The sequence below is a fragment of the Pyrus communis genome, chromosome 13, assembly GCF_963583255.1.
Source record: "Pyrus communis chromosome 13, drPyrComm1.1, whole genome shotgun sequence".
NCBI lineage: Eukaryota > Viridiplantae > Streptophyta > Magnoliopsida > Rosales > Rosaceae > Pyrus > Pyrus communis.
This window is the reverse complement of record NC_084815.1, coordinates 6,421,042-6,490,879: the sequence shown is the minus strand read 5'-3', so window position 1 is coordinate 6,490,879 and position 69,838 is coordinate 6,421,042. Positions and strand designations below refer to the sequence as shown.

The 69,838-nt window shown below is 36.9% G+C and overlaps 8 protein-coding genes across 10 annotated transcripts in view; 4 read left to right on the top strand and 4 right to left on the bottom strand.

Annotated features, from left to right (window-relative positions):
* LOC137713794 (AP2-like ethylene-responsive transcription factor At2g41710) overlaps positions 1-3,116 on the top strand; it is a 3,602-nt gene extending 486 nt beyond the window's left edge. Inside the window, exons 2-9 of the mRNA XM_068453148.1 lie at positions 1-70; positions 216-224; positions 332-420; positions 641-714; positions 815-865; positions 1,417-1,478; positions 1,670-2,289; positions 2,401-3,116. The exon at positions 1-70 is cut by the window's left edge and continues 13 nt beyond it. Of these exons, the coding sequence (XP_068309249.1) occupies positions 1-70; positions 216-224; positions 332-420; positions 641-714; positions 815-865; positions 1,417-1,478; positions 1,670-2,289; positions 2,401-2,454 (1,029 nt within the window). The 3' untranslated portion in view covers positions 2,455-3,116. The remainder of the gene's footprint in view (positions 71-215; positions 225-331; positions 421-640; positions 715-814; positions 866-1,416; positions 1,479-1,669; positions 2,290-2,400) is intronic.
* A 2,753-nt stretch (positions 3,117-5,869) lies between these two features.
* LOC137712150 (protein PATRONUS 2-like) lies at positions 5,870-6,905 on the bottom strand. Its single transcript, XM_068451282.1, has 4 exons — positions 6,810-6,905; positions 6,292-6,711; positions 6,147-6,202; positions 5,870-6,043 (listed from the first exon to the last, which is right to left on the bottom strand). The coding sequence occupies exons 1-4, from the start codon at positions 6,865-6,867 to the stop codon at positions 5,870-5,872; spliced, it is 708 nt and encodes a 235-aa protein (XP_068307383.1). The 5' UTR covers positions 6,868-6,905.
* Positions 6,906-14,617: 7,712 nt separating this feature from the next.
* LOC137713526 (ABC transporter A family member 1-like) lies at positions 14,618-25,374 on the top strand. Its single transcript, XM_068452836.1, has 9 exons — positions 14,618-15,671; positions 16,348-16,455; positions 16,733-16,883; positions 17,829-17,965; positions 18,049-18,123; positions 18,246-18,549; positions 23,738-23,872; positions 24,840-24,898; positions 24,983-25,374. Exons 3-7 carry the CDS (start codon positions 16,739-16,741, stop codon positions 23,764-23,766), a joined length of 690 nt encoding a protein of 229 aa, XP_068308937.1. The 5' UTR covers positions 14,618-15,671; positions 16,348-16,455; positions 16,733-16,738; the 3' UTR covers positions 23,767-23,872; positions 24,840-24,898; positions 24,983-25,374.
* Positions 25,375-34,772: 9,398 nt separating this feature from the next.
* Positions 34,773-37,784, top strand: LOC137712148 (uncharacterized). The gene is made up of 3 exons (XM_068451281.1): positions 34,773-35,490; positions 35,571-35,892; positions 37,544-37,784. The coding sequence occupies exons 1-3, from the start codon at positions 34,773-34,775 to the stop codon at positions 37,782-37,784; spliced, it is 1,281 nt and encodes a 426-aa protein (XP_068307382.1).
* On the top strand, positions 36,647-44,546 carry LOC137713918 (pentatricopeptide repeat-containing protein At1g63330-like). Of its 3 annotated transcripts, none has more exons than XM_068453273.1 (11): positions 36,647-36,688; positions 37,544-40,069; positions 40,298-40,402; positions 40,569-40,610; positions 41,179-41,296; positions 41,400-41,503; positions 42,449-42,581; positions 43,294-43,555; positions 43,730-43,894; positions 44,039-44,097; positions 44,182-44,546. In XM_068453273.1, exon 2 carries the CDS (start codon positions 37,845-37,847, stop codon positions 39,987-39,989), a length of 2,145 nt encoding a protein of 714 aa, XP_068309374.1. In that variant the 5' UTR covers positions 36,647-36,688; positions 37,544-37,844; the 3' UTR covers positions 39,990-40,069; positions 40,298-40,402; positions 40,569-40,610; positions 41,179-41,296; positions 41,400-41,503; positions 42,449-42,581; positions 43,294-43,555; positions 43,730-43,894; positions 44,039-44,097; positions 44,182-44,546. The 3 variants fall into 3 exon arrangements, with proteins under 3 accessions (XP_068309374.1, XP_068309373.1, XP_068309375.1); XM_068453272.1 differs by having other exon boundaries at positions 42,438-42,581; XM_068453274.1 differs by lacking the exon at positions 43,730-43,894 and having other exon boundaries at positions 42,438-42,581.
* Positions 44,547-47,485: 2,939 nt separating this feature from the next.
* LOC137713359 (heat stress transcription factor B-3-like) lies at positions 47,486-51,464 on the bottom strand. The gene is made up of 2 exons (XM_068452649.1): positions 50,961-51,464; positions 47,486-48,191 (listed from the first exon to the last, which is right to left on the bottom strand). Exons 1-2 carry the CDS (start codon positions 51,201-51,203, stop codon positions 47,703-47,705), a joined length of 732 nt encoding a protein of 243 aa, XP_068308750.1. The 5' UTR covers positions 51,204-51,464; the 3' UTR covers positions 47,486-47,702.
* Positions 51,465-57,471: 6,007 nt separating this feature from the next.
* LOC137712090 (ABC transporter G family member 15-like) lies at positions 57,472-62,664 on the bottom strand. Its single transcript, XM_068451235.1, has 9 exons — positions 62,415-62,664; positions 60,897-60,976; positions 60,238-60,699; positions 59,949-60,074; positions 59,737-59,868; positions 58,813-59,097; positions 58,339-58,611; positions 58,007-58,114; positions 57,472-57,831 (listed from the first exon to the last, which is right to left on the bottom strand). Exons 1-9 carry the CDS (start codon positions 62,662-62,664, stop codon positions 57,472-57,474), a joined length of 2,076 nt encoding a protein of 691 aa, XP_068307336.1.
* A 2,289-nt stretch (positions 62,665-64,953) lies between these two features.
* LOC137713485 (short integuments 2, mitochondrial-like) lies at positions 64,954-68,428 on the bottom strand. The gene is made up of 7 exons (XM_068452785.1): positions 67,993-68,428; positions 67,815-67,892; positions 67,596-67,737; positions 67,407-67,477; positions 66,936-67,032; positions 66,286-66,503; positions 64,954-65,383 (listed from the first exon to the last, which is right to left on the bottom strand). Exons 1-7 carry the CDS (start codon positions 68,272-68,274, stop codon positions 65,132-65,134), a joined length of 1,140 nt encoding a protein of 379 aa, XP_068308886.1. The 5' UTR covers positions 68,275-68,428; the 3' UTR covers positions 64,954-65,131.
* Between the last annotated feature and the right edge of the window lie 1,410 nt (positions 68,429-69,838).

The window sequence follows — 69,838 nt, the reverse complement described above, 5'->3', positions numbered from 1 at the left end:
GGTCGTTATGAGGCTCATCTTTGGGATAAAAGTACCTGGAATCACAACCAGAATAAGAAGGGAAAGCAAGGTCTCTCTTTACTTCTCTCTCTCTCTCTCTCTCCCCTTTTTGTTAGCGTATAAATGTTGTATACATGTATAATTGCTGACTAGCTTTTGATTTCTTGGACTGTGCATGGTAATGTTGGCGCATGATGATTCGATATATATTCCAGTTTACTTGGGTAAGTTGGGGGCTTCAGTTTTTCATAGATTACTTAAGAAATTGCCAATTTCTTGTGTAAGCTATCGGTTTAATTTTTAATCCTTGAGTATCATGTGGAATTTACAGGGGCGTATGACGATGAAGAGGCTGCAGCTAGAGCTTATGATCTTGCTGCCTTGAAATACTGGGGTCCTGGCACTCTCATCAATTTTCCTGTGAGATTATTGTCATTGATTTGCTGATTTCATTGAAATTTCTTCCATTTTTGGTACTTGGGTTAGCATTTGTTCTACTGTTTGCGTATACCATAAGTAAGAAAACACTTGAATTTTTCAAATCAGCATCTCGGTTCTTCATGCCAATATGTAAATATTTTCGAGTTGTCAACTACAGTATTCCCTTTGTTCAAGTTAGCTCTTTCTTCAATTGTTGCAGGTTACTGATTACACAAGGGATCTTGAAGAGATGCAGAATGTGTCAAGGGAGGAATACCTTGCTTCTCTTCGAAGGTTTGTATAGATTTTTACACTTTTTTTTAAAAGAAAATTTGAAAATACATATTTGAATCTGGAGACTTTGCACATTTTTAATTGTAATCTCCTCCTGCAGAAAGAGCAGTGGTTTCTCAAGAGGAATTTCCAAATTTCGTGGGCTTTCTAGGTATGCTTTACCTTTAAATGTTACTTGTATGCACAATATATAATGTTCGTTTCTCATAGGACTTCTTGGCACATTAAGGATGCTTATTTATATCTTTTGCGATTACACTTTGTTTGTTAGGCCAGTAGAGTCTTTTTATTCTGTTTTTTACGAGTCAACTATCCCAATCTGGGTTGTGGACAGAAGTAAAAAGCTTGTTGTATATAATATCTTGTCACTAGAATTCTACATGGAAAGTTGTGTATCATTCAAACTCATTGAGTAATACATCGAGAAACTCAATCTACAAGAGTTTTAAATAATATAATGTACTTTTTATCTTCTTATATATCGTGTTCTTGGTTGTTAAGGTTTACAGTCCCCATTTTGAGCCAAACAAACCATAGAAGACTTAACCAACAATGCATTGTATCACAACGGTATCAATTTCTTGTGTTGTTGATTTGCAGCATGTAGAGGCAAAAAATGTCTCCAAATTCTGTGTAATGCCAGTAATTCATGTTGTGTTTCTTCATTCCGTTCTGAATTTTTATTCTTTGTACACATAACAGTCGTTGGGAGCCGTCGTTGGGTCGTATGGGTGGATCTGAGTACTTCAATAGCACACATTATGGTAAGTCCTCAACAGATGCTGAACTGAAGCAATATTTTGGATAAGAGGGCTCTGAAAAATCAGTCTCCTCGATCTGAAATCTTCTGCAAAACAAAGTTGCAGATGGAGGCTTTTGAATTTATTATATTCCTTTATCTGGATTACTACCTGAATCAGTGCCACTTTCCGTCTTATACAACTTCAACGTACAGGCGTTGATCCAGCAACAGAAAGTGAAATTTTGGGAGCTCTTTGCATTGAAAGAAAGATTGACCTAACGAGTTACATCAAGTGGTGGGGACCCAACAGATCTCGACAAGCTGAAACTAGCATGAAATTTTCAGAAGAAACAAAACACGGTTGTGTTGGAGATATTGGAGTTGAACTTAAAACATTAGAATGGGGAATCCAGCCTACTGAACCATACCAGATGCCCCGTTTGGGCATCTCTCGTGTAAGCAAAAAGCATAAAGGTACCAGAGTCTCTGCCATGAGCATCCTCTCACGGTCAGCTGCCTATAAGAACTTGCAAGAGAAAGCATCACAAAAGGAGGAAAACAATGCAGATAATGATGAGAATGAAAACAAAAATATCATCCACAAGATGGACTATGGAAAGGCAATTGAGAAATCCACAAGTCATGACGAAAGACTTAGTTCTGTATTAGGAATGAGTGGTGGAATGTCTCTCCAATCAGACGTGTTCCCGTTGGCTCCCTTCTTGTCTGCACCACTTCTGACCAACTACAATGCCGTTGATCCCTTGGTAGACCCCATTATTTGGACGTCTCTTGCTCCTGTTCTTCCTTCTGGAATTTCTCGCACGACTGAGGTTGGTATTTTCATTTCAAGAATCTCTCTCCTTTTGTTTTCCGTGTTCTGAATCTTCTGATTCATGAGAAATAATAAGCTAATACTTAGCTTGCTTCATATGGTAATGCAGATTACAAAGACAGAGACAAGTTCAACTTTCACTTTATTTCAGCCCGAAGAATGAGGTTGCATTTCCTTTTGTTCTAAAAGTTGGTGAAGTTCATGCTAACAGTTGCTTGACGACCTCTAGTCTGAAGGTTTTGCCTATGGATTACATGCTACAGACACAGGAAAGACAAGTATGTGAACCTTTGAAGTGGAAAGTGCGTAAACATTTGATGCGGCCTTGGCAACGAAGAGGTTTGTACTGCATGGGGTGTAGAATATATAGAAAGGGAGTGCATTACTTGTTCTGAAGCGTTTTGGAGTGCTGGTCCTTTAGTTTTTCTGTATAAGTTCAAGACATCAGTTCTGGATTTGGATATTTTGTACAGAAAATATGGTTATTTATATAAATGCATACGTTTGAATCACTGTGGTTTAAAATGAATGCCTCTCTTGGTTTGTTTTTTACTAGATATTTACCCTAGTCACTTTTTTTTTGTTTTTTCCCCTCCCATGTCAATGATAGTAATGGTAATTATAACTTTTGTAGTAGGAGAAACTCTGCATGGTTTTGCTTCTAGGTCTGGGTAACGGTAATTGTTTCCTTGTAGTAGGAGAAAATGTTCCTTTCACTTTGTTGTATGAAACCGTTTCATATAAGTTTCCCTCGCATGTATAGTTTCTTTGGCTCTCGGAATCGGTTTGTGAGGATCTCTTAATAAAGCATTTGAGCTCCTTGTGTGCCCCCAGTTTGGTCAGGTTTTGGATTTCTTTGAGCTTGATTATCTCTGTTTGTTGTATACGTTATTTTTGTTGTATACTCTTCTCCATGTATCTTCAAGTTGGACACAATTTTTTCACTTCCTCGTCCAAAGATCCTTAAATATAGTTAGTTATCCGTTACAATCTAATCCTAGTATACTCACCGAGCCCAAAACCTGCGGTGAGAGCTGTGGAATGCTTTCAACAAGAAAACTCTAAGTTAAACTCGACAATGTGTTATGCATTTAGCAACCTAAATATTAAGCTACTAATCGCACGTTCTAAACTCGCAAGTGCACAAGATCAAACACATAGTATAGAAAGCAAGTACGAGATTATTCCCACAAGGATTGCACTCATATGTATCTAGAGTATGATTCCTAACAATTTAAATTAATTAATTCATAAAACTAGCAAATATGCGAGTAAAGGTTTAACAAAATAGTTTGAGATGTCTTAAGTTTAAGTATAAAAGCACAATATAAAGAACGTAGGCAAATAAAAGTAATTGGCAATAAGGGTTTTGAAAACGATGTTTGAACTGTTAGGACTTTGACTTCCATCTCTAACCTTTTTCACCTAAGTAACCGATACACACTATAATACAAAAAAGATTTTTTATGCTTTACGTTTGTCAACCTAAAGGCATGGTATCAACTCTTTAAGTTATTGATTTCCCTAAACAACGAATTAGGCATGGGTGTCTACACTAACTCTATTCATTCTCGACGTATTTAGCATGGTATCTGCTAAGTTGCACTCCAAGAAAGCATAATACAATGGAAATCGACAAACACACGAATCCTAGAACATGGTCTCTATTCCGGTTATTCGTGATAATTAATTCTAAGAACCGTAACTAGTTCTCTTGTTACTCGGCATAGTTACAAGACTCGATCATCCAAATTTACCCATGTAACATACTCAATTACAAAGCTATTCTATGGTGATCAATCATAAAATAACTCAATAAGATTGAATTAAAACTGGAATTAATCACTAAAGCATCAACAAATTGTCTTGTAACAAAAGTGTATTGAAAATACTCAAGGAAACATGATTAGTACTTCAACCAAGTCCCAACTATGAAATTTAGTTACTCATAATGTAAATGGGCAGCAAAGACAAACAAAACAGAAAGTAAGAGGAGAAGAATAAACTCTTCCATGACAAATTGCACAACAGTGCTCCGGTCCTTCCTTTTTCTCCCTTCTGCCGGTTGTTCTTTCTCTGTTTTGGTGGCTGCTGCTGCCTATCTTCTTTTTTCTCTTTTGTTCTACTTTTTATATCTCACGCCCCCTTTGCTAGTCTGATTAGGGATCCTCCTTCATTCCCCTTCTAGTTGTAACCGACAAGGCAATTAGCCTTCTTTTCCTTATCAAGCTTAATGAGCTTTTAAAGTCTCATTATATTAAAAAGACTTGGCTTTCTTCAACTGGTTACTTCAAATAAATAGGAATTTTAATCTGCCACATTGATACACATTTGTAGAAAATTTTGTATTCGCGTGTAGCCCGACCTTCATGTACTAAAACTGCCATAACTCCCTCTAGAAAAATGATATTCACGAACTATAAAATTCTACGGAGAATAGACATCTGTGGATTTCCAAGCATATATGGCACATCTCTTGGTTCTTCCCGATTCAATACAGTTTAACCCACGAACTCAACTGATCTGCACAGGCTGTGCTGATGACATAGGATTGTAAAAGCCTTTTTTAACTCCTTTTGCACTCTTTGCTTGTTACAACCTACAAAACACTTTAAAACCTATAAAAAGAGTAAAACAAAGGTGTAAACAAGGAGAATTATTATATATATATATATATATATATATATATATATATAATAGCAAATTTACGAGCATAACACAATGTAAGTATGGAAAATGGCTGCTCCTTTTGTAGATTGACAGGGATCCAACCCTAACCCTAATCTTAATCCATTCAACATATAGATGGCCTCTGTGGTGCACAGGTCAGGGGCCAGCACTCCGTTAGTCTGTCCTACGCTGCCACTATGCCAGCACTCCGGTAGTCTGTCCTACACCGCCACTAATCTCCAATACGCGTATTTTGTTGGTAAAAACTTGTATAATTAGACTTAATTGCTTAATTTGATAGATTTAGTAATTCAATCTATGTTTATATAAGTTGATCGATATGATCCTTGCCTTGAGGGTCGAGGCATTCAACATTCAGCACTGACTTGGTTCTTTTCTTGTTTGTTATTTACAAGGTTGAGCTTCAAGTACTACCGGTTTATAGCAACTATGCGCCACGGAAGAAGGAAGAAAGACTGTTCAAGCCATGAAACTTGTATTTCGAAAATCAAATCTCCATATACAAAGGCAGGGATTTGAATTAAAGCTACAATATTCAGATTTTTCATTCCTATTTCCGTGACCAAACAACCAAATACACAACATCGCATCAGTTGGTCAATAGCTAGAGAAACGTCAGTCATAACTCGTATAATGTGCGTAGAACAAAAGAATCAAACCGTTCAATACTATAACTACATGATCACGACCATAGAGTTTTGGATCAACGAAAAGCATTCTTATTCTCAATCAACAACAAACCAAGAAACACATCAACTGAGTTCTGCTCAAACAGAAAAAAACGAATCATCTAGACATACTATGATTACCATCAATTTCAAGTTGAATTGATGCTCCATTGCATGAGAAACATTTAGGAGATTGAAGGGGAATCAATCCCGTGGAAATTATGGTGTGTTCGTCAACTTGAAGTCACAGTCCTCCCAAATCAAAAGGGAATCAGCACAGCCATTTGGTGACTTTGGAGTCTTGCAAGGAGGTGGAGAGTCAAGGTTGTAAGACAGCCAGGGGTTTCGATCCTCAGGTATCTCTTCCAAATCCCAGTTCCTGGGACTCTCAGACTGAAAACAAAGATAAAAAACAGGGGTTGTTACCAAAAATCCATACTGACAAAATAACTGCAGAAAAAAAGTATTCTTCTTTCAAATGAAATGCAAAGTTTACCTCAGATTTACTTGGCAGTGAAGGCACACATGGAGATGTATGCTCCTTGGAAGAATCTGTACAAAAAATGGATGATCTGATAAGTTAAAATACCCAGGAAAATCATCAATTTCAAAAAACTCAACGATTTAAAAAAATATAATACCGGTATCTACTCCAAGTGCCATCAGAAACTGATGAAACTGCCGAATCTCATCCATGTCCTGCGCTTTCAGGCACTCCTGATGGTTGTGCAGAAACCCTTCCTCTGCAATGTTATCAGGACAAACAGGCTGCTTTGTCACAACCCTCTGCTTTGTGTTGTTCTTCACCGGTGCATCCCGTGTGTTTGAAATATCACGTAACGCATTCCTGCTACGGGTCTGGACTTTATCTGAGGCTTTAGACAAGCCTTTGTTATTGCTTGCATCACCACAAATGGTTACCTTGGAAGACTGCTTTTTTGATGCCTGAGTCAGAGCAGCAGGCTTCCCTGAATTCGATAGATCACCAAGTGGTTTCCTTCCACCAAGCCACCCTTTCCTTTGCGCTTTGAAGGCGTCACCTGTTCCCACAAGAGAAGCTCCTGCCATACATAAAATTACAAGGGTTAGGCTAAAACAGCCCAGCAAGAACTTTAGACATAAAATGAAAAGCATAAGTAGATTTGATCATTAGCATTACCCTTAGAATGAACACTCAGATTCTGATCTTGGAACAAAGTACCAAGCGTTGATGCCATTGCCGCTTTTTTAGTAGCCAATTCGGTTTAATCTTCTGCTAACCGTAGAAACAAGCCAAAGGGAGAAAAGAAAAATGGAAAGTAAGGATGCGATATGATTCGAAACATGCAACCCAGAAACAAAGATACAAAGTACAATGCAGAAACGCCAATTTAAAGTGCATCATGAAATTATGATCATTGACTACATGGCCAAAATTAGTGCTTGAAAACGATAAATTACCCGAAATTAATCTACGAAATTTTTACAAAAGACTCAAAAAATTAGACCCAAGGACTAGGAATCCACAACCCCATGGCCCAAAACAAAACTACAGTTCTGGGTTATCTTGATCCTAATACTCAATTGTCAATCCCCTTTACCAATCACCACCGAATCCCTAAAATCCTCCTTACTAAGGATTATGCATCCGCCCCAAAATTGGGGGTTTTAAAGGATTAAACAGAGATAAATAAAGAAAGATTTAAGTGAACTCATATGTAAAATGAACCCTAATTAGAACCCAAAATCGATAACAGAAACCCTAAGTTAGTTTTTAATTGGGACCCTAATTCAACCAAAATTAACGAAAGAAATCGGAGATTAAAAGACAAGGAAGTAATTACCTGTGACCGGACGGATTGAAAGGAAAACTGGGAGCGCAAATTAAGTTGCTTAGTAGAACAGCGTCGGAGAGAGAAAGATGAAAATTACAGAGGTGAGAAATGTTTTTTGAAATTAGGGGAATGGAGGGAGGTGGCCATACAATCGAAGACGTTATGGGATTCCAACGGTAACTTGGTGTGCTTTTACAATGATACGCCTCATTTGGAAGTCTATCTACCTAAATGACATAACCATGCTCATCCGTTGGATCTTAGACACTTTGAATAATATATAACGAAAACTGATTGCACAATATACGATTAACGGTTAGAATATGAAGATCATGAAATCCCTACAATTTAGATCCGGATCTCACCCAACTAATTCTGTCTGATGTAATCCCAATCTTGCCACATGATCATTTTGTCACATTTGGGCCTGCTAAATTGGGATCCGCAAATTTGGTCTTACTCCTGCCACATCATCTTTCTGTCACAATTGGGCCTGCTAAACTGGGACCCGCAAGTTTGGTCCTACTCATGTCACAGTAAATCCAAGAACACACTTGGGCTGGGTGGGAAACTCTGAGCCCTACATGGCAACTTCCTTCTTTAAATTTGGGTTTAAATGTCATTATATTATTTGGAAATGTGATTTACCAAATATGTTTTTCCTAATATTTTCTTAATAAATAAAAATATGCAAAGTTTGTGTGCTTATGTAGAAGGACTTTTATGATATTGATTGTGCCTGATGCTGTAAAGGCAAATATATAATTTTTTATATGACATTGTATCCTTAACAAAAGATATTATCATAATTATGTACTTATGTCATGTAACTTACTCTTATATTTATAATAAAGAATGAAACCAATGAGCCCCACTATGTCATGGTGAAGATTTTCACCTCACTTACTAGACGATGAAGTTAAAACAATGATCTGTGTTGAATAATAAAATACAAAACAATTTCACCGCCATGGTAATATTCTAGCTAATAATACAAGATTATATATCAGCTTATTTCAATATAACATTACAGGATTAGATCAAAACATCATAATCATGATGAAGTTGTTCGATATAAATTATTCTCGTTACACAGTCCAACATTATCTCTTTATATCGCGGGTAATACGTCACCCTAAAGAGGTATTATACATATTTTCAGCATGAGAACTGACCGGAAAGGAAAGGCGCCAAAACACAAAGGCACAATTTCCCATCAACTCCACTGTTTCCCATCCCTCAAAACAACCTATTATTTTTAATTATTTTATAAAAATAAAATATTCTTTCCTTTACAATTTCTTTTAAATTTTTTATTATATTTTCTTTCACTTTTCCATTACTTCTTTTACTTTTAGAGCAAGTTCAGCAGGGTGACGTCCCGATGGACCGAGGATCATTTAATTGCAATTGCCTCCCTTCTTTGCTCTAGCCCATGCGCGTAATTAGGCTTGGGGGAGGCCCGAGTGAGAGGGGAGGCGGGAATCCACAGCTCGAGAGCTTGAGGCGAGCTGATGCAAGGTTGACGTCATGGTGACGTTAGCCACGTTATAAAATTAATAAAAAATAAAAAATGTAAAAAAATTAATGAAAAATCCTAAAAAAAATTAAAAATTAAAAAAAAATTGATTTAATTTTTCTATAAATATGTTATCATTATCTTCCACCTTACACCACAATTTTATATTTTCTCAAATACTTTGGGTTATAATTTCTTATTTAATGACACGTGGTACAACGAAACCGATTAAAAATTATATCCAACAAATAAATTATTTTTTGTTATTTTATAAAATAAAAAATACTAATATTTAATTGCCTATTGCTATGGCAATTTGGTTAGGGGTGGAGATAAGGGTGGGCATGGGCCGGGCCGAGGATTACATTTTCTAATATAGGAACCGGGCCTTACCTGGCCCAGTTGAAACGGGTCGGTTCAGGCCGGGTCCACTAGTCCCTTTTTTTTTGTTTAAAAAAAATAGTAATAAAATTTGCACTGATTGCAAACTGCACATAATCACATACTGCATTTATGCAGATTTTGCACAAATTTTCCATTATTCACATCCAATCTAAACACAAAGTCCAACATCCAAGTTCATAGATTAACAATACATCCAAAATAACAATATTATATCGCCCAACATCTAAAAATCAACATACAAAATATCCGAAAGTCCAAGACATCCAAATTCCAAAATCCAAAAATCAAATAATCCAAAACAACATAAACATGACACCTGCAATAAATTCCAAATTAACATCCAAAACCACATCCAACGCCCAAGTTCCAACAACAATCCTAATTGAATCTGTAAGCAAAAATAGAATATAAACATGACATTTTTAATGTCCAACATCATATTATCCTCATTGAAATTGAATCATTGAAATTTAAAGTTTATTCATTTGAGTTTAAAATATTACCGTAATTCCTTTTCCTTTATTCTTTCGAGTTGTTTAAGGAGCTTCAATTTCAAGAACACTTGATGAGATGGTTGAACTTGTAGATATAGTATTTGCTCTTTTTTTTATTTTATATTATACATCAAAGAACAAACGTTATTTGTAAACCAATTAATATAAAGTTATAAACCAAACTATACAAAACAAAATAATTACCTTCTTCACACTCTTGATAAAATTCAAGCTCCGCCAGACTTGCTTCATACTCAATGTTGCTAATTGGTTCACTTCTTAACCAATTTTGGAGGCATATCAATGACTCCACTGTTTGAGGAACAAGAGATGATATAAAAGGGTCAATTACTCTTTTTCTTCCACTAAATGCACTCTCACTGACAATTGTTGACACTTGAATTGGCAAGACATCTTTCGTTATCAAAGCAAGTGTGGGATATGTGTTCTTCCCTTTCAACTTCCACCATTTCAAAACGTCAAATTGTGAACCAATGTGTGCTTTCTCTATAGTGTCAGGAGATACATATCCACCTCATGTGCAAGCACAATATCATCAGTGTCTTCTAGCCCAATCATCCCTGATTTGACTAAATATCATTGGATTTTCTGTTGGCACACTAGAAGATAATTGTTTTACCTTTGAACAAGAAGTGTCAAGAACTAAATCTTCTCTACCATTTTGTTGTGTTTGTGAACCGAAAGCTTGGTAAGCATATTCATCACACATCGTCTTCAACAATGTCTTCATTTCATTACTTTTATGTTGAATCTTTTCTTCAAGAAGTTGTAATTGCTTTCTACACAAGTGCATGTAGTGTCTCAATTTGAACCTTGGGTCTAAGACAAGGGCAACTACAAATATTTGATTAAGGGACTCAATTGAACAAAAATACTTTTGATATTTGGCTCTCATGTTAAATGTCATATCACGTAACTCCCAACTCTACAATTCTTTCAGTTTGCATATATTCAGGCAAAAAAAGCTTTCAATCTCGTTTTCCACAACAATGACATCATGAATAGCTATATTAGATGTGAGATACTTACTTGCACTAACTTTCAAAGTTATAAGATAGAAGACCTTCAAAAATTCCACAAACACTTATGCACCATCCCAATCTTCCTCCTTAGGTGGTCCAACCCTCCCTTTACTCGCCACTTCTTCTCCTTCATCATTAAGCACCTTTTCACTGAAATAGATGGAGTATATATTGGCTTCATCATCTTCAGACATCCCTTCAAATGCTTTTTTAAACTTCAAGCAAGATTCTAGTATCATGTATGTGCTATTCCACCTAGTAGGCATACCCATAACAATTAGACCCCTACTATCCAACTTCTCATTCTCCACACATTTCTTGAAATAACTAAACCTTCGGGGACTTGATCTCACAAACAACACGGCATTTCTAAGAGCATCCACACTTGTATCTAATCTTTTCAACCCATCTTTCACTACCAAATTGATAATATGAGCTAAGCACCTCACATGCATAAACTTGCCATTCATAATCATTTGACTATTAGGCCATTTCTGCATTTTACAAACAACATACTCAATTGCCACCTTAGTAGCCGATGCATTGTCAACCACCTTATTAGCCGATGCATTGTCAACTAAGATACACATAACCTTTTCAATCTCCCACTCAACCAAACATTGCTCAATCAGCTTCCCTATTTCTTTGCCTTCATGACTTGAAATCACAAAAAAGTTTATAATCCTTTTGTGCTCATTCATCATCCACAAAATGAGTAGTTAGCACCATGTGGTTCAAATTTTGCACACTTGTCCATGTCTCAGTAGTCAAGCTCACTCTATGCTTGTGTATCTCATTTTTTAACTGATCTTTCATGGTATCATACATAGTGAATAAATTCCTCACAATAGTTCTCCGAGATGGAACATGCAATTTAGGCTGAACTTTGCACATCATCCGCCTAAACTCCTCACTCTCCACACAACTAAAAGCTACCTCGTCGATCACAATATACTCAACAATACTTTCCACTGCCTCTTCTTGGCTCCACCCTTTAGCAACAAGCATGTTTTTAACGTCCCCAGAAGGTCCAAAACTGCCTAGAACCTTTTGCAACTCATCAATTGGTTTATATGACTTGCAATGTTTATTGATATGTTTAATGTAAGTACTAGTTACACCCCCAATAGTATCACATGCAAAAAGGGCATTACAATGGTTACACTTAGCCTTCAATACTTGTTCCTCCGCCATCTCTTTCTTTCAATCCTTTTCTACTTCTTGTATTTCTGAGACAGTACACTTAGTGACATGATCCCAAACCCAAGATCTCTTAGAAGAAGTTCTCTCTAGTGAAGCTAATATAGTTGGTTGTTTTGTCTTTGGAATAGGTGGTGCTTTTCTTTTTCTGGAGGAGGAGGGTTTTGGGGGAGGCATTGATGATTTTGACTGTGTGGGTTGTACTTGTGTTAGTGGTTGTGGAGGACATAGTGATCTAGCCATAGATGATGCTACATTAGTACTAGGGGTATTTTGACTTTGAGACATAATGTAGAAAGAAATATGTAAAAATTAAATAATGAAAGTATATTCATTAATCAAATAAAGAGGGAAAAATAGATGACATATATATCACATTATTTAACACTTCTTTTTACCACCATAACGATACATACATATATAGTTCAATTTATAATTCACTGCCACACTTTACGTGCATATATTTCAAAAAATAGGGAGAGCACAGATTCAAAACTGCATCATTTTAGTCCACAGCTTATTTAGGATATAATATTTGTACATTTTTAAAAGCTAACCTATGACGAAAGCACTTCATATGTTAATGACAAAGGAATTAAGCATAATTAAAGACTTGTAGTTTGAAAACAAACAAGTTAGCTATAGCCAACTTTTTATATTATTTGCATGATGTTACTTAATGCAGAAACTAAAATACAAAAAAATTAATGCAGAGGCAAAATGATGAGCAAGTAGTATAGAATACTAGTCGTGGGAAGCAATGGATTTGATTAAAGATACCACAAACAAAGAATTGCATCACTCATGCTCCATATAATTTTAATATTTTACTCTAAAATTAATCTCATAAGAAATGGCAATGCTAATACCACTTAGGAGTTTGTCTTACATGTCTGGTAATGGTATTACTCTGAAGGAAGTCCACCAAGGACTCTTCCACTGAGAGAATAAAATGCTTGCAAGTAAGATTGTCTTTGACAAGAGAAGCCAATTCGGCAATTCCTCAACCTACAATTGAAGCATTCAACATGCTACCGACTGTGTCAAGTAAGAACCAGAGTCTCCAATTTATTGACAGATACTACTTAGTTAGGTATTTGCTAATCTAAACATATTATAGCAAAGGCTCCATAATATAAGTTATTGCTCACGTATATGAGCAAATACACGTGACTAAACTTGCAAGACATTGAAATTATATAAATCAATCAACAGTCAAACAAAAAAAAAGTAGCTCTGAATGCAAACTACTATGGGTCCAATCCAACACAATTTTCAAAATCCCTGAAAAAATAAAACTGTAATGATCCATTATATGAAAAAAATTACAAAACTCATACAAAATGGGATTTACTTTTGTCTTGGCTCTCCATTCAACGAATCACAAGATGTTACTCTAGTCCGATAGTAATCAAATCTAGTTCATAACATTTTGGTTTTCTGTATCCTTAAGCTTCTTCACTTCCAAAATAGAGGTTCACTTCTATAAAATAAAAACAAACAAAAAAATTATATTCATTCACTTTTTGGTTCATGAGTTCTTGAAACCTGTAAAGGTAAGTCATCCTCCAACAAATTAAGGAACAAATATTTGCTCCAATTAAGAAAGCTTCATTTTCGCACAAACTGGAAAATCATAAACACGAATGCACAACTTCATTTGATCAAAAAACTGAATCAAAAGCTTAAACAACTGTTCATAAATCCGACTACACTATAATCAAATGCTCACATTCTTTGACACCTAAGAGAAGGGCAGTAAGGAAGTTGCTTGGACCGAATGAACAATCTGATTGAGTGTGTTTGTTCTCCCTAAATCTGAAAAACGTACGCAGTTTTCTAATCAATCCTATTATTCATGCTACTGATCCTCTGCATCAACAAAAATAAAATTCGGGGAAGTAGACAGTAGACTTACAATAGCTGGTGAAGTAACGAATGTCGTCGAGGTTGGAGGATGGCTGGTGGTGGTGCTGTTGTGTTGGTCGCGGCGGCGGTGATGGGCATTCTCTGAGATGTCGTCGGAGTCGAGGGAGTGACAATGGAGAGGTGGGCGTGGGAGTGAGACTGTGAGAGAGTGAGACTGAAACTGATTTGGAAACCTAGGTTACAAATTAACAGTTCAAATTGGATGATAGATTATCATACAATCTCGACGGTTGATTATAATTAGAAACGGGTCGGTTCGGGATCCCGTTTTTCTTAGGTTTAGAAACTGGCCCGTCCCGTAAATAACCATGGCTTGGCCCGGCCTACCTCGTTTGTTCCCAAAAAAAATAGGATTTGGCTTGTACCCAGCCCGAACCTACATAAATTGCCCTGACCCATGGTTCCTCTACCCGTTTGCCCATTCTTAGATGAGGATGCAAAAGATAATTACTGTTCATTAAAGGTTATTAACTACATATTCAGTTTGGTGTGGAGATGCAAAAATACTAATATTTTATTACCTATTGATGCTAACTTGCTCTTACACAAGCATTTCCCAGTTGCCACCTCCTCCGTCGTAGTCAGCAGCCCCACTTTCTCTCTACTTCCCTCTCCCTAAATTCTGAAAGGCAGGGAGAGAAAGCGGAAAGCGAAGAGGAAAACCGAATTGCTTGCTGCTCAGTCTCTGTATCGTTGCGAGCTGCAGGGTTTGGACTTTGTAGCGGAGATGGGAACCGGACGGAGGCAGTTGAAGGTTATGCTATGGAAGAATTGGCTTCTCAAAGTTCGTCACCCTTTCGTCACCTGCGCCGAGATCTCTCTCTTTCTCTCTCTCTCTCTCTCTCTCCTCATTTCCTCTACTTTGTATTCAAATTTTGACTTTGTAGTTTTGATCTTAATTCGTTTGCTAATGTTTACAGTCTTGATTTTTCTTCTACTCTTTTACGTGATCATCAGAAATTTATAGTTTTTTTGCCTTTTTTTTTGTTGATTTTAGTGCGTAATTCGGTCAGGAATTCGTAATTTTTTTTATAATTGCTCAGTAATTATTGCAGCATTTGTTCAGTAATTAATTGCTTAGTCTGAGGGAACCACCTCTAGATAAAATGATTTAATTCAAGGGAAATGATTTCTACACACCCTTTGTTCTTTTTCTACACACCTGTCTATTTATGTCCTTTGATTCTCTTTTACTTTATTCGTTCCAATGATCAAGGATAAACAGGGGGTGCACATGGGATGAAAAAGGGTGTGCGGAAATCATCTCCCTTAAATATATCATCTTATATTGAGTTCACTTAGATTAGCCTGTCTTCTGAGATGAATATTATTATTTATATTATTGCATCAATGCATCCATATATCTCCATGTGAACCTGGTAATGTGTGATTTATGTGAAACACTAGTAAAAAGGTTTCACTTTTGCATTGCTTAGTATTGATTTTCTGGTCTTGTGTGCTGCATTGTTAATCAGCATATTTTCAATATTGAATTATTTGTCAATTCCTTCGTTTTGATTTAACAATTTCCTTGCAGGAGAGGAATCTCCAACTGATGGGACTGCTTATATATTTGGAAGGGATATATGCTCTAATCCCAAGGCTGCTCGTCGACATGTATGCGAGAATTTTTCTTCCTATTTGTGCACAAGTATATTGTTGAAAAACCGCATAGACCTTATTCTTTAATGTAACCAAAGTAATAAACTAAATTAGCAAATATAGAAAACTTAGAAACACACAAGACTTATACTGGTTCGGCAGAATTTTTGCCTACGTTCAGTTGTGATTTCTGTAGGTAGAGAAATCACCTCTCCTTTGATTATAATAGAGAATTACAGAACTTTTGCAAAACCCTAGAACTAATCTCTCTCTTGTCTCGGCTGTCACAGTTTTTCTCTCACTAAAAATTAAGCCTTGCCGCACCTATTTATAGGCATAGGGTCGGCTTACATGTTCCAAGGCTGATTGAATTCCTATTTCAAAGTGGACTAGGAAATTACACTTATTCAAAATCCAAATAGACTTCTAGAAATCCAAACCTAAATTGAATAAGGAAAACTGAAATTCTTTTCTAATCCCTCTAGGACAAGAATCGGTATACCTCTAATTTTCCTAAAACTATCCTAAACCAATTAAGACTTATTTGACGAGCCAAAATCCTAACATATATGCTGTGTGTTGGTGACTATATGCATCCACAGACCCATACAGTTATTGTTTTTTTCCTTTTTCATTTTCTTCATTTGTGGTAAACCCTAACTAACTTTTCTCATTTTGTATTGAATTTCAGATTGGATTTTGCCCACAGTTCGATGCTTTGTTGGAATTCTTAACTATTAAAGAACATCTTGAGCTATATGCTACAATAAAAGAAGTACCAGATCACCGGGTATATGATGTATGTATACGTGTTCAAAGTTCATACTTTTTTGTTTTGGTTACACAGTTCATAGAACTTTATTTTTTTCAGCACCTGTATTTAATGCTGGTTTATATTTCCTATTTGCATAGACTTTAATGACTCTAGAATTTCCCATCCAAGTTTTATCATGCTAAATTCTAAGTCAATTCTTTTTTCATGTTTAAATTCGTGGAATGAATTTGGCATTTAACCTTTAATAGTTTTGAATAATCAATCAAATGGTGGACCCTCAATCCTTAAGCTATTTGGACAGGTTGTAATGGAAAAGTTAATGGAGTTTGACTTGTTAAAGCATGCCAACAAACTATCATTTTCTCTCAGTGGGGGAAACAAGCGTAAATTATCTGTCGCGATTGCAATGATTGGAGATCCTTCTATAGTCATTCTTGATGAGCCGTCAACAGGTATACATAACGGTTCTTCCTCTACAATCTTGATAGCCTAGTCCTTAAATTTATAGTATAGGATGTTGTAGTCAAAATTTTCAAATTTGTTTTGTTCCCTGTTTATATAATGAAACTGCCTTTATTTTATGAAACTGCTGAAGATGAGTAGATAGGGGATGAGTGAAATTCTTCGTGTGGTTCATTGTGATCTTACTATAGCTGTCAGTCAAAAGGTAACTGACTAAGAAAACAAATATCTGCCTAAGACCTTAATGAACACCAAAGCATCAGGAAGGAATCATGGTGCCATATGAGGAGGTGATAGCAGGTGGTTCCAACTAGCTCTGGATGTCAAGAGAGAACCAAAACCGTTGTTTTCAAAGGAAGTTGATGAAGATTCTCAACTGAAGATGACTAAATAGGGGATGAGTGAAATTCTTTGTGTGGTTCATATGTGATCTTGCTATGGCTGTCAGTCAAAAGGTAACTGACTAAGAAAATAAATCTCTACCTAACCGACCTTATTGAACACCAAAGCATCAGGAAGGAATTAATGGAGCCATATGAGGGGGTGATAGCAGGTGGTTCCAACAACTAGCTTGGGATGTCAAGAGAGAACCAAAACCGTTGCTTTCAACGGAAGTTGACGAAGATTCTCATTGTGGTTCCATACGAATTACAGAGGGAACACAAATGAAATATTTCTGCATGAAAGTTGATATAGGTTGTGCTGCCCAAGGATTGGAAAATGTCCGTTAACACAAGTAATTCATCTTAAATTGTTTTGTAGGAAATGTGGAGGATACTCCTACTAGGCATGGATGGTGAAATACACATATTCTAAACTACCCCCTACTTGGTTTCTATGGAAAATATTCTGTGCACCACCATATGAAAGCATATATACTTTGCTTTTTATTTGGGTATATAGTTAGAATTCTTGCTCACTATTAATTGTACTAGGTATGGATCCAATTGCCAAAAGATTCATGTGGGAAGTGATATCTCGTCTATCAACCAGACGAGGAAAGACAGCAGTAATACTTACTACGCATAGCATGAATGAAGCTCAAGCACTTTGCACTCGTATGGGGATCATGGTACCTTTTGACCTTACCAGTCTACTTGAAGCACTAGTCTACTGTTGAGATCACTGTTTCACCACTCTGATTTTTCTTTTAAGGTTGGAGGCCGATTAAGATGCATCGGTAGTCCCCAGCATTTGAAAACTCGATTTGGAAATCATCTTGAGCTAGAGGTATTTCTCTCTTCTTTTCCTTATTTCCCTTGGTTGTAGAGTGGGGTGGTTAGAAAGATTTATAACGTGACATGATATATATGGGATATAGAAATATTTTGAACTTTGTTGCCTGGTCTTAGGTTAAACCTTTTGAAGTCAGCTCTGTGGACTTGGAAAATCTTTGCCGAGTTATTCAAGAATGGCTTTCATCCGTTCCATCACATCAAAGGTGCTTACTTGATGGCCTTGAAGTTTGCATTGGGGCCATCGACTCCATTGTGGCTGAAAATGCCACAGCGGCAGAGATTAGTTTGTCGCGAGATATGATAATTATGATTGGACGATGGCTTGGCAATGAAGAAAGAATAAAGACACTATTATCTCCGCTGCCAATTTCTGATGGGGTGATTGGTGAACAATTGATTGAGCAGTTGGTTCGAGACGGTATGAAGGATACATGCACTTATTAATGTGTGTTCATTTAACTTCGAATTTTGTCATGGACTTCTTACTTTGTTGGAAAATTTGGATGGGCATAAACTGCTGTACAATTTTTGCCATATTTTCATGACGGTTTGATGACTTAAAGATGTCAGAAAGTTCCCCGGGCTTAGGGTTAAATTTTCTTTATTTCTTTGTTGTTTCTTCTTTGCCATGCTATAGTATTGGAAGAAGTGCCATAAATCAAGGATTTGCTTTTCCATGTTTTATGATTCCATGTTTGCTGCTGCTTTCTTTTTCTTGTTTTGTTGCTTTTTGCTTTTCCTTGTTTTGCTGATTTCTTTTTCACTTGTTTTTCGGCTTCTGTTTTTTTTTGTTTTCCTTTCTTCTGTTGCTTTTTTCTTCCGCTCATTTATATGAGCTCCTTGTACTTTGTTTTCATATATACAAAAATAGACATTCAAAAATTCAATATGGTATCAGAGCAGTGACCCTAACCGGCCTGTCTCTGTGGTGTTCTCTTGAGAGATTTGTGAGCTTCTTGTCCTTCAATCATGGCTGAAGAAAGCTTAGAAAATTTGGAAGGAGACGGCTTTCATGCTACTCCACCATCACCACACTCAGATATTGATATCAACCCAAATCAACGTCTTAGTTCTGTCTTGCTAAATGAGTTTAACTATCTTCCATGGGAGAGAGCAATTTCTCTTGCTCTGGGAGGACGATCAAAGCTTGGTTATGTTAATGGTGCTATTCCAATGCTTGAGACTACCTCATCGGAGTATGATGCTTGGCTATGCAAAGACCAGTTAGTCATGTCGTGGCTACTCAATTCCATGGATCGTAAGATTGCAGAAATTTTTAGCTATGCTGAATCCTCCATGACTCTTTGGAAAAATCTCAAGGAAATGTATGGAAATCAGAACAATGCGGCTAGAGTGTTTCAGTTAAAGAAGGACATTGCTGGTTTGCAACAGGAAGGGAAGCCATTTGTGCAACATCTTGGAAAGCTGACCACTATGTGGAACGAGCTGAATGTGTATCGACCACACACCATCGACGCTGCTGTGCTAACTAAAAGAGCCGAGGAAGACAAAATATTCCAACTCCTAGCAAGCCTGAGCCCTGAATTCGAAGATCTTCGAAGCCATATCCTCATGAATCCCGACCTGCCTTCTTTTTCAAGTGTGTGTGCCACAATTCAAAGAGAAGAGGTTCGAAGGAAAGTCATGACCTTGGACATGAAGGCAAATATACCAGAAGCTAGGGCTTACTTCTCTAACCAAAAACTTGGTGAGGAGAGAGGCTACAAAGGAAAGAAAACTGGCTTAAAATGTAGCCAATGTGATGCTGGTGGGCACTCAAGAGACCGATGCTGGATTCTTCATCCAGAGTTAAAACCAAAGTTTCCTAGGGATAACAAAGGTGTCTCGAAAGGCTCGTACAACCCTTCTTACAAGGCAAATCATGTTGCCACAACTTCTTCTGATGGAGCACTGAAGTTCACCACTAATCCAGCTGCACTGATCAACGAGTTTGCTATGTTTCTTCACAAGAAACAAGGTCTTGGAGATAGTGAAGGACCACTAAATCAGTGTGACAACAATCAAACTGCACTACTAGGACAATTTGCTGGCTTCCTGGCTGGAAATGAAGGCGTGGTACAAAAGGACATCCCAGGTATCTTACACTCCTTCTCAACTGCTCTCAGCATTGGTAATGTGCATGATTATTGGATTATAGATTCTGGAGCCACTGATCATATGACTAACAAGTCTACAAACTTGCATAAATTTGAAAAATTTTCTATTCCATCCCAAGTGTCAGTTGCCAATGGAAAAAATGCTATGGTTGTGGGAAAAGGAAAAATACATTTGATCTCAAGTGATGTCGAGTCTGAGGCTCTTTATGTTCCCTCATTCCCTTTTCAACTTTTATCTGTTAGCAAGATCACAAACTCATTAAATTGTCTTGCCATTTTCTCTCCCAAAAATGTGATCTTTCAGGATGTAGTCACCAAGAAGACGATTGGTGAAGGATTTTTCTTAAATGGTCTCTACTATCTTTCCAAGCATATTCAAGTTCCCAAGGTTTTTCAAGTCACTTCAAGCTTAGCTCAAGAACAACAACTTTGGCACCAACGTCTAGCACATCCTTCTGAAAAAGTTCTATCCACCTTGTTCCCAAATATGTGCAAAGTTACAAGTCCTTGTGATGTTTGTCATTTTTCTAAGTTTACTAGATTACCATTTACTTCCTCTTTGTCTAGGGCTAGTAACCCTTTTGAAATTGTGCATTCCGATGTTTGGGGACCAACTATAGAGTCTTTTGATGGATATAAATATTTTGTAACTTTTGTGGATGATTTCACAAGGATTACTTGGTTGTATCTTTTGAAATTTAAAAGTGAAGTGATGGAAGTTTTTCAAGATTTTCATAGACTTGTGGCCACCCAATTTGCTTCAAAAATTCATATTTTACGATCAGATAACGGCACAGAATATATCTCATAACATGTCACACTACTTGAGCACGCATGGTATATTACACCAAACAAGCTGTGTTGGAACACCTCAACAAAATGGGGTGGCCAAGAGGAAGAATAGAGATCTACTTGAGAAGACTAGAGCTCTTATGTTTCACATGAATGTGCCTAAGAAGTTTTGGTCTCAAGGAGTCCTTACTGCGGCATATCTCATCAATAGATTGCCTAGTAAAGTGTTGAATTTTAAATCACCTTATGAGGTCTTGAAAAATAGAAAGATCAATTTTTCTCATTTGAGAGTCTTTGGGTGTACATGCTTTGTTCACATTCAAACTCAAAATCGTGACAAGCTAGACCCAAGGGCTGCCAAATGTGTCTTTCTAGGTTATTCATCTACCCAAAAAGGTTACAAGTGCTATAATTCAACAACTAGAAAAATGGTTGTTTCAAGGGATGTTAAATTTGAAGAACATGTTCCTTACTTCTCACAATCACTGGATTACTCTAGACAGGGGGAGCATTTGATGGACTTATTTCCTTTTCCATGTCCAAACGGAGAAGATGCAACATGCATTCCTAGTGATCATGTGCCGGATGATGTTAACCTTCACTCGGTGGAACATCTTGAAGATGAAAACCCTTCCTCATCAGAGATTCACAATGCACCCTCCAGTGATCCTTCCAACCATGATGTTGTTCAAATACCTGTAGTTCAATCTCCTATAGTTCGTCGCAATCCTGCACGAGAGAGGAAACTTCCATCCAAGTTGCATGATTATGTGACCTACACTGCCAGGTATCCCGTGACTGATGTTATTGATTATAGCAAAGTTTCATCTTCGTTTGCTACATTCCTAAGTGCCATTAATGAAGCTCGAGAACCTCAAAGTTTTCAAGAAGCCAATCTTTACAGTGAGTGGAGAAATGCTATGGCAGAGGAGCTTCAAGCCCTCCATGAAAATAACACATGGACTATAGTGAAACTTCCAAAAGGAAAGAAGGCAGTGGGGAGTCGTTGGGTGTACAAAACTAAGTTTCATTCAGATGGCACAATCGAAAGGAATAAGGCTCGCTTGGTTGCTCGAGGTTTTACACAAACCTATGGCGTCGATTATAAAGAGACATTTGCTCCAGTGGCAAAAATGAACACTGTTAGAGTATTGTTGTCGGTTGCAATTAACAATGCATGGCCTCTCTTTCAAATGGATGTTAAAAATGCTTTCCTGCATGGTGAACTTGAAGAAGAGGTTTACATGAAGCTACCCCCAGGTCATCCTCAATCAAACAATCCAGAAATGGTGTGCAAACTCCATAAATCCATTTATGGTCTCAAGCAAAGTCCACGTGCATGGTATGCCAAGCTCAGTCATGTTCTGGAAAGGGTTGGTTTTTGTCGAAGTATTGCGGATTCTTCCCTATTTGTTCGTTCCAGCTTAGTGGGTAAACTAGTTGTGCTCATTTATGTTGATGATCTAATTGTGACAGGTGATAATATGTCAGAGATTAATGCTCTTAAACAGTATCTCAACAACAAGTTTGCTATCAAGGATCTTGGCACTCTCAAATACTTTCTGGGCATCGAGATGGCACACTCTCACAAGGGTTTCTTCCTCAACCAACGCAAGTATGTCATGGATCTTCTTCACGAAGCAAAAATGACAGATTGCAAGCCTGCTCGTACCCCCTTGGATAGCAACTTGAAGCTAAAAACTCACGGTGATCCAGTTCCCAATTTAAGTTACTATCAAAGAATGGTTGGCAAACTCATTTATCTGACTATCACACGTCCTGATATATCATATGCTGTCAGCATTGTTAGTCAGTTCATGCATGCTCCAAACACAGATCACATGAAGATTGTTCACCGTGTGCTTCGCTATCTGAAGGGTTCCATTGGTAGAGGGATCCTCATGCGCAATAATGGTCATACTCAGATCTCGGGATATACAGATGCAGATTGGGCAGGGAACTCTCTCGATCGCAAGTCTATCACTGGTTTTTGCACATTCGTAGGGGGTAATCTTGTCACCTGGAAGAGCAAGAAACAAAGTGTGGTTGCACGCTCAAGTGCAGAGGCAGAATATCGTGCTATGGCATCAACGGCATGTGAACTCACTTGGCTCAAAACTCTACTCTCGGATCTAGGGTTTCCTCACCCGCAACCTATGTCCCTTCACTGTGACAATCAAGTAGCAATGCACATCGCATCAAATCCTGTCTTTCATGAGCGAACTAAACACATTGAAGTTGATTGTCATTATGTTCGGAATCAAGTGCAGTCCAAGGTAATTGCTACACACTTCATTCGCAGTCATGACCAGCTAGCAGATATCTTCACCAAAGGACTGGCATTTACTACTTTTCATCATCTGCTATCCAAGCTCGGATCAATTGATCCCTTTGATCCAGCTTGAGGGGGAGTATTGGAAGAAGTGCCATAAATCAAGGATTTGCTTTTCCATGTTTTATGATTCCATGTTTGCTGCTGCTTTCTTTTTCTTGTTTTGTTGCTTTTTGCTTTTCCTTGTTTTGCTGATTTCTTTTTCCCTTGTTTTTCGGCTTCTGTTTTTTTTTGTTTTCCTTTCTTCTGTTGCTTTTTTCTTCCGCTCATTTATATGAGCTCCTTGTACTTTGTTTTCATATATACAAAAATAGACATTCAAAAATTCAATATATAGTTTTTCCTTACTCTCGGATGTTGTGCAGGGGGGTATACCATTGCCAATATTTTCTGAGTGGTGGCCGTCCAATGAGAAGTTTTCAGCAATTGATTCGTTTGTCCTTGCATCATTTCCTGGTGCAATATTCCAGGGGTTTAATGGCTTGAGTGCTAAATATTAGGTAAAATTTATCTTGGATTAATGTTACAGATAGTAGTTCTTGTTGATTTCATTTGTGTAGATAATGGAATTTAAAGAAGAAAAGAAAAGATCTTAATCTCTGTTCTGCTGTCTAGTCCATATCCATCAAGCATTCAGTGTTTTAAAAGACAAAAATACTTTGGATAATGCAAACTACCTCATATTTCGGATACATTTAGGTCCATAACACTCACTCTCAGTCTAAATGCTCAGACTGTTAGCTTGTAGCTAACCAATATGTGGGCTACAGAGGAACACGAATAGTGTATGAGTGTGTGCGAGTGTGCGTCGGCCACATACGAATGAGAATAGCTTTCACAGTGGTCACGCGTTCATTAACACGCTAAAGTATAGTCTTTCTTTAGTTTTCTGAAGTTAGCTTCCTTAACTTCTTGTCAACTACCACTGGTGTGGGCGGTTCTTGTTAATTGTGGCTTTTATGAAGTGTACCCAAGTAGTGTCAGTTTGTTGAAATAGTTCTCAAAAATGTCGTCCACAGTTACACATTGCCTACTTGTGTTATTTCGTTTTCACTGTTTTCATTTCATAGAAAAGTTTGAGAATTTGGGTTCCAGAGAGACATTCTCAAATCTTGAAAATGCAAGATTCAATTTCTTCTTTTTTGTTTTGCAAAGCAGTCCTCTTGAAAGCCATATAATAAAATCCTAGGAGGTTGGACCCTAATCCATTTCATGTTCTCACCCCTAGCCCTGAATTCTTGATTTCTGGTTAGTGTGGGGCAAGGTACGTCCCTTTTGGAGTGTTTTATATTCCCAGGTCAAGTTACCTTTTCTTTGGACCGATGTAAGCCTTTCTACTTAACGATGGCCAGTAGGATAAATGTGGATCGGGGGTCTCTTGGATTCACCTGTGGCTCTAACGAGATTGACATGCGCGTATTTTAAGCATGGATAGCAACTTGTAATCTATCTCAACTTTTATTGCAGTTGCCATATCGACAGGGCCTCTCGCTTGCAGATGTCTTTAGGCACCTTAAACGGAACAGGTGAATTTCGTCATACCTTTTCTGTCTGTTCATATTTCTTCATGCTCAATCTGACCAGTGCTGTTTATGATCTCTCTTTTCCAGTAGTAAACTTGGCATTGCAGAATACAGTATTAGCCAGTCCACTCTCGAAACCGTATTCAACCACTTTGCAGCTAACTCGTGATATCTTAATCGTCTATTGAGGCAAAATTTAATTCAGATAGTTCGACAGTACTCGGCAAATCACTAGCCGGCATAAACGTCGCCCCGCTTTTAGGGTTGAGACCATCATATAGGCTTTGTAAATACCAAAAACGGCATATTGTACATAACTTCAAACTTGGGTGAAATGTAATCTGTTACGAAATTACAGATTGACGGTTGTACCCATCATATCGTACTCGATGACGACACGACATGCTGATGCACAGAAATGCCGAAAGTTGTACATTCTATTATTACTTAAAATCCGTACCTAGTAGTCAAATGGTTACAGATCCTTTGTGTACATAACTTTCAAGTGCAGAGAATAACTTAACTCTAGCATCACATTTGACAAGGATTAGAACTAATTAATCCAAAAAGAAAAACAGTCAGTAGATTAACAAAATAAATCTAACTAAATTAGAAAATGAGAGCGCAACCTGCTGTATGTTTCTTCTTCTCACTTCATGGCTTTTAGGGTTGAAGGCCTTTTTCTTTGTTAACTGCATCTGATGTGACTCTGCAGGGGGGTGGTGGCGGTTTCATTGCAATTAGGGTTTGTGTGATTTTTCAAAAAATTTCGTAGAGCTTAATGGATTTTTGTTTAAATTCGTCTAGATGCTACATAGAGGGTTAACATGTAAGGATACTTTTGCGCCTAGATGTCATGAACATTGAATAGTTTAGGGAATATATCATCAACATTGGAGAATTTTAGTTTAATTCAAAATCTCATATCTTTTTTGTTAAGACTTCTCAATTAGAATTTGTTTGAGTTAGGTAGTAAGATTCTTAAAATTAATTTGATATCTATGGAATGAAATATGTGCTTATTTGCTATACAATCATCTGTTTCGTATACTTGAGAACATTAAAATTTGGAATTTAATTGGATTGATTTTTGTTGATCTAATTTTCACAACAATTATTTATTTATTTATTCGTGGCAAATACAGTTTTTTTTTTATTTTTTTTATTTTTTTATTTTTTTTTATGGGCATTTTTGTCCAACTATTTTGTCGACGCATTATTTCACCAAACAGACCTTGGCTTTATAATAGCAGAGATAAAGATATTTTGCCGGGAAAATAAGCCACGACCTCACAATTTGACAGCTAGAGGCAGCGGAAGGGTAGATGAGAAGCACAGAGCCAAAAGGAAGTAATGGAAGCCAACACGAAAGTGGGGGAGAGGAGAGAAGAAAAAGAAAGAAAAACCAGAAAAAACCAGTTGGAGGAGGAGGTGGCTGTGGGAAGGGGAAGGGGAGGAGGCTAGGAGGAAAGGAGAGAAAAGGAGAGCGGGCAACCAGCCTAAGCCCAAGCAAGGGCCAGCAACGTAAACAAAGGTTGCTAGGTTTCGTTTCCAGAGAGGCTTCCGTTGCCATTTCCCAGTGTTTATTGTCATTCTCTCGGCGTTTATCGTCGTTTTCCCGACGTTCTTCGCCGTTTTTCCGTTCCTCTCCCACCTAATTTTCTCACCCATGCTTTCCTATATCCCACTTCTTACTAAGCCATAAGCTTGTTCTTGAAGTTCTTGACCCGATTGGTTCCTTGGCTCCACATCCCATAGCTCTTTACCATACCGCCATGCAAGGTTCTAAAAGATGTTAGACGCTAGTCAAGTGGCGGGTTGGGGCCTAGCGCCTAAGCGGACTAGGCAGATTTAAGTAAATCTGTTATATTTCATATAAATAAGTGTCTGTTTTGTACTTAAAATATATATATAATTACATCATAAATTACAAAATAGAATGACATATATATTATGAAATATTGAAATATAATGAAAACGTGGGGAACAAGCATATAATGTGTGTTCATTTAAGTATTCAATAAGTCTCTTACAATTTATTAAAAAAAATAATGCAAAATGAAAGTTATCTATTTTCTGTCTAAGTGAGTCGCAACCTAGACAGGTGTCTAGGCAAGCACCTAAGCGGTCTAGGCAGGCGCCTTAGTAGGTCTAGGCGCCTTTTCTAAATTTTCAAATGCCTAGGCATTAATCAGGGCAGTGTCCAACCGCCTAGTGCCTAGGCAGGGCCTAGACGACGCTAGGCGGGGATTTTTAGAACAATGTTGCCATGCCAAAAAATTTGGGTGAAGTGTGTAACGATTTGCATCGTAACAATGGTGTTTTACACACCCCTTTCAACCCTCCCCTTTTTCTTTTTTTTTGTTTGGTCTCTTGGTTCTCTATGCAGGTGGTGCTCTCTGCATTTTGGGTCTCGGGGGTTTGATTTGGTTCGGCATTTCAAGGTTAATCTTATGGTTCGTGAGCGAGTTTGGATGTGGTGTAAGCATAGAGTACGGAGTGGGTGCAGTGGGCTGTTCTCTGGTGTTAGAGATTAAGATTTTCTTTTCTTGCTTTGTTGCTTTTGCTGGGCTTAAGTTTGTTTTGCCCTCCCTAGTTGTTTTGGGTCATAGCTCATCATTTGCTTTGGCCTTTTGTTGTATTTCCTTTCTTAACTTTTGTACTTGTTTTTTCTTTTAATGAATTTTCCCATTTCGACCAAAAAACAAAAGAAAGAGATGTTTTGCATTTATCTGCACTATTTTGATGGTAAGAAGTCAGATTTACGCACAACTTTCACATGCACTTAAACACATACGTTGTCTGTTGACCGTTTCCAATAGTGACACTCATATTCTCTCATTCTTTCAAGCCATCTTGTGGCACTGGAACTTATAGCAACACTCGGAGCATATACGTGTTGTACCCAGTCCAGATTGCATCCAAGTTTTGATACAACAATGTTGTCAATTTAGAAACTTCTTCTTGTTCCACAAGAATGCATAATTAGTTTCTGACAAGCCCCCTTAAAACCCAGACCTTTTAACGTGAAGAGCTTAAATGGAAAACGCCACCTAGAAGACGACTCAAGGTGAACATTGACGGTGCCTAAAGCAAAGATCTCGAGATGGGAGGTACTAGAATTATGGTGCGTGACTACCATGGAAATTTTGTTGGAGGAGTTGTGAAGAACTTCAGTTTTGTTCGAGATGGGAGGTACTGGAATTATGGTGCGTGACTACCATGGAAATTTTGTTGGAGGAGTTGCGAAGAACTTTAGCTTTGTTCCCTCCCCTTTTCATGCAGATGCTTTAGCTTTTAGGGAAGGCTTGGTTTTGGCGTTGACGAAGGGTTTTCAAAATGTTACTTTCGAAAGTGACTAGCCTTTGATCATTTCGGCGTTGAGGAATATTGTCACTAATATGTCTCCTATTGGACATATTATTGAGGATTCTAAAGCTTTGTTGCTAAGGATCACTAAAGCTTTTGTGTAGCCAATCGCCTAGCCCGCTATAAACTTAGTGTAGTTAGTCCTTGTCTTTGGTTAGATACCCTTCCTAACTTTATCACTGATGTACTTCTGGAGGATGGTCATTCATTGTAATTGGACCAACTCTTTTTCTCTCCTTTCGTATTTTTTTTTTTTTTTTTTCCAATGAAATGCGATGCTACCGTCTTCATTAAAAAAAAAGTGAGAGATTTATAAGATTTATAGAATCCACAACTCTTATAAGGATTTTGAAGTTTTGTATAGACTTTTGTTTATAAATTTTCATAGACATTGTTATCACAATGTCACTTATCTAGATAATATATATATATATATTTTTTTTGAAATTTCAAAACACAAAAGAAAAACATTTTCTCATCCGCATCCTTGGTACTAGGGGTGGGCAAATGGGTCCTGGACCCGCGGGTTGGGGTGGGTACTAGCGGGTTAAGGCAGGTATTAGCGATTCGGGGTGGATTTCAGGCGGGGCCAAATTTGGCAGAGATGAAACGGGATAGGGCGGGGTGGGTTTAAAGTTAACTACGGGGCAGGGTTGGTCTATAACTTAAGAACCACGGGCCTGGAAACACCCTATTTATAAATACAATTAATGGCCAGGACTTAATCATCAGTAATTATTTAATCTTCACCGTTAGATTGGATTAGCGTTTTTATTTTTCATTCAATTTTAGTTTAGTGACTTCAGTCTCGACTCCCCCCACTTGCCATCGTTTCTCGTTCTCTCTCCCACCACCCCTCGACTGACTCGACTCCCTAAGGCTGAGGTTGAGGCTAAGAGTCTGAGATTGAGAGCTTCACCTCACCATTTGAGACCGAATTTGCTTATGTCTAATTCTGTTTTAAACTCGATCAAGCCAGTTAAAATAAAAGAAAACTTGCTCAAATCCAACTCCACCTTAATTTGATCATTTATCAGTTTGGGTTGGGTTGATTCTTTATTCGTCTATGTCAATCCAAATCCAACTTGATTTCTAGCCCGAATCCTCTTGTGCACATATCACACATTCCTCTTCATATTGTAGAAGCATTTAAGCAAGGGATGACTATAATTGAAGTTTGTTGTTAGTTTTATTTGTACAATGAATGATAATGTTGCTTTTACATTTTTTTTTTGTTGAAGTTTTGATATTTCTCTTATAATTTTATTTCAAATTCGCTTGATTGAAACATTAGAAGTGGTTGCTATACTATTTTATTTATTTAACTTTGGGGTAGCCTATTCACACACCCCTTTTTATTTTCTACACATCCTTATTAATTTTTTACCATTGATTTTCTTCAATTCACCGATCTGACGGTCAAAATTTTAGAGTGTGAGAAGTAAAAATAAGTGTGTGAATAGCACTGCCCTAACTTTTGTGTGGATGATGATATGTTTAACAAATATGTTAATTTTTTCACATAAGTTAAAGACAAAAACTAATGATGCACATTCTGTTAAATGTAGGGACGTAAATTAACAAATTTTACTTCAATGATGAATTCTAAACTTGATAGGAAGTTAAGGTACGAATTCTTAATTTTAATGAACAAATAAAAAATAAAAACATTATTAGAAAAAAAAATATCAAACAATTTGTCAGGTTAGTTTTTCTCTCCACTGTGAGAGCCCTCTGGAGTGAGTGTCTTTCTTCCTGTGTGGGAGTTTGATTCTTTCAATTAGGTTCCTAATCTTGTCGTTTCGGATGTGGATTATTTGCCTTTTTAGCTTTTATTCTCTATTCCTTCCTTCCTGTTCCTGATTCCTCTGTGTGAGGAGGTGGTTGTTGGCTTTTGACTACTGTTCAGTGGATTCTTGTCCTCTCGATTCACTATTTGGGTGCAAACAAGGGGATTGTAGTCTTGATTGCTCATAGTTGGGAAGCTAACAAGTTTTGGTGGGGTGGTATTTATTTCCTCTCCGCCTGGAGCTGCGAAGTCCAAATGGGTTTTTCTGTTGAGGTGGTCAACTGGGTGAGGACCGACATATCGAATTACAATAATTACTATAATAATCATTACCCACCTTAGCAGAGTATTAATATTCTTCTGTTGGGAACATTAATGGCGACTAGATTAACACTCTGTACTATTACAACCAAAAGTTTTAAAAATATTGGATGCAATGAACCTCCTTTCAGAGTAGTTTCAAGTTGGGAGATTTCTCTGGGTTTGATTTAGCTACACAGTGAGACAACTTTCAGGGAGCTGGATTTACAAATTTACCAAAACCATGTTAATTCTTTCTATCTTTGGGGTTGCACTCCTCAGCTCTGTGCAATCCAATTAAGGCGTAACCTTCTGCAAAATGGTCATCGTCAGATGGCACATGTAGTGGTTGATGATCTGGTGATCTGTCTTGAGAAATCTATGAATCTGGTGGCTATGGAGCATGGGATCAAGTTGGTGGGGAAAGCTTTGGTGCAGAAATCACTTCATAAATGGGGGATGTAGAACATTTTACGTGAGGTGTGGAAGGAATTGGGATATTGAGATTAAATGAGTTCGCGATAATACGTTTATCATCACTGTGCAGGATGAAAATACTGCATCAAGGATCCTTAGCCAAGTTCTGTGGGTAGTCATGAAGCAGAATTTCTTTATTCAGAGATTGCCTCCTGAACTTGCGTTGGAGGAAGTACAGTTGGAATTTGTTCCGTTTTGGGTTCAACTTCATGGTATTTTGCTTAATATGAGTTCGGAGAATAACATTGATCGTATTGCTATGGAAATTGGTGTGTTCATGGAGGTTGAGAATCTTATGATGGCCCGTGGCTTTCTTCGGGTGTGAGTTATGGTGAATACTCTAAACCCGCTAATCACTGGATGTTAGGTGCAAAGAGAGGATAATGATGCTACGTGGGTTGAATTCCGTTATGAACGTTTGCAAGATTTTTGTTATCGGTGTGGGATAATTAGTCACGCCAATACGGAATGTTCTTTTGAGCCTACGCCAGGTGGTATGGCAGGTTATGGAGAGTAGACTAGGACGACTCCAGTCCGTGATTTAACGGAACCCTTTCGCTTTCTATCTCAGCAATGACATCGACAAGATCGCCGAACTGGCCCTAGGATGGGCCTTCTGGCCCACTAAACTAGGATTGATACAAGGCCCACAATTTTGAATCAAGTATTGCCTGAAACTCAGCCCATGGGTGCCTTAAGTAATTTCCTTTTGGGTGTTGTCACTCATACATAGCATGTGTCTTTGGGGCCGGTTTTGAATATCTCGGGTCAAGCAAGTGCAACCCATTCTGGGGCTAGCCCACAGAGGTTACGTACAGCTACGGTAGTATCGCCCATGCAGGCAAGTGGATACCCAAGGGGACAACAGGTTATCATGGCGATGTTGATGGGAGTTCAAACCTGAATAAGGGATTAGAAGGGCGTGAGCTCAATAATCTCATATCTCAAGTTCCAATGAAGCATGGTAAATATCAAGCGATATGAGAGTATTTGGAGGAGGAAGCTGAACTGGAAAGGTAGGCTTTGTTGGTGAGGAGAAAGGGGATCTCTTCAAGTGGTGGTGGCAGCTGTTTCAACAGTCGTCGAGTCACCATGATTTCGATGTTCTGGAACTGCCGTGGGTTAGGGTCGGACCCGCTAGTTTGGGCCCTGTTTGGGCTTAGGAAGTACCGACACTCTATAATCTTTCTCTCTGAAACGAAAATGAAAGGTTATAGACTTGATGGGCTATGAAAACGAATGAAATATGTGAATGGTTTTAATGTGGAGCTGGTTGGAATAGCGGGTGGGCTGAGTTTATGGTGGAATGAGTCAGTGAAGGTGGACATCGTGGATGCCTTTCAATCATTTATTGATGCTAGCTGTCGTGATGTTGAAAGGCAAATTAGCTTCAAATTTACCGATATGTATAACATCCCTTATTGGGCGGCAAAAAGTGATTTTTGGAAAGGTATGCAACGTGACTTTTCTCATTCTTTTATTCCCTGGATTTATGGTGGTGATTTTAATGACTATCTATGGGATTGGGAGAAGGATGATGGTGCAGAGGTTAGTTCTCACCGTTCCAGATACTTGGGTGGCTTTATGAACTGTATGGAATTACTGGAGGTGGAATCATGTGGTCCCAAATATACTTGGAGGGGCACTCGCAATGGGCACTTGGTGGAGGTTAGATTAGACATGGGTCTAGTGAATAAGAAGTGGTTTGATTGTTGACCTAATACATGTTCTCTCATTGGTGCGGCTGTTGGTTCTGATCATAACCTGGTTATTGTGCATGGTGATCCTGTCTGTGGTAAAAGAAAACGTATATTCAAGTTTGAAGCTTTTTGGGTGAAGGAAGCTGAATGTAAGGATATTGTGGAGCGATGTTGGGCTCGGTGTTTTGAGGGGGGTATATGGATCAATGGCTGTGGAGAATTAATGCTTATCGCTCCAAGCTGATGAAGTGGAGTCGAAAGAAGTTTTATAGTCGTACTAGGCAAATTAAGGTGATGGAGGAATCTTTGGGCAAGCTTCAAGAGGATTGGAAGTCTAATGTCGCGCAAATTGAAGTGTTATCCTTGAAGGTGGATAAGTTACGGCAACATGAGGAAAAGTTCTGGCATTAGCGATCGCGGGTGAATTGGCTTTAAGTGGAGGATGCCAATACTAAATTCTTCCATCAGTCTACATTACAACGGCATCAGTGTAATAAGGTGCTTAAGTTAAAAGATGATCAGAGCGTGTGGCACGAGCATCCCAGACATGTACAGGAGCTTATAAATTTGCATTTTAAGCAACTTTTCACTTCGGTGGGTCAACGGGATTGGGGCTCAATGTTGGATTGTATTTCACCCAAGATAACTATGGAGATGAATGTGGTTCTTGAAGCTACGATATCAAGAGATGAAATTCGGGCAGCCGCTATGCAGATTGGGGCTTTGAAAGCTCCAGGTCCCGATAGATTCCAAGGCATCTTCTATCACTATTTTTGGGACAGTCTTAAGGAGGAAGTGTTGGGCTTGGTTGAGGATCTCATGAATGGTACTTGTAGTTCGCATCGAATTAATTCCACTCATGTTGTACTTAATCCTAAGGTTCCCCATCCAGAGTATGTATCTCAATTTATACCAATTAGCCTATGTAATTATTCATATAAGATTTTGTCAAAGGTATTGGCAAATTGTCTTTGTCCATTTTTGCCGATGCTTATTTCCCATACGCAGAATGCTTTTGTAGTTGGTAGGCAAATTCATGACAATATTGGCATTCCTCATGAAGTTTATCACTTCCTTAAAACTCGAAGAAGGAAACAGACATTTAAGCTTGGGGTTAAGCTTGGTATGCAAAAGGCGTATGACAGAGTGGAGTGGGACTTTTTAGTGGCAATCATGCAGCGTTTGGGATTTGGTCAGGCTTGGTGTAATTTGGTTCTTCGATGCATTTCTTCGGTTCACTTTTCCATCCTTCTCAATGGTACCCCGAGGAAGCAGTTTGCTCCATCACGTGGTCTCCATCAAGGGGATCCGTTATCGCCATATTTGTTTTTGTTTGTGAGTGAGGTTTTTTCTCTACTTATTTCAAAGGTGTGTGCTCAAGGTGCTCTGGCTTTGTCGATGATTCCCTTCTATTTCTTAAAGCGGATAAGGAGAATTGTCGCACTCTGGTTTGTTTATTAGAGCAATATTGTGTGGCTTCAGGTCAGCAGGTTAACCTGCAGAAATCTAGCGTGTTCTTTGGGTCGAATGTTCTTACCAGTTTAGCAGCGGAACTTGTTGGTATCTTGTGCATGCCTAGGGTGATTGATCCCGGCACGTATCTTGGTGTGCTAGCTATGTGGGGCAGATCTAAATCTAAAGGGTTGCCCTATGTGAAGGACTGGATTTTAAGCAAGTTTCAAGGTTGGAAACATACTCTTCTTTCGCATGCAGGGAAAAAAGTTCTACTTCAGGCGGTGGTTCAAGTTTCTGAAACTTATCTATAAAGAAATGGATTCTTTGGTTACCAATTTCTGGTGGGGGCATGATATGAGGGAGAATCATATCCCTTGGGTTTCCACGGACATTCTTCGTTTGCCAAAAGCTTAAGGGGGGTTGGGTTTTCGAAGCTTTATGGAGTTTAATGATGCCCTTTTAGCAAAGAAATGCTGGCGTTTAATTCAGGAACCGGAGTCACTGTAGGCACATGTGTTAAAGGCTAGATATTTCCCTCACTGTTCGTTTCTGAAGGCCAGGCAGGGAGGTTGTGCTTCTTGGGCTTGGTCAAGCTTGTTACAAGGTCATGATGTTCTGCTGCATGACTTCCATTGGCAAGTGATGAGTGGCCAGCAGATTAAGCTCTGGCGGGATCAATGGTTGCCTTCACTTTCGGATGGTCACCCTATCCTTTCTAGGGACGTGCAGGTTAGTCGAAACACCACGGTGGATTTCATTATTAATCTAGCCACTAGAGAATGGAAATATGGAGTTTCTTAGACCGTTTCTTTCGGTGGAGGCACTTGAGGCTATTTTGGCCATTCCAATTGACGAGACTATGTGGCAGGATCAGTTGGTCTGGCCTATGGTTAAGACTGGAGTGTATTTTGTCAAATCGGGTTATCATTGGCAACGTTCTCTGCTTCCTCCTCCGTCGCCCCGATACTCCTCCTCTGCTGCATCCATTCCAGGGAGACTATGGAAATGGGCGTGGCAGCTTCATACTCCCCTTAAATTGAAATGTTTTATGTGGAAGGTATTGCATTGTGCAATTCCCATGATGGCAGCTCTTTTCATCCGGAAATCTGCGCCTTCACCGTTTTGCCCTTTATGTCATTCACATAAGGAGTCTGTTGAACATTTGTTTCTTCTCTGTCCATGGGTGAAAGCTATTTGGTATGGGGGTGCTTTAACATATCATGTTAATCCTTCGGATATTACATCGTGGGGTACTTGGCTTATGGCTGTTCTACAGAATCATGTTCTTTCCAAGAATGACTTGATGCGGGTTCTTTCTCTCATTGCATTTTCTTGTTGGCACATTTGGAAAGCAAGGTGTCGTTTCCTTTACCAACATGAAGCTATCAATCCGTTTCGGGTCCTCTCTGCTATTTCCACCAATGTGGCGCCTTTCCTTGATGTTAGACAGGTTTCCTCCTGTCGACGGGGGGGCGACACTTCTCTCATTGTGAGGGACAAATTAGGTAGGTGCTGCCAACTCTTCCCTATGTAAAAATAAATGTTGATGCCAGTTGGGATGTTGCTACGGGCAATGGATATGCAGGGGTAGTGGTGCGGGATTTTTTGGGGAATTTCCTGGCAGCTCGTCACACCAAACTTAGAGTGACTTGTGTGGATTCTGTGGAAGCCTTGGCTATGCAGAATGGTTGTGACTTGGGTATCTCTTTGGGTTTCACTCATGTGGTTGTTGAATCGGATTCTCACGACACTATATCCTGTTTGCGAGGTTCAATTTCTGAGGGCATGTGGGAGGCTTTTCCTATTTTAGCGAAGTGTGTGAAGCTTGGCGAAGCCTTTCATGTCTGTCGCTGGTCTTGGATTCCAAGATTAGCCAATTTGGCGGCTGACCATTTGGCGTCGCGAAGGTGTGTGGAGAAGTGTGATGTGTCTTGGGTGGATAGGCCCCCATCTTCACCTGTGCATGTTTTAAATAAGGATGACTTACCTTGTCCGCCTTAATTTGTGGGGGAGGTGCTAGAGGGGACACTTTGAGCCTTGCTTTGAGCGTCGGGTAGTCTAACCCCTGTACTTCCTGGTTGTATTTGGGGATTGCTGTTGCTTGGCTTTCGTTGTACTTTTGGGCATCTCTTGCCTGGTTAATGTAGCTCTGTTTGCCAAAATAAAATAAAAAATAAAAAATAAAAAGATTATTAATTAAGGGAAAAATTAATGAAATAAACTTTAAAATCTAAATTTTAACAAAAAAACCATCTAATAACATAAAAATAAAAATTTTCACCATTTATAGAAATAAACGTGATGACCACCCGTGATCTGATCACATTGCAAAATTTCTCAATAATAAGAAAACATGTCTTGCATGGACAACTAGTTACAAACCCAAAACCCCTCCCGTGCTCCAGCCCAAAACCCCTCCTCTCTGTTGTAGCCACCACCTAAACCCTAAACCCTAAAGTTTTTTTGGCTCCAGTGCCCTGCGTCTTCGCCCTTCGTTCTTCGAAGCCCAAATCGTTTCGTATTCTTGGCGACCATAGAATCTCTGACCTGCTGCCAAGACCCAGACCCAACGGTCCGCATCGACAGAGTCGCAGAGTCATAGACCTACACGGCTGCACCATCCACCCAGTGCACCCACACCCACACCCAACGGTCCGCCTGCCTCCGCTCTCCGCCGTTCCGCCGTTCGATAATCTCTCTCAGGTCTCAGCGCCTCCATCTCTTTTCGGTTTCAATTGTCTCATTTTTTTTTTTTCACCTTCTTTTGCTTGAAATTGGATTTTACTAATCCGGGAAAGCAAGACTGCAACTTCTATGTATTTGATATTGTTACGAAATCATTAAAATTGGTATTTCTTATTTATGATCAGAAAACCCAAATCTCCTTCCACATTCTAACACGATTATTTAACTTATTATTATTAATAACTTCTTGTATTACTTAGTTTTGGAGGAGACCAAACAGAAGGACAGGTTCTTTTCTTTGGAATATATAATTAAAAATTCTGTATTTATAATATCTTGTGGACTTTGTTTTGGTATCTGATTGCCTTGTTGAAGAGGTGCCCCTGCAGGCTGTAGATTCTTTGTTTGATTGGTGGTATTTTCAGACCTATAAACATATGATTGGATTTGTTTTGATTTTAACGGGAATTCGTCGTTGCATATCTGTTTATTTTCTGAGTAAAAATGGAGAATATTGTTGTACTTCTTTAGAACAAGAGAATATGAATGTAGTACTGATTGAGAAAAGTTTGGCTGTTCTGTTCGCTATTGCCTTCTTTTGGATGCTCATAAAATACATGTGGAGCTTCTTGAGTATGAGAAGGATCCTGTGACTGTTTTGGTCACTGGTGCTGCAGGCATGGCATATATTCTCATACCGATAAACCCGTCTTGGATGTTTTCCTGAATTTGTAGCTTAATCTGGATGTCCAATTTTATGATATTGAAAGTAATTGGCATACATTATGAAAAGAATGATGCTTTTAAATGTAAAACTTGCTTAGTTCCGAATTCTTGAAAACTTGATGAAGGTTCATGCTTGATGTTGAACAGGGCAATACAGTATGCTATTGTTCCGATGATTGCGAGGGGAGCGATGCTAGGCCCTGACCAGCCTGTAATTCTGCACATGCTTGATATTGGACCTGCAGCTCAAGCCTTGAAGGAGGTGAAAATGGAACTGATTGATGCTGCCTTCCTTTTCTCAAAGGTATGCTTCATAAAGGCACATTTTGCTTGTTCGCCCTGGGCACCAAAAAACTCAGGACCAGCCCTGCTGAATGTGGGTAGTTGATGATATATAAGCAACACAAGCAACTCAAATTTCTAATCTTCAACTTAAATTTCATCCTTGATGACAGTTGGTGCAGTTAGTTGTTCACACCGCAGAATTTGCAACTGTTATTTTACTCCTAATTTTGTCAAATTTTCTTCATTATCTGCACTTAAAGCTACAGACTTTACTTATGAAGCAAACAATTCCGATGACTGTAACTACCGCGAATTACAGCTCAGTATGCAATGCCATGCCTCCTCCGGTAACTTTGTGAAAGCTTTAGACTCTTTGAACTCCATGGGCAATTTTCCCGGCAAACCCACGGTGTATGATTGCAATGCTTTGCTTTACTCTTACTTGAAGTCACAGACTGTATTGCTAGACAATGTGGTTCAGGTTTACCACGGAATGAAGAGATTCGGGCCCGCTCCAAATGCTTCCACTTTCAATGCACTTTTGAATGGTATGCTATCACTTGGTCGTCTGAAAGATGCTTATATGATTGCTGAAGAGATGTTTGATGGTGGGTTTTTACCCTCGTTTACTTCTTTGTCAAGAATCTTGAAAAACATGCTTAGAGTTGGGAATTTAGTTAGATCAATGGGTGTTTTTAAGCTTATGTTGAGGTTGAAGTATCTCCCGACCGAACCCAGTTTGTGTTTGTTGATTTCTAAGCTTAGTAAAGCCATGATGACTGAAGAGGCATGGTTTGTGTGCTATGCTCTTATGCGTCAGGGTCATTTTTTCGGTGCTTATGTTTATAACCCTATGCTTTGGGCATTGTGTAAGACCGGCCAGAGTAATAATGCTTTGCAATTGTTTTATTGGATGAAGAGGAAAGGCGTTGTACATAATGTGTGCTCTTATACTGCTTTAGTTTATGGGTTTGGTAGAGAAGGTTTGTGGAGAGATCTTCTTTGCTGTTTAGATGAAATGGAGACTGATGGGTGTAAGCCTAGTGCGATAACATACACTATAGTTATTAAATCTCTTTGTGGTGATGGGAGGATTGCAGAGGCGTTAGAATATTTGGCTAAGATGGAAAGGGAAGGATGTGAACCAGATATGACCACATACAATGTGATCCTTCATGCACTTTGTATTCAAGATAGAGCGAATGACATTTTCAGCTTACTTGAGATGATTGAAAACAAAGGATTTTCTCCCAACGCGTACACATATGCTGCCGTGGGAGGAGGCCTGTTAAAAACAGGTAACATTGGGATTGCTTGTGAACTATTGCTTGATGTGATTACAGAGGGCAACTACGTGGATGTTGTTGTGTACAATATATACTTCAATTGTTTGTGTCATGAGAATAGATCAGAAGAAGCGCTATATGGATTGAAGAAAATGATTGGAGAAGGTTTAATGCCAAGTAATGTGTCATATAACACAATTTTAAAGAGTTTCTGTAGAGAAAATAACCTCTCCAAGGCTTTGAAATTCTTGGACTACTTTAAGTGGGACGAAAATGGGCCTGATGTGGTTTCCTTCAATACGATTTTGTCTGTGGCATGCAAACAGAAAAGGCGTTCAATGATCCGGAGGGTCTTGAGTCATATGAAGAATGGCGGTGTTCAGCCTAATGTTGTTAGTTTGAATTGTTTAATTCAGTACTTCTGTAGGGTTGAAAACTTTTCTGAATGTTTGAAGCTCTTGGATTACATGACGTGTAGTGGTTCTAGTCCCACTATTGTCACTTTTAATCTGTTGCTAGACAGACTTTGTAAGAATGGTCTAGTTGGAATTGCAGAACGGGTTTTTAAGCAACTACGGAATACTGGATTTTTTCCTGATACAATTTCTTATAATATTCTTATTCATGCCTTCATTAAAGAGGGCAATAAGGCTATGGTTAATCAATTGGTTAGTGATATGTACAACCAGAGACTAAAACCGGATCTGTTTACATATGGGTCCTTAATTAGTGGCCTTTGCAAGGATGGAAAGGTATCTGTTGCTCTTGAGTTGAGGGATGACGTGGTAGAGAATGGGCTTACTCCAAGCATAGCAATCTACAATACCTTATTGGAGGCAGTGTTCAAGAGGGGTGCTTTTTCAGACATTTTATCATTATTGAAAAATCTTTTACTGGAAGGCTGTCAACCAAATGAGGTAACTTTTGAGATTCTTAACCGACCAGTATTCAAAAGTTGGATAAAGAGATCTCCTGAGGTTTCAAATCTTGTGGAGCTTGTGCATGAATGCAAAGTTAATTGATTTAGGGTCACTGACCCAGTGTAAAGCCTTTCTCTTGGGCAAAGAAGAATTATCCCAAGAAGATTAAAATATTCAGTCAGGTACAAAGGATTCTTATCTCATATTTAGCTGCTTAGGATCTTTTATCTTGATTTTACTTTTTTTTTCTTTCTGTTATCTATGCTTTTTTTTACAAAACATATATCACAAACTGTTTGCATTGCAATCAAAGCAAATGTATCAGAAGTTTATTCCATTGCTTCAAGTAGATCAGAAACTGTCGTAAATTCTGTAGTTCAGACGGGTTTCATTTACATTTTCTCTTTCAGGATATTAAAGGTCATTGCTTTTGCCCATGGCATTTGCTTTAGGGTCAATTAACTTTGCTGATTATGAGTGTTCATGTTGGCCTTCGTTGGAGCGACATATGGCAGGTATGTTCTGTATTTGGGTCATTTCCTACCAAAATTATTTTAACCTCTATCAATGTGTCAATTAAACTACGTACCTACCTAAGTGTTGTTCAATGTATTTTTGTATGTTCTATACTGCTCTGAGTATTTCCTTACCCCAGAATTTTTTTTTGGTTGACTGATGCAGGAGCATGAAGTAAAAGCTAAACACCACCAACTGATTAGTGGGGTATGTTTGTCTGTTGGTTAAATAACCATCCGCTTGTAATTTCGATACTGATACTCATAAGATTAACCTAATTGTATTAGGTTCATCCTCTAGTTTCTATTCTTTAATTTGGGCTTCTACTTTCATATGAGACTTCATCAGCTTTCTTTTTCCTTCATCGTTAGCAATAATTCCTTTTTACATCTTTGGTATGTCTTTAAACATGTAGTTCTTCACACTTTTTTCATGTACGAATTTGAGCTTCCAAATTCAGTTCATCACTGATTATTTTTTTTTTTTGTAAAATAATTTGTGGGAACGTCGTCATTTCTTTTGGTCAAATCTGAAAATTAGTAGGATTCAAAATGTTTATGCGCATTTTTTTTGTTTGGTTAGTGTCTGCGGATATAGGAGAATATTTCGACACTGGATATTGAACTACGAGGTAGATAACATAAACATATTCTACACGATGAGTAGACACCAACCAAGGGCATTAAGCTCCACAGTTATTCTATTTTTTCTTGAGTTCCATCAAACATTGAAAAATACTTCAGGTTTACTTATTTTACGAGAAGACTGTATGTAGGTCTGGTGCAGTTCATTGGAAGCAGATTGTCGACTCGACAGTCGTCATGTTTTTAACGTATGGATTAGCAATTGCATCTCCACATATTGCCTTAGTCTCTGACCACAGTATGGCTCAGGTGGTGTATTTTCTATTTGTCATTCTCTTATTCTCACATTCACGGCATTAACCTTGCAACTTTTGGTTATTAATGTTGTACTTATACGCTTATTCATGTCCAGAATGTGCTTCTCTTGGTCCACTTCTTACGGGACTCATTCTTATGGTTATCTCATTCATCATGGGGCTTATAAAGACAACAGCAAGTGCAAATTCTTTTCTTAAGGTTGTATTCCTACACGCATGTAACTTATCTTTTATTAGTATTCTTCTTCCTACTACTACTTCTAGTACTTTAATAATTTGGTTTACTTCTTACTAGTCCGTCTAACTTTTCTTATGAAGTTTGGTTTTTGTGGAAAATATATGTATATATGTAGGGCACACTCTGCATTGACTTTGAACTATCCAAACCGTCTCTCTCTTAAGCCATTCCTCAAAGATCATCTCTACCAACAAAAAAACTCAAATTGAAAAAATATTATGACCATTTGGTTAAAAGGTGGTGTATTTCTTGGAAGCACCATTTAAATATATTTTCTTTGTCACAATTAGATGCCTTAAACGGCTCTAAATTTAGATTAATCTTTGTGAGGATAGCCTTTGAATGAAGACTTGAAAAATAGATGGTTTGGATTGGTAAGATATAACGTGGAGTGGGTCCTACAAGGTGTTCCTCAAATAAGATTGTGCGTCTCAGTGCCATGTGACAACGTGAGAGAACTTGTCTATAAATAAAGTTTTTTATTGTTTAATAATAAGAATATACTTTAGTGGAGCGGGGAGAATACCACTCTTGGAATTTGTGATTAATAGCTAAATGTTGACTTTATTTTGAAGGAAGTTTAGCGAGTCTTTTTAAATTTACTCTCAGGATCTTGATTCATTTGGAAAAGTAGGACTAATTGAAATTGTACTCGATCTTACTATTGTTTCCAAATTTTTCTGTTTTAATTCGTAATTTGGTAGCGTTATGTTGGTGTGAACCATCTAATATAATAGAAGCAGTGAGTCTAGAATTTTTTTACCAACTGATGGAGGGATGTTCTAGAAATTTTAGCTTGCCTCTTAGTAAATGTCATGATTCAATATAGAAAACTGGGTGCTGATGACGTGCCGAGAATAGCAATCTTCCCTAACATTTAGATCTATGCTTCCAGAACTTTTTCAGATTATCTCCAGGCTTTTGCTTTGCTGATGGACTTGTGTCACTGGCTCTTCTACGGCAAGATATGAGAGATCAATGCAATCAGGCCTTTGATTGGAATGTTACTGGTGGCTCAATTTGTTACCTTGGTATTGAGGTACATATCTTGGCCTTATGCAGGAAATCTTCTGCAACCGTTTGCTGAAAAAGTAAAATTTATTTCTTGAGAAGTGGAAGTTTCAATGAATATATAATGGTAACAAGGAATAACCATTCTTGGAGTATTGGCTTGCTCAAGTGTTAACCACTTCAATATTTACATGTCAGCAAGACAAAACTACAGTTAAAACTTTACAGAGTCACTTATTTCTTTCATTCTGTCAAAATGTAAACTAGATATTGGAGCAACACGTGTTGTTTATGTATAAGATTATGTTACTCACATCCTAACAGCTTGAGCTATTGGGATATGTTGGTACTATATCCTAGGATCAGACATCGGTGTCCTAGACATCCTGGATCGGAACCTCCCACTACAAACTATATGAAAGTAGGAGATCTTGGGTATAAATTCTTGTGGTTGCAGCCCTCCGTACAAATTGAACTCTGCTTTTTAATTTTTTGTTTTTTTTTAACTTGTTCATTTCTTATTACTAGTCTTTACGAGAAAGTGGTACAAGGTTGGCTATTACATTTTGGCATGTGCTGCGCGTGCATTGTAATCAACGGAAAATTTAGAGCAAGAAGTGTAACAGCTTGTGTCTTGGTTTGCTATTTGTTACATGTTTAAATATATGATTGAAAATCTAACTAATTCACATGGAAAATATGGTTGATATTGATCTGATTCAAAGTCTCACCTGTGGCAGAGCGTTTGTTACTTCCTTTTGACACTTGGGCTTGAACTCTTACTTTCTAACAAGTGGACACTAGCCACGCTGAAGGAATGTTGGAACAGCATTAGAAGTATCAAACATGGCACTCCAAGTTATCTAGAATCCCTTCTGAAGATTTCCTCAGATGTTGTTACTCTTGACCTTGATGAAGATATAGATGATAAAGACAGAAAGAACTAGGGTTCTTTCAGGTTCCATTGACAGTGCCATAATCTATTTGCAGAATCTTTGGAAGGTATTTCTATTATGGTTTAAAATGATATTGGTGGTTCTCAAAACAGTTTTCCACAGTTACACATTGCCTACTTTTGTTATTTCGTTTTCACTGTTTTCATTTCATAGAAAAGTCGACATTCTCAAATCTTGAAAACGCAAGATTCAGTTTCTTCTATTTTGTTTTGCAAAGCAGTCCTCTTGAAAGCCGTACAATAAAATGCATGGAGGTTGGACCATAATCCATCTCATATTCTCACCCTTGGCTCTGAATTCTTGATTTCTGGTCAGGGTGGGGCAAGCTACGTCTCTTTTGGAGTGTTTTAGATTCCCGGGTCAAGTTCCCTTTCTTTGGAGCGATGTAAGCCTCTCTACTTAACGATGGCCAGTAGGATACATGTGGATCGGGGATCTCTGGGATTCACCTGTGGCTCTAATAAGATTAATAATGTGTGTATTTTAAGTATGGATAGCAACTAGTAATTTATCTCAACTTTTTTCGCAGTTGCCATATGGACAGGGCCTCTCGGTTGCAGATGTCTTTGGGCACCTTGAACGGAACAGGTGAATTTCGTCATACCTTTTCTGTCTGTTCATATTTCTTCACGCTCAATCTGACCAGTGCTGTTTATAATCTCTCTTTTCCAGAAGTAAACTCGGCATTGCAGAATACAGTATTAGCCAGTCCACTCTCGAAACCATATTCAACCATTTTGCAGCTAACTCGTGACATCTTAATCGTGGATTGAGGCAATTGTAATTCAAATAGTTTGGCAGTAGTCGGCAAATCACCACCCGGCATAAGCGTCGCCCCCGCTTTCAAGGTTGAGACCATCATAAGACGCTTTGTAAATCTCAGAAACAGTATATTCAAGTACATAATTTCAAACTTGGGTGAAATGTAATCTGTTACGAAATTACAGATTGAGAGTTATACTCATCATATTGTACGTTCTATTAGTAGTCGAATGCAAAAACAAGGATTTTTAAAGCTGAATAGAAAAACAGTCGGAAGCCAACGGCAACTCCCGTGCAATTTCCGGTTAGTGTTACGACATGTCCTACGTAAAAGGTAAAAATAAAACTGCACCGTTCGAGCAAGCTTAGCTGCCATGGCCCCCAAATCAGCCCAAGCATTTGATCAACCAACAGAGTATGATTAATGAAAACAAAATGGGATTAACAAAACAAATCTAACTAAATTAGAAAATGAGAGAGAGCAACCTGCTCTATGTTTCTTCTGTCTCACATCTTCATGGCTTGTAGGTTTGAAGGCCTTCCTTCTGTGTTAAAACTGCATTTGATGTGAGAATGTGTGCGAAGGAGACAATTTTCACTAATGTTGTGGCGGTTTCAATCCATTCGATCCATGTGAAACGATATTTGTGCTTATTTGCTATACTATCATTCGATTCGTATACTTGTGAACAATAAAATTTGGAATTTAATTGGATTGATTTTTGTTGATCTCATTTTCGCAACAATTATTTAATTTGTTTTTTTGTGTTGTTTTTTTTGTTTGTTTTAAGGGCATTTCTGTCCAATTATTTTTTCAAGGCCTTCTTTCACCAAACTTAGAGCTTGACTTTATAATAGTAGACATAGAGATGTTTTGCGTTTGTCTGCATTATTTTGATTGTAAGAAGCCAGATTTATATGCAACTTTCACACGCATTTGAACAAAAACAGTGTATATTGCCCGCCTCCAATAGTAACATGCCTATTCTCTCGAGTCATCTCGTGGCATCGAGATCTAAAGCAACGCTTGTGCAATACGTGTTGAACCCAGTCCAGACTTCGTCAAAATTTGACACCACTGTGTTATCAATTTAAAAACTTCTTGTTCCATAAGAATACCTAAATAGTTTCCGACCATAAACTAAGTGGTGTGTTGTGAAATTAAGATTTAGGAGGGTTTTCATATCTAATTTCTAAAGTGGTGGATTTTATAAGATTTGTAGAATCCATACCTCATATATGGATTTTGAAGTTTGGTATAGACTTTTGTTTATAGATTTTAGTGAATTTTCATAGGAGTGGTTCGGTATCAGATCCCGAATTCCAAATCAAAAATTTTCGGGATGTGAATTTGAAGACCAATCTCGAGCCAAAGTTTCGGTATTCCCAATTTTCGAGATTCCCAAAATATTTTCGGTATTTCGGGATAGATCGGGATTTCGTTTTGGGTTTTAGGCTTTTGGGCTTTTGGTCGTAAATTTGAGATTTTTGGGTTGTGGACTAAAATTTGGGACTTGGCTTACAATTTTGTTGCCCAACTTCATATCAATTGAACTTTAGGCTTTTTACCTATTACCAATTTGAAATTTCTTACCTATTGAAATACCAAAGCATTCTTACCAAGTCAAATTGACGTTCCAAAGTTCCAAACTACTTAATTTCATACTTCTATTTCTAATATAGTCTACTCTCAAATTACTTAAATTCAACATTCAACATGCATGCAACCAAAATACATATACATATATATTTTCGGTTTGTTTGGGATTCCTGAACCATTGAATATGTAATCCCGATCTTGTACCAAAAGGTTCGGGATCGGTTCGGTATGATCCCAAAAATTTTGGTATTATCGGTTTGGGAATTTTTCGGTATGGGATCGGGATTTTTTTGGTTTGGTTTGGCATTTTTGGGAAAAATTTCTAGCCCTAAATTTTCATATACATTATTTTCAGTGTGACTTATCTAGATAATTTTTTTTTATTTTTTGAACAAACCATATTATCTACACTACGAGGGAGAGGTTAGGGTGAGGCTCACAATGGGTTAGCAATAATGTAAATTCGCTTTTGACGAGAATCAAATTTGAGACCTCTCACTTATAAGTGAAGAGAAATACCACTAGATCTTAGTACTAAGTGGTATTTTTTTTAAAAATATTAAAACACAAAAGAAAAACATTTTCTCATCGGCACCCTTGTTACCCCATTGCCACCATATCGCCATCCTCCGCCCCTTTCACACCACCACCTCCCCAGCCTCTACCTCTGCATGTCTATTTGAGAAAATATGAATTCGTAGAAAATCCTTCAGCTATCAGATTAAAGACTATATGATTGTGATTAGTAAAACGAAAATGAATATCATAGACGATTGGAGGAGAAAATTGGCGATGAAATTTAGAACACGAAGTGGTAATACTTTAGAGTAATGGTAGCCTTATGGCCTAGGCAAATTGATAATTAATCTTGCCTCAAAAATGAAAAAGCTTATAGTCAAACAAAATTTATATAGTTAAATTGAAGTCTAGGCATCTTGTGAGACAAACTAACCTCAGCCTAAACCTTCGGCAATATAGGATCCACTTAACAGTTAGAATCCTAAAAAAATATAATAGGCTATATCATTGTTTTGAGGAGCAAGATTTTACCTCTAGCCTCCAGCTCTTGTCTAACACATTTGATATGCGTCTTTATTCTGTTGGATGAGTTCTGTATTTCTATTGAATTGAAGATTTGGGAGATTGGGTTTGATTTTTTTGTGCCATTGATTTGATGGTAAAAACGTTAGCTTTCGGATTGCACTCATTAGTCATCGCGCCCTCTCTCTCTCTCTCTCTCTCTCTCTCTCTCTCTCTCTCTCTCTCCACTATACAAATACTTACAAATCCATATAAAAGTTGTGGATTCTACAAATTCTATTAAAATCTACCACTGTTTATTAATCTTCAAAATTAAAGATCCAAAGCTTTGTAATTGAAATAAATAAATAAGTTGGCGAATAATCTTTATTTTCAGTCCAAACAATGAACCCAATGAGTTTTTTTATTTGTGAACTGACAAATGAATTTAGTTTATGCAAAATCACAATCTTTCTAAATTACGTTTCAAACCTCAAACCAGATATTCATAGTGTATTAGTGGGGAGGACGTAAAACTGTAGGATAAACTAATTCGTTTCACATGCATAAACAATAAACAAACACTACGTGAAGGGATTAAAGAAAATGTTCAATTTAAATAAATGGAAACATTTCAAATATGTTACACCAGTTTACAAGTCTGATACCTCTTTTATTCCCCTTGGTTCTAGCACTGCATATATAAGAATTTACAGACGTTTCATACATGAATAATTTATACTTATAGTAATTTAATTAGTCTACCTAAGCCACTTTATTTTTCTAGACAAATAAATGGACGACGCTTTTTTTATTTGCATGCTTGAGATAGTAAAACGTTTGCGGTTGCACTAATTTCAGCTCTCTTTCTCTTCCTCTCCCTCTCTCCAGTAACCTCCAATCTCACTCCAAACAACTTTAGCACTCTTTCATTACCTTCCTCCTCTTTCTCAGCCGAGTCTCCATACTTTGCCACCAAGTCAAGAAGCTCCGTGCACTTCCGTTTCATGCTCGTCAGCTCCGAGCTCAAAACCCCGTTCTCCTGCTTCAGCCTTTTGTTTTCGTCGACGAGAGAGCTGAACTCGGATGATGATGAAGTTGAGGAGGACCTTTGGTCTTCATCAAACTCATTTGGTAGTAGTACAGCTGCTCCAGCTTGTTGGGTTACTGCATTGTTGATCGGCTGTTGCTTGGTGGCCCATGCTTTTCTTCTACGGATGTCACAAAGCTGATCCTTTTCGCCCTTTCGGAACTTGTCGTTGCAGAACTCCCACCTGTTTGTGGCAACTTTGCGAAATCCCTGTATATATGCATGGCATTTGATTACACGAGGGTTATATACCAAATCATTGTAAGAGTTCATTATATTCACACACACACACTACGTCCATACATAATTCCCTTGCTATTAGCCATTGATCTATCCACATCATTATGTGCAACGACTTTCGGTTGCTATTGTCAAACTTTTCTTGTAGTGACAACATATATATATATATATATATATATAAGAGTCGAAGACCCATGTTTGGCTTTAATTATTTTTTTAGGATTAATTTATATATATATATATATTATTTTTTTATGGTTTAGGATTGGGGGGCACGCATTTTTTGATAAATTTGGTAGAGATGTAATGTATTTCAACAATCCTAGTCTATTTTTTGGGCATTCATTTAAAGATTATGTCTACTAAATATGAAACTATATGAGCATGATAGTCATTTTAGTGTTTCTTTGCGCAACCATGTTCGTCCTTTCTGTACTATAAATGAATATCCTAATGGTTTTGGATTTATCTAATTAATTTTGCAAGAATGATTTATGAGTGATGAATTGAAATATAGACGGTTTAGATCATTAAAAAAAACTACATAGTGTGCCTACAAATTGTGTGTCAAAAAATGAGTGTCCCAAATTGTAATTTTTATTTTAAATATTTTTATTATAAATTAACCTATACTATATATTAAGAGAATCTTCTCTGTGAACTAAAAGAGAGTTCAATGAATATTAGAGCATTTAAATGCCAAATAATTTTAAAATTTGTTCTAAAATTCATGGGCATTATTGTAATTTTATTTACTTCTACTTTCTTTGTAAGATTCCACATCACCTGGGGGAGGGGAAATGATGTGCCTTATATGTATATGCCCACCTCCCTATAATGAGACGCGTTTTGGTGGAAGCCCAAGAACAAAATCGTGAGGGCGTGGCCCAAAACGGATAATATCTTGCTATGCGGATTAGGATGTGACAATTTGGTATCAGAGCCACTCCCCGCCCGGAAGTGTACCGGCGAGGGCATCAGGCCCTTAAGAGGAGTGGATTGTACGATCCCACATTGCCCGGGGAAGGGGAGGTGATGCGCTTTATATGTACATGCCCACCTCCCTATAGTGAGACACATTTTGGGTGGAAGTCCAAATACAAAACCGTGAGGGTGTGATCCAAAGAGGACAATATCTTGCTATGCGGACTAGGATGTGACATTCTCTTACTCTCTACTTCTCCTTATCAATTATCTAATGCAAGAGCACATGCATAGCATGGGTGGAGGTTGCTAGTTAAATTAAAAAGAGGCTCCTGTTAGCTCATTATTTTGTATCCCTACTTTTTGTAGTATTATATAAATACAAACTTTATTTCTATTGCCTATAGTAATTAATTATTTTTCACTAAATTAGAATATCCTTCCAGTATAAATTTCACATAAAAGCTTATACGATAACTTTCTAGTCATTTTAGTTTTTATTCAACGGAAAATAGAGAACATAATTGAAGATTCTTTTCTTTAACTTATGGTCATTATTCCTAAAGACTATTGTTGGAGTAATTATTTTATAAAGAGCTCCTTAGATAACTTTCTAGTCGTTTTAACTACTGTTTAACTTAAAAATAGAAGCATGATTGAAAAATGCTCTCATGATTCTCTAAACTATAGAGTGTGGTTAGAGTAATATTCTCTAGAGACTCAAAGATAGTTTTCCTTTCTTTTTTTTTTTTTTAGTTAAAATTGCATTTAAAAGTAAAGAGCATAATTGGAGAGATTCTTTCTAACTTTTTGTTTAGTTACATTTTCTTTCCAAAATTGAAAGAGATAATTAAAAGTTTTATTATAAATATTCAACAAATAAAAAAACGTATAAAGAAAAAAAATAATTTCTGCACCTGTTTTTTCACCTCCACATTCTTGTTTCTTCTTACTCTTTGGATTAAACAAATAAAAGAAAAAATTCTAGGAGAAAAATTAATATAATGAGTGCAAAAAGTAAAAAAATGTGTTAATCAAAGTTCATTTTTTCTTTTTATGACAGGCCCCTGTCATACTACAGAGTCCATATTAATTTATCATTCTTTACGACTTAGTGGACTCCAATGAAATTAAAGCTCATGAAATATGTCAATTTCATGTTTTGGAACGTTTGAAAGTTCAGAGTTTAGACTCAACACAAATATGCATTAGTATTACGATTTAGTTATATTTTTTTTTATTTGTAAGTGAAAAATGTTGAATTCGATCTTCATCAAAATTTAATTTGAACTATATTATTATATTTAATCCAATATGAAACTTAGCTCACTTTCTTTTTTAATTTAGAAAATATTATTTGTTAAAAATAAAAATAAACAAATATGTTTTGTTTACAAAAATCATATTAATTTAAGTTGGTTGGTCCATCAAATAACAAATAAAAAATTATAGAAGTTAGGTGAGACAGGACCAGTAGACCCTTTCATACTAACCCAAAAAGTTTGACTAGAGAAATCATATTTAAGAAAACTTGGTCAACTTGGCCAAATGGACTTTTCATTTATTGTTGTTATATTTATTTTCTCAATTTCATTTTTTCTTTTCTTTTTGTCATGATGATGTGATGATGATGATGAAGAACATATAAAATGGTAAAGTGCAAGAATTTGTTCCTGATTAGTATTTTAATTTATTTTATTTTTTAGCATGAATCAAATAAAGTTAAAGTTAATAATTTCCTTTTTAATCTAAGATATTTATGATTCCAAAAATAAATCTAACACATAATATGTGGGTTAATAAGTTTATACGTACATAAGTATTTAGCTGCCTGACAAAGCTAGAGAAGTTACTATGCTTGAAGAGTGTTGGGAGGAGATCCCGGGCAAATTCTGCCGTCTGCCACACCACGAACGCCGACCCATCGTCGTTCCAGGATATCACATCGTCCGTCGCCGGATCCTCCACCAGCATGTAGGTCTTCAACAAGAAAGGTGGTGGGCTTGACTTCCTCACATATTCCAACAAACGCTTCTGATCATCACACACACCCTCCATTACTTAATATCTAATAATGGAAACTAAACTAGTTCTAAGAAAGAGATAAAGAGATCGAGCTAGAAGAACAGAAGAGGATAATTAAAATAAGGATTAAGAAGAAGATTAAGGATGATAATTAAGCAGAAAAGAGAAGAAGGGCAGTTAAGAACTCCCAACCCCAACAGTAGAAACCCAACACAACTCCAGAGTTCATGAGAAATGCAAGGTTTTCCCTCCCCTTCTCTATGCAAAGTTATAGAAAGAAATGGTTAAAATGTCTCTGCCAAGCCTACCCCCTCCTTATATACTCTGTAAAATTCATGACATGTGCGTCACATTCGATTATATAATATTATATATATGTTCCGACCAAAATTTTTTTTTATATATACACACACGTAATATATATGACTTATTCATAGTATTATGCGTACTATATATGCACTTGGCATACTTAAATCATTAGGATCTTAAGATGTCAACCTCCCGATCTTGATTATGATCAAACTTTCATCACCATTTTGGACGGCTAGGGATAAAGGGTTTAATGATTATTGCTTTTGACCATTTGATTAAAGACACAAACCATTATCTTACCCAACATCTGCATTCTCAGTTTAATATATTTCACTAAGCACTAAGTGATACCATTATCTTGCCACACATGTGCACTCTTGATTAATGCTGTCAAAATTTTAATGGTTAAGTGAGAAACATAATTCGTTTAAACATAGATGGTTTTGTACTATACTTATTGCCACATCATTTTATAAACTGATGTATATATGTGTTCGATTAAACTTGTTATCAAATAGATGTGATTGACATGGAATATTCCTCCAACCACAAACAAACGTCTCACATCCAGTGCGTCTGCAACCAAGCCACTCAATCACTTGATCATAATTGATTAAATATCATACTCATAAACTTTTATAAGAAAAAAAATATTATATCCAATAACATTTTTGTGATGACCTTAATCGTTTTTGAACGGTCAAGATGAGTCGACGTGGGTGCATGAGAGTGTTTTGACTTTTGGATCACTCCTCTCAAACAAGCTAGCAAGGGTTTGTTTAAGGTCCTTTTTACGTGTGCTGTACTTTCTAGAATAGCTAAGTTTCCACATTCTTTATTTAACGTGCTAATTCCTCTATCCATATTTTCTTTCGTTCTTTGGATTTCTTCCGCAATCATCTAATGCTTTTTTCGGGGCTTTTTCTACGAAGGAAGTGACGTTTTTGACTTTCTGTTTTTTCATGTCTCAATTTCTTCAAGTTGTTAACATTCACAGATTAAGCTCGTATAGAACACGCTCTAGTCATTTGGCAATAAATTGATCAACTGCAAAAGTGTGTGCGGCTGATGAGGTGACTCTAACCGATGTGTACACTTCACATTTCTAAGAAGCTAGTTAGACACTACATATGATTTATAGCTCAGTTGATTAAAAATTTTCATTTAACTCGAAGTCCTGAATTTGATATCACCTTCTCCTTTATCACTTGCAAAAAGACCAAATGTTTATTATTTGTACTTGTTTCTCATAATGTGCACCTAGGAGGAGGTATATATACATATGCCCTTCAAGAGAAGGGATCTCCATTTTTTCTGAAAAATGGGGATTAGTTGTGAGATCCATTTCACATCGAACTTGAACGATCCGAACTGTTTATTTTGTAAGTTTCAATTCATATATCATCCTTATAAAAAATCAATTCAATCCAAACTATTTGCCTATTTAATTGTCACGATGAAATTTCAATGTTTATTAGAATATAATGTTGGTCAATTTCTTTAAACTCAATTAGATGTCTCAAACATTTCAAGTTTAACTAATATTTTGTAGGGATGATCTCTGAGATGTAACTTGAAAAATAAACGGTTCAGATCGTTGAAGTTCGTTGTGGTGTGGGCCCACATCTAATCCCCACCTTTAAAAAAAAATGGAGATCCATTCTTTTAAAGACTTTGAGTATATATATGTTCAAGGTTAAAATATGAAGAAGAAATTTCAGATATGTTGGTTACAAGTATCATCCTACTCATAACTATGAAATAATAACGGTAAGAGCATATACAGAGGACTTATTCGAGCATTTTATTAAGATTTACATACAAATATTTCTTTGATAAAAGTATAGATTCGAATGCAAAACGATTTGGTAATGATTTTTATGGATGTGACAATGGAATTCAGCAAAGTTTTGCAAGTGAAATTAAGGAGAAATGTTGTAAGATGCTCCGTTTTACAGATATGAAAACAGATTATTGTGGTTTATATGTGTATTTTACAAGAAACTAGCATCTTAACTTGTCATGGGAGAGTATGATCCACGCACTCTTCTAAGGAGTGGGGGAGGTTGAAGAATTCAGGGCATTTGAACAATTAGGAAAGGTTCTTGGTATAGTTGGGCGCTGGCCTTTCTTGACTTGACCGTAATCAAATTTTCTCTATGTTTTTTGTTCAAAAAAAAAAAAATAATAATAAAAAAACATTTTGAAATTTGTTGCTGGCTTTTTCCTCAAAAGTCCCTCACCAACCACAGGGTTAGTTTTTCTATTTGAATATACCGTCGTGAAAAGGTCGGGTGCATGTGCTTGATCACGCATTCACGTGGTAACATAATACGTGTAAGGATGTGGGGTGTTGATTTAGTTTTTATCTTGCTGATTAGTTTTAAAATAGAATATTAACTTTCTTATTAATTTTAGAGTAAGTTGTCATACATAGAAAAATATCAACAACCTCATATACTTTCTGTGTTTAGTTTGTGTGTCCCCACTGAGGATGCAGTATGGTGTGAAGGGTTGTCTCACGTTAAAAAAAATTATATAATCTTGCATGTCTTTATAAAGAATTGAAATATTATCTCTAACGAAATTTGACAAGTTAAAACCTCGACTTCGTCCTGTACCCACCGTACATGCAAATCTACAAACAACGTAAGTCCGGCTCTCAAAAACCCGTTCGCTTCTACATATCCAAAAAATTAAATACCCTTATTTCACAGGAAGTTTATGTAATAGACTGATCGGCTATCGTGCCAAATAATTTAGGAAAATTTTTATTTGAACTCATAAATTTCACTCTACATTCAACTTAAATTTTGATGTGAATTATCTTTTTTACTCTAGTGTATATTTATCATCAAGTTCAAGATGAAATTAACAATAAAACTAAGACTTATAAAAAAAAACCAACACACAATAATCAAACGCTTACTGTCACGCAATCTTTCTTTTACGCTCTATTCTTTCTCCTGTATTGAGATTTTTCTTTCTTTGAAAATATCTGTCGATGTTTTTTGGTCTATTTACATTTGCTTATTATTCTCCTATGTATCAAAAACTAACGAACTGGAAGACCTTGGATAAAACAAGTAGTCCTTTTTCTTTTTGTTCGTTTGTTCGTTTGGGTTTTTTTTTTCTTTTTTTTTTTATATGTATGTATGTGTGCTCGCGCGCGCGTACTTTGATTAATGTTGTAAAGGGTAATGGAGACTCCATCAAAAACAAGTTTGAACAACGTAAGGCAACTTGAGATTTATTGAGAACAACCCTGTAGACGGTGTGATGGAGACTCCATCAAGGCCAAGTGTTTTGGTGTTGGCAACGTCCTTTTGCCATTCTCCTATAAACTCAAATGATAAATTAATTCTCACCAATTCTTATTAATTTCAATTTTGACTTCTATTTCTATTAAATCATGAAAAATTGAAAGGAAAGACAACAAACCAGTTGAAAGGAGAGAAAATATTGATTTTGGATTCTTTTAGATGGGTGCAAAGATAAATTTACATATATATTAAATTGGATTTTTGAGGTAGTTTAGATAGTAAATTTGAATTCAAATAGATACTGATAGCTTAAAAAAACTAATATGCGTGCATATAGTAAATTGGGTGTATAATAAGATTATATGGGTTAAAAAAAAAATTCTCTAACTTTACGTGGATATTGATATACCTCCAAAGAAAAAACATATAGAATTCACTTGGTATACATGTTGACTTTTAAGCAATACGTATCTAAACCAGTTCTGTTAGAATATGTTTTGTTAATTGTTTGAGGCCGAGTTAGCTTTTTAAAACAACAAACAATAATCTTCAAGGAAAACATAGCCAAAAGGGTAGCTACACCATTATTTTTCTTAAAGGGACAAACAATAGTTTCTAGGAGCTTTCCGTTGTCAACAAATCCAAAAACAGGAAAAGAAGAAAAAACTAATTTTAAACTCTTATATCTTATTAACCAAGACAAAGAAAAATGCTACAAAATGTTAAGATAATTACATAACGTGGAAAAACTACATCATACTAAAACGTAATTCATACTTACAAATTGGATGCACGATTTATTTATAAAGATCGAAGTACAGGAATAAATATGAACAATAAATAAGCAGAAAAGGAATAAAAAACATAGTAAATAATAGTTTGGAAAAAAAACCTAGTAAATACGAGGAAAGAAATTATAATTGGTGTACAACATGATGTGACAAGTGATTCATACAATCATTAGCCAATGTGATGAATTTATTAATTGACGTTTCAAGTACACATCATTTACCACATCATATGTGTTGAGTAAAGCAAGTCTGTCTGTCTCTTGATTTAAGGAGTCCATCTCCTTGGTTACTGTACAGTTATCTTTGATTGCTTTTCATTCATATATGAGTCTAACTCACGAAATAGCTTGTCTAGGCATTAATTTCAAGATCTTGCTTGATCCATGTTTCTGTATAAGTCTCTTGTACTTATTTCTCTTTTCCTTAATGAAAACCATTCACACAGAATAAAAGGTACTTTTACAATATGATAACCAATGTGATACAAAAATGTGATATCTCAACATTTCCCTGCTACAAAACCTTATGATGTAACATACAAATATACAAATTGCTAATTCCAACAGCTTGTCAGCCTCATCCTAATTACACTACATTATGCCGTTGCGTGTTTGTCAAGAAGGGAAAAAACTAATACATACACATACATACATAAATACATACATATATATATATATATGTATGTATATATATTCCTTTGGAGAGGGTTGGTGCTTCGCACACGACGGTTGATGAAGAGCTAATCTCGCCTAATCCGTCTCTACAAAAAATTTATTCAATATATGTGTGTATATATGTGTTGTGTGTGTGTGTATATATATTGATGCTAATTTTCAAGCCGGTGTCGAAATAAACGCGGATTTAAATGCAAATTTAGATGAAGATACCGAAATAGGTACAGAATTCGATTGCATACGTAGTTCCCAATTGCAGGTGAACATTTTGATCATACATCCCTTTACCCTAGTAAAATTTAACCCGAAAATACGGTGACAAACATTGTGCATCATCTACAACCCAATCTTTTATATCACTTAAGCAGCAATGAACCTGCTGCCATGCTCATCACATATCACGATTCTCAACAGATATTACTTTTTTTTTCTTTTCTATATGATCATAAAATCCATAAACTAACCAGGACTAATTCCTTTTCTTTTATATTATGCTCTCCATTATTTCCTAACTTCACAGATAACATATTGGGAAAATTTTCACTTTTCTGTGATCTATTCGCGACATATATATAACTTACATCTACAAGGTTGTTGGATCTTCATGGCGCTAATTTTGCTATGCTTGTTTGTAGAACTGTATCGGGAGTTAAAATGATGAAGAGCGAGTATAGACAATTTATTCGAGCAAATAAATGAGAAGATTCAAGATTCTTGTTTACCCGATATCCTCATTTTGTGGTTCAATTTTGTTTTTCCCAAACATGCTAGTTCACTGATGGCTTCATTTTACACACTATTTATCATGTATTGATCAACGACTTTGCAGATTACCATACATGCAGAGTTGCCAATGCTTCGTTACGGAATTTGATTTTCCGATCTTGTATTTCCATCATTTTGTAAGCTTAGTAGGGTTTAGCATCGTCTACATTTTCTTTCTTACCGATATACAAAAGTATAAACTCCCCCGAACTCCATCTTTCAAAATTTCAATGCAAAAATGTTCCTTTGGCAAATATTTGTCGTCTTATTTCACGATATCGTCATTTTGATGTTCACATAATAAACAAAAGCAAACAAAAGAAAGAGAAGTGATTCTTGCACTTGTTTTTTCTCCTCATACTCCTTACATTTTGTTGTCGTTTGAATCTTAAGTTGAGTAAATTAAAGGAGAATCAAGAGATTGAAACAAGAGAATGAGTAAAAAAAGAGAAACGGGGTTGAAAGCCACTATCCAAAATAAAACGACACAATCAAACTATGGAAGTGGTGATCCAAGACCCTCTTGAGAAGATAACGAATTTAGGGTTCGGTGTCTCTTGGAATTGGAGACAAATTGCTCCTTCTTCAATGAATCGCTTTTGGGATGGTGTTGGAATGTTGCTTTGGAATAAAGTCTCTGTATACACAATGAGGCTCTTTCTTTGTACTTGAGCACCAAGTAAAAGATGATCCGTACACAAAGTAACAAGCATGCCAAAGCAGCCAAGTCCCACCATTTGGAAACATCAGGGCTTATCCCATACAAGTGAAGGAGTACATCCTCACCTTTCAACTTTGGATCTCCAGCCACCAGAGGGTCAAATTCCAGCCCAATCATGTCATTCTTATACTGACCCTGTAATTAAGATGCATTTGGAAAAGATTTAGGATTTTGTTAAGTTTAGTTGCCCATGCACCCGTGAGCGGTTTCAGATCGTTAATGGGATGCGGGATGTACATGCATGAACTGTTAGGAATCATTCACGTGCACGAGCAACCGTGGCATTTCTGAAAAATTTAATACTTCGTACCTGTATTGACCATGCTGCGTAGCTGAGGTAGGACATTGGGTATCGCCAAAAGATTTTTGGAAGGTCAACCAGCCTCCGGAAAAGAAGAGATGGCATCATCATAAATACCTATGTTTACAAAACATGTTAGATGGTTGTACAAGTTACAATGGAATAGTACTAAAGGGATCACGTTGTGCAGTACCAGTAGGAGTGCAACTCGGATAGGAATATCCGATCCAAGAGAAAGTAATTAATATCTTTAGTATTGCGCGTCCGTAAAATGTGATTTCTCTAGCATTATCTAGAACTTGTTATGATTTTATGACTGGGAGAATTGAGGTATGGCTTACAGTTATGCCAGCTGCAGCTCCAATGCCCATCAAGAGGTTTGGAACCACTGCAGCCACAATCAATGCCGTTCCTTCCGTGACAGCAATGCAGCAGAAAAGATTGATGCAAAAATACAAGTAATGGGAGAATCCTGAGTGAAATTTGACCATGTTGTATAGTATTGTTCCAGAAGAGAAAGCCATGGCAACCACGAAGGGGAGCGAGGAGAGGAAGTTGGAAAGCACAAACAAAGCTTCCCCGTAATGCCCACCAAGTCTTTCCTGTCTAAATACCTGCGCATGCACAAGAATTTTAAAAGGACAGGATAAACTTTTACTGAGTAATGCTCTCTTACTAGATTTATGTCGTCAGACAGTAGAACTCACATTATTAACATTCCAAATTCACAGTCTAATTAACATATGACAAATTCGTCTGGCAAGAAAACATGTGACAACTTTTACTAGTTTCGATAAGAATTCATCAGTCACTACCTTTAATTCTTCAATAACAAAGGGTATGCCTCCAATAGACAGGCAAATCATGAGGCCATATATGAAACCGTCACACTTTCCTCTTGCCACAATTGCTTGATTGTTTGTTCCAATGTGGAAGAAGAAAGAGCCAGCACTCACTGCAATTAGTATGTAGAACACACTCCTTAACCAGTAGTACCCAATATCTCTAGACATGTTTATTGAAGATCGACTGATCAATGTGCATAGCTGCTTCCACCATTTGGCACTACTTCCCTTGTTTGATGGTTCTGCAGGTCTTTCCTGCAATGTTAAGAGTGGTTAGACATGGTCAGGAATTAGTAAGTATGAGTGAATAGGTGCAATCTACGTTTTTTCACTTATGACTCAGAAGAGAAATGATTGCACGTGATAGTAATACCAGGTATAAGAAATGTTAAATTCAGATTCTGATGATGTTTATATAAGAATGATGAAGAAAGGAATGATGAAACTACTCAGAAATGTTCAAAGAAATTCGAAGAAGAGAGAGAGAATTTAAAGATCACAGAGAATGTGACTGCAATCTAATTTCATTGAACCAACGTGCTGACTTGTGAGCTCAGTACATGACAAAATATAATCGTTAGAGAGGAGAGATAGTGATACAATTCAAGTTCTAATCTCAGCCATCGATCCTATACTTCGATGAGATTAAGACACTTGTCACTCACTAAGCCTTATGAGACCTAATAATCCTAATTACGCTTAAACAAATAACTCGGCAATATAAGCTTGAGTTTTACTCAGATTAAAACATAAAAACACTCCTAAAATCAGTTCATCGATTCACACAACAACAAAAAACTGCACGTTCCTACAGTAGTCCAGTAATTAACTTCTATATATTTTCTGAGCAGGGCTGCTATTCTTCTAATTAGTTAGAGTTAAGTGCATGCATACAGTGAGCAAGATTTCTCGGATCCTTTTTCTTGCGTCTGTTGAAAATGCAGACGACTTGTACGCATTGATTAGCTTTCCTTTGATCTCATCTGTTGTCAAGTTCTTTTGGGAAATTAAGGAGTCTGTAGATGCCTGCCAAGAAAATAACAAAAAAATCTTAACTTACAATAATTAAACCTCTTTAAAGAAAAAGAAAAAAAGGGTGCACATACACAATTGATTCTTTGAGATAGCATAAGAGCTGCTAGAACTTTGTCAAAGTCTGAACTAATGCATCGAAGGAAGTGGTCTGGAGGATTTTTTTGTGTTGGACAAGGAAATCCGGCATCAGTAAAGAACTGAAATATAAGAATATTGTAAGAACATTAGCAAGCAAGAATTCTAGAGCCAAGAAATTTGTTCACCAAATCATGCAAATGTCGATCAATATCTTACGAAGGAAACAATAGGGTTCAGAATAAGACCATATTTTGGTTCTCCAAAATAACCAATATTTTTTACCTTTACGGCCATCTTTGCTTCTCCAAAATAAACAGTTTCACCTCCCGCTAAGAGGAGCAGATCATTGAAGAGATTGAAGACATCGATACTAGGTTGGTGAATAGAGCAAATGACTATTCTTCCGTCACAAGCAATGTTTCTCAAAGCCCATATTACAAAGAAAGAAGAACTGCTGTCAAGGCCACTGGTGGGTTCATCAAGCAACAATACATGAGGTTGTGTAAGTATTTCAATACATATGCTGAGTCTCCTCTTTTCTCCATTACTTAAGCCTCTCAAATGCCAATTTCCGATGTTGCTTCCGGCGCAATCTTGAAGCCCCATTTTTGTGATAGTGTTTTCTACCACCTTATTCTTCTCCTCTTTATTCATTTTACACGGGAGCCTTATATGAGCTGAATATGTTAGGGTTTCTCTGACTGTAAGTGATCCCAGGAAAACATCTTCTTGAGTTACATATGACTGAAATATTGCATGCACGATAAAGTTAACACACATTATTGGTTGTTTAATTCATATAATTATAAGAACAAAATGTGCAGGTCGTGTGTTCATTTGATCTAGTGAAAGTCAGTCTCTATTTTCTTGGAAGATGTCCTAAGTTGACCTCTCGTAGACGACTAAAACAATTTATTAAGTCAACATAATGTTACACTTACAATATCTGTGCAGTTTCTGCTTATTTTGTTCCCATTCAGTACTACATCCCCAGACACTTTGACATTTGCCGGAAGCCTCCCTGATAATATCCAAGGGAAGAAACATCACAGGCATATGAGAATTTTTTTAGAGAATATTGCAATCCGTTCAAACTTCTGGGCATATAATTAATTATCTGCATGGATTAAGAGCAGACCTGACCCGGCTTAAAAGTTGAGTTCGACCCCCAATTAAAAAAGTTGAATCAGCTTAGTGTACTGACAAATTAGGCGAGACCGGATCACCAATGATGATCCACGAAGTTTGATACAATAAAACCTCTTTAAAGTCATAAAAAAAATTGATCTCAACTTGGGACGTGTTATGTATAAGAATAAACTTCATATTGTAATAATTATAATTTTTCTTAGTCCCATCTTAAGGAAACACGCCTCCACATAGTAATAATTATCAATCAATACAAAAATATGCAATATCACAGATGAAAGTTTAAGATAAACTAAAATATTTGTCTAAACTTATTTGGAACAATACTTTAGTTTTTAGAGTTGATGTCACATCTGTGAATTTGCAAGTACATATGTGCAAGAAATAAAATCCTTGTCACCCAAAGAATCCTATTTAGGAAGTACAATATTCATTAAGTGTGCGTCAATAAATAATAATATATTTTTAATGACACCTCAATTAATAATAACCTTTCTAAAATTATAAAATTGATTTGGTTTTTGCTTTGTGTTATATGTACTATATTTGGTGCATTACCAAATCAACCAACAGAGCCTTGTGACAAATGGTGTGCCGCTCTGTGTTCTGAAAACACTGAAAAATCTTGCTAAATAGAGGCTTGTAATGACCTTATTCATGTGATATTTCAATCTAATTTGAGTTACAAAGAAGAAAATTTAAACTTGATTGTAAAAATGAGCATATATATTGCCTGAGTCAACTTGTGTGTATCACAGGTCAGGAAAATTCAAATGATATTTTAGTTTAACTCAAGGTACAAGGAAGAAAACTCAGACTTTGTTCCGGAGACAGCACATTGCCTTAGCTAATTTGTATAGCACATGTTAGAAAAACTGGTAATTATTTTGATAAAAAGGTTTGTTTGTATTATATTTCACTTTGATAAATGAAATTCATAAAAGTGAAATATCAATATGAAACATCATTAGTTTGGATTCCATGCAAAAACATCGATTACTCAAGATTTTTAGATTACTCATGAAGTTCACAACTGGCCATGGTTTAGTATTGTTTTTGTTTAACCTAACTGACTGATGTAGAATAATTTCTTAGTTCTCTTTTTTCTGAAGCAGCAGCTCAAACAAGCATTTTGGTATGCAATAAAACGGGCTGTTTTGAAAGGAAAGACGAGACAAGTTGGACTCTATAACATATGTGCATGCCTACCAAATAACATCATTTTTTACGACAAAACAATATTTTCGGATTTTGTCATCGAGAGAGAGAGAGAGAGAGAGAGAGAGAGAGAGAGATGTATGAATATATACCAGCCAAGGCATCAAGTAAGGTTGATTTTCCAGAGCCAGAAGGACCCATGAGTGCCATCATCCGGTCAGGTTCAGCGTAGCCACTAATCCCATTTAGCAAGTTTCTCGACGTTGCACCATTTTTCAAGTTCGCCGCCGCCGCCGTTATATCTTCCCACACCAAGTACTTTCCTGCACCTGCAGCTGATCCACTATTATTATTCTCTTTCAGTCGCTGATCTCCATAATAATCACTCGACCCCTCTGCCATTTTTACAGTACTGCTCAATGCTCACTGCAAAATCTAGAAATATCCTGCTTACATTTATAAGAGCCTTCGAAATGGGGTCCAGAGTTCTTTAACCCCCCTGATCCTTTGTACATTGATGTGTGAAAATGAATTCGTTAAAAATATGAAAAATATACATATATTATTGAAATGTTGCACTTCTCGCGTTTTTAGACACAGATGTACTAATTAAGCTTACATAACTTGTTCAACCAATTTTTCTCGCGTTTTTAGACACAGATGTACTAATTAAGCTTACATAACTTGTTCAACCAATTCTTTTTCAATTGATAAAATAACTAACCCATTCAATCTTTCTTGTGACAGATTTGATCAACTTTGATTTTGAAAAACTTCTTTCTGTAGAGACAACTATAACTGATATGGTTAACAAAATACTAAAAGCAACTCATGCATTTAGAAAAGAACCATGCAACTAGCATTAATTTATATATATATATATATATATAATATAATATAATATAATTAAAAAAAATTACAGGTTGTCACCTACTCCAGCTACGCTCAAGATTGGCCTTGCCCTAGCTACACACAAAACACGTTCTCTCTTATTATGAAGGATGGAACATGGGTATGGATCGTATGGTAATACGGTAATATATAGAGCACATTTTCAATTTTATGTTATCCATCTCTTTAATTTACTGAAATAGTTAAGGTTTGTCATAATATTAATAGGCAACAAATATGGAGAGCATTCAAGAAATTACAAGGTTTGATAAGCTTATTATACTTCTTTCATTTACATGCAAAGGCTAGAATAGTCATGAATTAGGGAAGAGAAACAAAGAAAGGGAATATGAGATTACGGAATTTAAGGTGGAACCCATACTACTTTCGATTTTTCTATATGATAATAAACACAGAAAGTTATAAAATAGAATGGTCTTGATGAGCATATTTTAGTAACCACATGAAAGTTAGAATCAAATTAATTCTACTTCCTATTATCTTAAAGTAAATATGTCATTTCCAGTTATTTGATAACTATTTCGTTTTCAGTTTTATTTTTATTTTTTTTAAAACTCAGAATTAAAAAACTTATTTGATAATTACTTTTATTTTCAATAAAAATTAATCTAAAAACCAAAAAAGTAAAAACTATTTTCTTGAGTTTTGGAAACAAGTTTTCAGTTTTTCAAAAACTAATTTTTTTTGAAACTAAAGCTAAATGCTATCAAATCATCCCCCATTATGGTGACATAAAGACTTAGGGTTTGGGGTTGAAGAGACATGGGTGCTTTCAATACAAAATGAATAGCCCTGTCAATGGTGACGGAAGACTTGGGGCTTGGGGTTGAGGACACATGGGTGCTTTAAATACGAAATGGATAGTCATTTAATACTACGTCTAGTGGTATTCTACTGTATTTGTAAGTGAGAGATCTCAAGTTTAATTCTAGCCAAAAATGAATTTAAACATATTACTGCTAGCCTATTGTGAGGCTAGATAGTATCGTTTGTTAAAAAAATAAAAAATTACAAAATGGATAAGCCCTATCAAATTTGGCATTACCAATCATGCATCACTAAAGCATAGAGGACCCATTTCTATATATATATATATATATATATATATATATATATATATATATATATATCCGGAGGCAGAGAATCTGCCTCCTATACATCCATCCGTGTTGCATTGTACACCGTATCCTAACTTAATTGCTCTGTTACTTGTTTCAGGTGGTCCATACCTCATCTATCACCTGTCTGTCTCTCCTAAATTAAGTCCAACTGCTCTCTGATCTCAAGTCCCACACCATTTGTAGAGCCCATGTCCTGGGGTACATCATAACTGCTAATCAAGTACACCATTTCTAGAGCCCATGTCCTGGGGTACATCATAACTGCTAATCAAGCTGCGACGTGAGCATTCAACGAAAAACCAATTGAAACATGTCCCGAGGAGTAACCGAGTTAAGATCATTCAAGCATTCTCTCATGCAATGATTTACTTCCTCGACATGAGATTCATACTCTCAAGTTCTCAACATGTGCACACAAAACCAAAAATTCTGTAATTTGAAGTCGAGTTTCAAGAACCCATGTTCAGCTTGGGTTGCAAGAGAGCTGTCAAAAGAAAAGGGAAATGATTTTCGAGGTGAAAAGAAAAGGCAGTAAAAACCATCTAACCAGCAGAGTCAATGCCGGTATGGTCGTGGGACGGTGATTGTCATGGCGATTGCGATTGCAATTGCGCTTTAGAGTGTACACCAAAACCATCCAACCAAACATGAACAAGTCTTGTCAATACAACAGAATAAAATTGAGAGATCACTGATACAGGTAACTCAGTATAATACATGTTATACTACAGCAGAAAGAAGTCTCTGGGTAAAAGGGATCACATGTACAAGTGGATCTGTGAAGAGTTAAAAAGGAGAAATAAAACTATGAGGGCCGTCATTGTAAATAAGATGTTTCATGAAGGCGGATTATCATCGGGGACATCATCGAGGATGAAAGTACCCAACTTGCCTGACCTAAATAATGTAAGAAATTTCTTTGATACCATCAAACGAGCTTCAGACCCCTTATTAGGTATCTTTAAGGCCGTTTGCAGTGCTTCAAACTGCTGCTCAATAAGTATCTCCAAGTCGCTCTCATCTTCTGGGTTGCCATTGAATTCTGACAGAGTCGAATACAGTGCACGTTGCACTTCAGTTACCATATCCTGAAAAGCAACATGAACAATACTAGAGTTTTAAAAGACATACAAACATAACAAAATATTAGCTGATCACACCGGAGATTCTTATCTAAGCTACACTTAATAAGTATCAGCTGCAAACTGATGAGCCACACATGTGAGGAGAAAAACTTAAACGGCTAGTGTAAGAGTATCAGTGGGTTAGTGTCCAAGCTTCTCGTAAGGACACCTTTCTTGCCCCTTACTTGCCATGACATCATATCAACCATAGGTCCATAGTACATCGTGTACTATGTTATCCCTTCTCTTTTCCATATTCATGATTACCCAATCTATTAGAAGCATTACAATGCAGAGAACACAGGGAAACAAAAAATCTACTTTCTACTAAGAAATCCAAACCTAAGTTGCAAATCACAAATGGCGTCGCACCAAACATCAAGTAACTTCAACTTGTAATAACAGCATCTTGAATTGACCGTACCTTTACAAATGACATAACCAAAAACCAAAAGAAAACAAGTCTCTATTGAGCTAGTATTAGTGGCGACTCCAACAAGTGAAGATTGTATCATACATGAATGTGAGAATCCTTTACCTCAGCACTTTAATCCAGGTAAAACTACCAAACAGAGTATTGTCCTGCACCTCTAATGCCTACTTTTAAACAAATGACAGCAAAACGTTCATGATGTGATGTGAGACACCTTTGCTTTAGTGCTTAATCTACAATGTGGTTTCTCCTAGTCAGTAAACTAGTCCCAGGCTTATTGAAAAAAAAATAAAAAATTATCCCTGCATGTTTCAGAAAGAAAGCATGTTCTTGTGTTAGTGTTCAAATAAAGTGACCAAGCATATTAAGTTTGACATTATCACCATTAAGCATTGTATATAAGGAAAGACAGGACCACAGTAATCTTAGTTACCTCAATGTACAGCACATCGGACTTATTTGGCACCTTCCTTCTATTAGGTTGAAGGTTCTTAAGGCTGTAATCAAATTTTCCCTCGGCTTCATATTGAATCCCTTCCATTCTCCTATTATTTGAGTTCTTCCAGTGAAAAGGTGTCCCTCGTGAATTTAGAACTGCAAGTAAGTATTGGGCAATTCGATCCTCTCCTACCACTGAGTCCTTAATAGATCCTGCATGTTCACTTAACTAATAAGGTTAACTGAGAAGGACAAAAGTAAACAAACTACAACATGCCCCGGGTTCCTAAGAAAATTCTGAGCAAAGTTATTCAACCCAATTCAAGATTAACATGATACCTTCATTCTTATTTCAACACATGGAAGTTGGACCCCCTTCAAAATCTTATATTTAGCTAATCAGAATTTCATTTAACATGGATGTTAACTGCATAAATAGGCGTTTGACCCTATGCTTAGATTATCCAAAGATTTGATCCTCTCTCCATTTGCCAACAGTAAAAAACAACTAAGCTATCAAATTACAAATTCAATTTACAGGATACACCTAAGCCTATTTATGGACTCAGAAACGAAGATGCAAGATGAAACTTTCGAAAGAGAGAATGTTAAGGTGATCGCCAACAAACTTGAGAAAGGACAAACCTGCAAGAGCTAGCTTTAACCCTGTCTCGATGTCAGGGATACTTGGAACCAAAACACCTGGAGTGTCAAGAACATATATGCTAGGCTGATGAGCAATCTGCACATAAGAAATTAAAAAAGAAGTTAGGGAGATGAGAATTTCCATTTTAAGTCAACAAGATAAAGGAAAAAGGAGAAGAAAGAATTACAATAAAAGCATTAAAAGACAAAAGAAACAAAAAAATTAAGAACAACATAGACACTTGATTATTTTGTTTAAAATGAAGAATATCGGAAAGTGTACAGTCGGCCGAGAGACTTGTTATAAGACAGAAGTGGGTATAATTCATTGTCAGACTGTTTTTATTTTGATCAAGAGAGTTTTTTTGTTTCCGAAACACTGATAGAGAAATTATCCATCGGCTAGTCTGCACTTTCAATTTGGTGTAGAATGAATATGAAAAACTAAATCAAGAGCAAAAAGGACTTCACCTTGAATCCAGCAATGTCCTGAGTAACGCCAGGCAATGGACCCACGGTGGCGCGCTTCATCTTCCCCTGAACTATGAAAGAAACCCGACCACTGTCATTCTTCAATGTGGATTGCCTGAACTCCAGGGATATTAATAACTTAAACACATTTCCACCACCAATATAGTATTCACAACAACTACCTCTTACCGGGAAAGCGAGATGATGCAATCCGATGAATATTATTGATTAGAGCTGATTTCCCAACATTAGGAACACCAACCACCATAACAAGCAGAGTAGGTTCCCTCGAAATCGCTTCCTTCAGCTTATACTCCACCAGCTCGAGAAGCTTCGATAACCCAGTGCACATTTAAGGATTTAGAACCCAAAAGAGAAATCAAAATCACAAACCAAAAATCAAAATACCTTGGAAACAGAACTCCTGCTATGTGCATTTATAGGAAGGCAATCTTGCTTGGACGATTCGAAAAACCGAGTCCATTTCTACAACAATCAAACCAATACAAGCACGAAATTCATCAACAATTTGATAATAACAACACAAAAAAGAAAAAAGAAAAAAACGAGTTGATGTTAACATTACTTGCATGATATTGGTATTGGCGAGGTCCTTCTTGTTGAGGACAATGAGGGAGCGTTTGGCGCGGAGTTGGGGCTGGAGGTCTTGGTTGGCAGAGGACAGTGGAATCCGAGCGTCGCGGACCTCGATAACGAAGTCGGCGAGCTTGAGGCGATCGCGGATGGCCCGTGTGGCGGCAGCCATGTGGCCTGGGAACCAATTGATGGCTCCGCCTCCGGTGTTGAAACCCATCTCTCCCAACCCCATCATCCCCTTCTTAACCAACCCTTTTGACCCTAACCCCATTTCTAAATCTCTCTCTGGTTTCTACAAGCCCTGAATTGAGGAACCTTTGCCGAAATGTTGACGGTCTCCGACTCTGGACGGGTTTTAGTGGGAGTTAGGGAGGGTTCATAGGGTTTAAGGTAGGTTTGTTCAAGCCAAAGGTTCATAGGGTTTAAATCGCCGTTTAAAGCTGGGAGATTTTAAATTGGTCCTAATCTTTTAAAGATTTTAAATAACACGTACTTTTAAAATCTCAATCCACACATTTTCTATATTTTTTATTTATTTATTTTAATTCTTTTAATTTGATTTTCGATTTTACCCTACATTACTTTTAATGTCTACAATCTTGAAAAACCCATTAAGTATGGTGACATAAATATGGGTAAATATTTATAGGGAGCTGTAAAGACCTTTTGTGCTCTAGAAGCAAGTAATCTTTTACTCTCGAGTCTAGCTCCATACAGAATCGGTGGTTGCTTTATCAAGTCAGCCATTTCTTCGACCTTAGACTTTTTTCCTCTTAGTCTTAGCAAGATTCTTCAATTTTTTTTTTTTTTTTGGGTAATTCGTGGATAAAAGCCTCATTAATCTTTCATTTGGAATTGATTTTGCTGACGAAAAAAATTGGAGGGATTTCTGGTAGATTTGTTTTCTTTCCAGATTTCCTATGAAACAAATAGCATAGCAAATGTTACAAATAGCATCTTTCTTACTTCTTTTCAACAAAATAAAATTGTTGTTAAAGGCAACAAGTAATCCTTTTAAAATACAACATAATAGTTGTGGTTATCACAGTTCATATCTTGAATATCATAACAAGAAATAATCTCATGTTCTTTTTCTAGAATTTTAACCATGTCAATGCAAAGTTAAATAATTCTAAACATAGCATCCAAACATATATATCAGCAATTGCCTCCACATCTCAATCAAGCACAAAAATATGTATCAGCATAGTCCAAAACCTGTATATCATAATAAAATATACCAAAACAATTAGAAAAGATATATAAATACGTCCTATATATTCAAACTCCCATTAAAATACTAATGATTAAAGGTGTAGTCTATTTGCAAACTTTAGTTGTTATACATACAAGAGAAATTTCAATTGAGGGAACATAAATTAATTTCAAGTCCCAACCAAGATGAACATGATTTAAAGTAATGCAGCTCTATCATTGAGTTCGCAGGTCCGACGGTTGTGGCCAACAATGTTACAAATGCTACATTTTCAAGAGTTCTCAACTATCTCAAACGACGAAGACTCACGCTGTGTAGAGTTAGATTCCTTTCTCTTCTTCGACTTTGTTGGACGACCTCTATGAGCTTGAAGGCTCAAGAATTAAAGGAAGAGAAGACAAAGAAACTGGGATAGCTGCCTTTTGGTACCTTCTTTTTCAAAAATGGGCATTTTTTTGTACTTCAATTTAAAATCTGCCAGAAGATCACTTATTTCATCTCTATCACCATCCAAGTTAACATCACAAACATCACTAAACGATCTTGTATCAATCCTCCATTGCTCATGTACATCCTTCCATTGTAATTCACTTCTCATTGCTCTAATCATGTGTGCACA

Excerpts from the sequence above, each read along its gene's own strand:
- LOC137713918 (XM_068453273.1), top strand. The coding sequence starts at position 37,845 with ATGACAGTTGGTGCAGTTAGTTGTTCACACCGCAGAATTTGCAACTGT.
- LOC137712148 (XM_068451281.1), top strand. The coding sequence starts at position 34,773 with ATGGAGTTTCTTAGACCGTTTCTTTCGGTGGAGGCACTTGAGGCTATT. Across the intron at positions 35,491-35,570 it reads CATTGTGAGGGACAAATTAG|GGGTAGTGGTGCGGGATTTT; the intron begins GTAGGTGCTGCC and ends ATGGATATGCAG. Across the intron at positions 35,893-37,543 it reads GACCATTTGGCGTCGCGAAG|GGCAATACAGTATGCTATTG; the intron begins GTGTGTGGAGAA and ends GATGTTGAACAG.
- LOC137713359 (XM_068452649.1), bottom strand. The coding sequence starts at position 51,203 with ATGGAGGGTGTGTGTGATGATCAGAAGCGTTTGTTGGAATATGTGAGG. Across the intron at positions 48,192-50,960 it reads TCAGGCAGCTAAATACTTAT|GGATTTCGCAAAGTTGCCAC; the intron begins GTACGTATAAAC and ends GCATATATACAG.
- LOC137713485 (XM_068452785.1), bottom strand. The coding sequence starts at position 68,274 with ATGGGGTTAGGGTCAAAAGGGTTGGTTAAGAAGGGGATGATGGGGTTG. Across the intron at positions 67,478-67,595 it reads TGCATCATCTCGCTTTCCCG|TTCAGGGGAAGATGAAGCGC; the intron begins GTAAGAGGTAGT and ends TTTCTTTCATAG. Across the intron at positions 66,504-66,935 it reads GTTAAAGCTAGCTCTTGCAG|GATCTATTAAGGACTCAGTG; the intron begins GTTTGTCCTTTC and ends GTGAACATGCAG.
- LOC137713526 (XM_068452836.1), top strand. The coding sequence starts at position 16,739 with ATGGAAAAGTTAATGGAGTTTGACTTGTTAAAGCATGCCAACAAACTA. Across the intron at positions 18,124-18,245 it reads GAAATCATCTTGAGCTAGAG|GTTAAACCTTTTGAAGTCAG; the intron begins GTATTTCTCTCT and ends GCCTGGTCTTAG. Across the intron at positions 18,550-23,737 it reads TGAGCAGTTGGTTCGAGACG|GGGGGTATACCATTGCCAAT; the intron begins GTATGAAGGATA and ends GATGTTGTGCAG.
- LOC137712090 (XM_068451235.1), bottom strand. The coding sequence starts at position 62,664 with ATGGCAGAGGGGTCGAGTGATTATTATGGAGATCAGCGACTGAAAGAG. Across the intron at positions 60,977-62,414 it reads CTTACTTGATGCCTTGGCTG|GGAGGCTTCCGGCAAATGTC; the intron begins GTATATATTCAT and ends GGATATTATCAG. Across the intron at positions 59,869-59,948 it reads TATCTCAAAGAATCAATTGT|GCATCTACAGACTCCTTAAT; the intron begins GTATGTGCACCC and ends TTTTCTTGGCAG.
- LOC137712150 (XM_068451282.1), bottom strand. The coding sequence starts at position 6,867 with ATGGCATCAACGCTTGGTACTTTGTTCCAAGATCAGAATCTGAGTGTT. Across the intron at positions 6,203-6,291 it reads GGCACTTGGAGTAGATACCG|ATTCTTCCAAGGAGCATACA; the intron begins GTATTATATTTT and ends TTTTTTGTACAG. Across the intron at positions 6,044-6,146 it reads CACTGCCAAGTAAATCTGAG|TCTGAGAGTCCCAGGAACTG; the intron begins GTAAACTTTGCA and ends CTTTGTTTTCAG.